The 72,089-nt window shown below is 30.8% G+C and overlaps 1 protein-coding gene across 1 annotated transcript; it reads left to right on the top strand.

Moving 5' to 3' along the window:
• Nucleotides 1-33,256: 33,256 nt before the first annotated feature.
• Nucleotides 33,257-60,542, top strand: LOC148275682 (uncharacterized). The gene is made up of 7 exons (XM_088235353.1): nt 33,257-33,368; nt 35,629-35,742; nt 36,891-36,987; nt 38,025-38,173; nt 56,168-56,260; nt 58,505-58,601; nt 58,682-60,542. Exons 1-7 carry the CDS (start codon nt 33,354-33,356, stop codon nt 59,863-59,865), a joined length of 1,749 nt encoding a protein of 582 aa, XP_088091479.1. The 5' UTR covers nt 33,257-33,353; the 3' UTR covers nt 59,866-60,542.
• Nucleotides 60,543-72,089: the final 11,547 nt, after the last annotated feature.

The following is a 72,089-nucleotide window of genomic DNA, read 5'->3' as shown; positions in this document are numbered from 1 at the left end:
CTTTTTTTGACACCTGCATAATATTTATTCGACAGTATTCATAATCATTCGCATTTTAAAAACACTGACTTCTTTTATGGCTCTCTGACAAGTTGTAAAAAAATAACCGAATGACAGAATCGAATAAGAGTATTAAAATTAAGGTTTTTAAATATCCTATAAAAGAAAAACGCCATCGAAAAGAGAGTGACGAGTGGGCAGTGAATATTTTTTTAGCGAAACCTGGTACTTAGTGAAATAACGTGATGTTTTAGATCATTTTGTCCAAAAAAAAAAATTGGCAGTACTACGAGTCTACACGAGTTTAAGGTACGGTGGCTATGAAAATCTATAAAGTATCATTCAATTTAAGAAAAAATAATATTGTCCCTACTACAGGTCTACACGAGTTTTAGGTACAGTTTACTTTTAGCCCTGCTCACTTATGTACTGCCGGCCTCCAGAATTTTAACTACGATCAAGTTACAATTCTGGTGCGATTTTCATACTTTCTTGAATATTTGTTTATTTTTCTTGTGTTTTATACAAATGGTAATTACAACAACCATTAAAATTGAAATAAGATGAACAATATTTTCAGTAAGTAAGCTTTTGAAGAAAAACAAAGGAGTAAAAAAGCAATTGTTTCGTTCCAAAACAGATTTAAGTTGCAACGGGAAAAGAGTTGCCAGCTGTAGAAAAAAAAGTTCAGTGTTAATTTATTTTGCTGATTATAATAATTTAATCACTTTTATATAATACGATTAAAACATTATATAAAGTAAATCAGCTGCTACAATGGCAAGGAAAATAACGTTTGATGAAAAAGACGATGTCACGAGAACGGTTCTGTTGTTGACAACTTTGATTTCTATTCCGTATTCAACGTATATAGACCCTTGCGACTTTTTGCTTTTTCTTTAACTCAAATGATCTCTTCGTGGAAGGTGTTTCAGGTTAATGGAAGCCATAAATTGCTAAAATAGAATAACTGTATACCGAAATATACGTCCGTCAAATGTTTTTCATAAATAATGTTCTAATATACGGACATTTTTCCAAATAATATTAGGTCTTTTTTATTCAAATAAAAATTTAAAACTTTAAATTTTAATGACATTAAATGTTTTTTTTTTTACACGAGATGAAAAAAAGTGTATGTATTCAAATGTTTTTCTCGCTTTCCATACATTCAAAAATGTATAAACCGGTTTATACCTAAACGAACTTTAGTGGTCGCGTATTGAAGTATCAATTTAAATATTTGTACATTACGTAAAGAAAACGTTAATTTTTAAAACTAAATTTAAATTGTCCATATGAAGCAGATTTAAGCTCCTAAAATATCTGGTGCTTTTTATTTCTATTGCAATACCTTAAGAAATCGACGCAACTTCTCACAGGCAGTACGTATAAAATAACATGTATTGCATAAAACTCTAGTACTAATCTAAAAATCAGATTGATAATGTCATCATCAATTAGATCAAATATAATCCCATTGCGGAAAATTGTATCTAAACTATCTTTATTGGGAGTGAATGACATTAATCGACCTTGATAACATAATAAAAATATCAACTAGTTTACTAAAGGAAGCAGTAAAATTTATTGCATCCGATTAACTATTATAAAGGTTAAATATACATAAAAATGCTATAATACTTAATGGTTCAAGGAGTCTAATTTTTTTTTGGCAAGAAACAAAATATTTATTTGTTTAAATGCGATAACAACAAAGCGTACATTAAGAAATCAGTTTTAGTTTGAGAATATTATAGTCAAAAGAATTTTGTATAATAAAACTGATTACATTTAAAACCATTGTCCCTAAACGTCATTAAACCATTATTAAATAACTGAATTTGACATGTCAAATCATTATTATTAACAGTTTATTGATACTGCACCTACTATAAATTAAACATGGCCAATTTATTTATACTAACACCTATTTATGTCGTTCATTTACTTTCGCCTTTTTTTCTCACTCCGCTCCTAAGTGGAGCATATGGATCACTAGACGCCTCCAGGAGACTCTATCACCAGCCAGGACTCTCTCCTCCTTCCACGTCAATCCCGTGTCCCTTAGTTCCGCCTAATAAAGGGGAAAGATAGTGATCGAATCACACAAAACTGTGAAATGACACAGATTTCAGATAAACAAACTGTATATAGCAAGGACTGCGACACGGTACAATTCCTAAGTAGATAACGATACATATACATCTACACAAACGACAGCTGGTGTGATGATGGCCGCTGTAATAAAAACCCACAAGAACTCATCGTGCTTCTGAATGGCCGAGAAAAAAACTATTTATCATAATTGACTGAAGTACTTTAAATGTTTATGAAATATATTTATTTTACATACAAAAAGATCTTCTTATTTTTTACTTGAAAATTTGTTAAAATATATCAGACCAGATTTGCAGGGTTCCCCCATACTTAGGCCTGAGGTTCTTCATTACATTGCGATTTCATTCAATGGAAAAGCATGTGGGCCCGATGATATCCTGGCTGAACTATTAAAGTTAATCAGCGAAGACAACACCACCCTGCTAAGACTATTTAACAAAATTTATGACACTGGGTGTATCTCCCAAGATTGATTACTTTGCCTAAGAAATAGAACCCAGAAAAATATTATGACTATCGCATGATTAGTCGAATGAGTTATGCGCTGAAATTATTTCTGAAGATTATTTATATATTCATGCTAAAATAAAAAACAAATAAGAGCAAGATCTTAATGACACACAATTCTGATTCCGAAATGCATTTGGAACTAGAGAAACATTACTAGCAATCAATGTCCTATTACAGTGGTGTCCAGATCGAAGCAAAGAAGCGTTTGCACGTTTCATCGACTATAAAAAGGCATTTAATAGAGTGAGACAAGGAACTAATGGAGAAGCTTAAGAAATTCACCATTGATACTTAGAATAAAATTTTTACTAAAACCTTTAAAAGCAGTGGTGTAGTCTTAAATAAAAAAGTACCGGAGCGCACCGCCACCACTATGGTGAAGTGCGCTCGGGCCCGACTACACTACTGTTTAAAAGTTTCAAACCGCAGAAATAAGATTTAGAAGTGAGAAAACTGATGCTATAGCGATACAAAGGGAAGTACAAAAGGGTTGTATTCTGTCCCACTTAATATTCAATCGATAGTCAAATAAAGCGTTCCAAAAAGCTCTAAAAACTCTAATTTTGGAGTGAAGATCAGTGGACTCTTCATAAATAAGTCATATTAGATATGTTGACGACACAGTTATACTGGCTGAAAGTATACCAGATTTTCAAGAACTCCTAAATAGAATTGATATGGCTGGAGAATAGTAAGGTTTGAAAATAAATAAGTTCTTGACATTAGGGTAGATAGATTGGTAAATACCGTGGCAGTATCATGATTTATTGATTTATTTATTTTTGCACCACAACAGGCCAGGAAGCACAATTACAGTGGTGAATTACATCACAGAACACCCAGGCTTGAGAAAAATCTAATTGAGTTTTTTGTATTCTCACCGGGAATCGATAAAATAACTTGACCCGGACACTGAAATAAAATGTAAAATTGAGGCAGCACGTGCTGCATTTGATAAAATGGAAAGCTTCTTCTGTAAGATCGCCGGAACCTAAAACTTTGTCTATAAATGGTTAAATAATATACTGTATATGGTCGGTTCTATGATGTAATTCAGAGAACCAGAGCCAGTAGAGAACTGAAATCGAATGGCAATGGCAAATTATTCTGCGTAGAGATAAATATCGTCTCCTCCAACTGATATTTTAGGGCAAGACAAAAAGACGAAGAGGAGTTGGCAGAAAGCAGATGTCATGGTTGCGCAACATCAGTGATCACCTGACACAGGACGAGAAGAAGATGAACATGCAAAATATAGTTTTATAAATATCATAAATTAAGGTGTTTTCAAAAACAATGTACATTTATAGTTAATAGTAAAATTATAACTCTCCTAATTTTAGAACGACATCTTACCATTTGTATTTTTAAATAAAATTAATCTTTCAATTTAAGCCCAGACGAAATTCAGCGTTTATTATAATTGTGTATAGATTTTGTACAATACAAGAAAAGAGGGTAGATATATATATTTTTTCATAAATTGTTAATATTGTCGTTAGTTGTAAGGGGATTTAATATATCTGTGGTTGTAAGCTATCTTAATGTCCGAGATAGCAAGCAACGATTTCTCGCATATTTGTATTTGTTATGTGCATTTTATGTAGATAATTATTTTAAAACTACAAATAATTTTATTTAGATTTTTTTTCATTTGTACTTGTTTATTTGGTAACACTTGATTTATTTATTTATCATTATCAAGATCATGTATCACAAATAAACTATTTCTCAAAAATCTTTAAGTCCTCATAAATATATAAAACAAACAAATAAAATAAACACAAAAAGCCACGTACGAGTATATCAAATATAAATAATTACCATATACGAGTAATATATAATCTCAGATTTTTTTTCTTGATTCATCGTCATTCTTTAGGTATTAAATGCCATCGTTTGAATAGTGCAAATAACAACACATGTATTTAATTTTAAAAATATTAGATATATTTTTAAAAATATACGTAAAGCTTGTGTCCGTATACTGACCGTATGGACAACCCATAATTCAAAAATATATTAAAATGGAGTTACAAAAAACAAATTCATTTTATCATTTAATAGTCCCTTATTACATAACGATTCCTGCGTTAATTAAAAAGTCGTAATCGCATTGTATGCCGAAAATAATATTATTTGCCAAAAAAAATCTTGCTTAAAAATAATTAAAGGTCGATCTTATTCTTGTAGCATATAGATATAGACGGGCTCTGCGTTCAAGTAGCTCAGAAGGAACGCGGCAGTGTGTTGTGATCTTTGAGTAATAATATGGCACTGGCTAATAGAGTCGCTATTTGTCCATATGGACAAAAAACATTCGATGATTATCAACCACGAAGTTAGGTACAGTTTACAGCAATACAACGGGCCATCCGTATTCACGTCGAGAATTGCAAGCGCGAACTGAAACCGTCCGTTACACGTTTGCTGTTAAACTAAAAACCAAAGCAAAGTTGGCACGCTTTTGTTCTATGCAATAGAGCCAAAGGGTTTCTCTTTAAGCGCGAGTTAATTAAGGTCGATATTCGCAAATATAATAATACCAATGAGCCGATTTAAAAAAAAACTTAACCTGGTAGCGTCACAAGTCACAACACACTAGCGCATTCCTTCAGTGCACCTTGAACGTAGACCCCGTCTATTGATTTTATTTGTTTTGATGGTATTTTTAATTAAAAGGTCATAGAAATATTTATCAAGCTGAATGATTGTGTAACGTACATTGAGTCAGCCCACACATTTGAAGAAAATTATAATTAGTAGTTGATGAATAAAACAAAGACTGTATTATTTTTTACTGATTTTAAATATCAAAATAAGAAACAAATCTTATTTTATGATTTCTGGTTGACTCTTTTCCATTTCAAAAAGGAAGTTTAAATGATTTTTTTATAACAGAATCCTTTGAAAAATACAGTTCCATGTCAGAAATAAAACCATAATCATTAATCTTATTATATCCAGCAGAAACCATTTACTTTTTTTTTTTTTAACATAATGTCAATAAGGCGGCCTCCGTGGTGTAGTGGTCAAGACGATTGACTCACGCACGGAAGGTTCCGAGTTCGATTCCCGGTGAGAACACAAAAATTAAAAATGTGATTTTTCTCAAGCCTGGTTGTTCTGTAATGTAATTCACCACTGTAATTGGGCCTCCTGGCCTGTTGTGGTGCAAAAAAAATGAAATGAAAAAAAACTTTTAAAAGAGACTTTTTATTTTAAGAAATGTTTTTAGCACAGACAAAAAAAGATCGAAATCATCTAGGAAAAATCATCAAATAGATCACCAAGATAAAAATATTTATTTTTTGTCGAAACTAACTTAAGTAATCCATACTAGAATCCTTAATTTTATTATAGCCAGCAGAAACCATTTACTTATTTTTTTAATTATTAACACAATGTTTATAAGGCGCCTTTGACTTTTTATTTTAAGAAATGTTTTTAGCACAGACAAAAAAGATCTAGAAAAAAACATCAAATAGATCACCCAGATAAAAAAAAAACTGTCGAAACTAATTTAAGTTATCCATACTTATAATATAAATGCGAAAGTACGTTTGTTTGTTTAGGTTTCCTTCGCGTCTTAACGGAGCGACCGATTTACATAATTGTTTGCATAGCCGGATGAGGATACTTATTTTTCATACTATTTTTTTTTTTAAAGTTACAGTGAAAAAAAATATAATATGGCAACAATGAACAACGTAACTTGAAAATGAGTAGGCGGTAAGGTGGCATGTCAAAAATAATTTATTTGAAATTAATTCTTTAAATTTGTAAATTTGGCTTGATTTATTTACTGTTAGTTTGGTTTCCTTTTTCGCTTTGGTTTTGTTTGTTAAGTAGTATTTTGGATTTGTGAACAGTATAACGATGCTACGTCACCATAGACTAACAGGTTGTCGTATATTTTTCATAGCAATAGTGGGAAGACCGGTAATCGATAAAGCTACTTTCTCTCCCGAATAAAATATTTTATTCCACCGGGAAAATTATTTTTACTATACGACGAAACCAATTAATTACCTAACTAATTTCTCGAAGCAGCGGGTGAAAATTATTATATAATTAAACTTGATATTATAAGCCTGTATCTCGCATATTATGTAGACAATATAACAAGTTACAAAAAGGCACTGCAAGTAACATTTATATCTTATTATTGTCAGAATTTTAAGAATATTTTTTAAAAATCATTTTTGACGGAAAAAAATGTGAATACCGATCACATAAATTTTACAACGGAGATGGAAAACACCTTTGAGAAGGGTGTGAAAGTCTAGGCATTTATAGGACTTACAGGTTGCCATCGCCTGGTTGCATTATATAGGCATTGATGCTATATATTGGCGGAATGAGCAGTGAATTACACAGTTAGTAAAGTGATCACTTAAACCAACGTATGACAGGTCATAAACCTTGTAATGCTTAGAATTCCATATCCCCTTCATTCGAGGTGTTTTCCAATGTTCAATAATGTTCATGACCAAATTTGTGTGAGGAAAAACGATAAAAAATTCATCCAATGCATGTCTGTTATGATTTGGACAAACTCGGAATATTATTTTTAATAAGTTATGGTTAATAGGTGATTATTTGAGAATGCATATATTTGGGGTATCGGGGAGAACGTATAAAAATGTTGACAAATTCAGTTCATTATACTTTTTTCCTGTATTTGGAGTTCTCAAGTATTCGAATGTCAGTGATAAGAAATTTGATATTTATTGAAATTTTTCATTTTGGTACAATAAGTCAGTAAAAAATATATATTTATGGTTCAGTGGTTATTATTGGTGGTATTAATTTTCATCTTGCATTAAATAGCATACAAACACAACATAAAACGCAATAAAGTAATAAGAAAAAAAATCCCACTTAGCCATAGCCATAGCCTGTGCGTGGGTATACATGATTTTTTTAAAAATGTTACAGCATGTACACAATAAAAATACGTAGTGTAAATATTTTTATATTAGAAAAAAAATTAAACCTTACAGATTAAATAAAAAATCAATATTTCCTAAAAACCCATATCTCTAACAAATTCTTGTAATTTGTTTATGTCTTAAGACGGTGACGATGTAAAGTGAAGGTTGTATATATTTTTTCATTTTAGTAAAACTTATATAAACGGCTTTTGAGTTTCTATGTTAAGAAACAATGTAATACCGTTATGTGAGGAATGTTTAGAAGGTTTTGTATGCATAATATACCTCGGTAGATATGAGAGAATACTTTATTTTTCTAGTTTATCTATAAGACAATTGTCTTTTGTTTTTGCTGAATTCTGTAAAATACTAAATTCACAAAAAAAAACGTATTTTTTGTAATCCACCTTGAAATACAGAAATTGAAAAAAAGTAACTAGTAACTACAAAATGGTTCTTGTTTATTATTGAAGTGGAATATCATCGGCATTTCAGATTTTGAAAACAGGGAAATCAATATCTTTTATAACAAGTATATTTCCATTTCTTGTCCATATGAAACTATAGCCATAATACTTTTGGCGAGCCAGAGCAGTTTTTTATTTGCAAGAGTTAGCTTATCATTTATATATATTTTAGTTATATCTATATCCTTTGTTTTTTTTATTTTTCTCCTTTTGAGTTAAATGTAATATTTTTTTCTTTTGATATGCATATGCATTAATATTTTATTCTTATGATATGCATACGCATATGCATTGAAATAGTAATCGACGATATTATTAATTTTTATTACATTCAGTAGGATTTGATAGTTTGTATTTTACTTTTTGTATGTTTTCGATATTTTTTTTATTTTTTAATCATATTTTTTCAGTTGGACTTATTGAATATCACCAAAGGTATTAAGAGCATTTTGTTCAATCTGATTAAGGCGAAAATTTATATTCTCATTTCCTTTAATTTAATTTCTTTATTTAAAAAAAAATAATTCAACAATATTCTCTGAAAAAAAAACCTAAGATTTTCTGAAAGTTTCGAAGGTTATTTTAATAAGTTTTTTTAATCCCGTCCCATCTTTCATTATCTTTTTTTTTTTATTTCTTCGTTCCTATCCGCATTTTTTTGTTTGTTTCTATTTGAAGTATAGTTATCAAATTATAAATGTTTACAGTAGTTTAAGATGTAGTTGGTGACAGTGTTATGAGTTCAGTTTTTTTCATTTTTTTAAGCCATTTTTTTATAGTCAAAACTTTGTAATAAAAAAAGTAATCAATTTAATATAAACTATTTTTGCTAGAGTTGGAAAAAATTACATTCACCGACTGCTTCTTAAAACATTCTGTTTATGTACTACCTACATCAAAACTATCAAATATGTTGCAAATACAAAATGATAATTTGGACAGTAAAAAGAGGATTATAAACTCTCAAGAAACATTATAAAAGATCTCACTCTGATCGTTCTTCATTTGCACATGACACACACATTTAGAGTTTTTGTTTTAATCACTGAATCGTTACATTTGTTCACTTTTTAGCCATTTTAAGTGTAAATGGTTCGGAGCTACAAAAACACAGTACGCGAGCACGAAAATTTATTGTTGTCAAAGTAATATTCTGAGTGCCTGTGATGAAATGGTCATTTTAAATAAAAATAAATTAATCAAAAACTATTATAAACTTATGAAGTATAAGTTTCATAAGTGAGAATTTTAATTGGTTATAGGAGCAAAATTCGATTGAAATACTCGGAAAACAACTAATTATCTTTATTTAAATATTTTGCATACATGTAGCAACATAGGAAACAAAAAGTCTAATATTAACACATAATCTGTGATTAAGCTAGAAATGGTAAATTAAAAAATAAAACTAATACAGGTTCTTATGACGTCATAATAATATTTTCATTTATACTATTGACCTAAAAGCTACTTGGCTTCCTCAGGTTATCACTTCACATAGTGGTTTGTTTTGGAATATTAGTGATTGCATTATAGATGACTACATTTTAGTAAAGTAAGACTTTCGCTAGCTCGGGGCTCATGATATACGTGATCATCGTGGTTTTGGATGTGACAGGGTTTAGTGAACAATATACAATAATTAAGAAATTTTTCAATGCACGGATCACACCTTTGTATTTCATTTATTCATTTTTGGAATACCTTACATCGTTCTTTTACTTACATTGGTTTGTGAATGTTAGTGAATAATCTTTGATACAATTTTCAAAAGTACTTTAATGTCATGTTGTATTTAAAAAAAAAATAAGGAACACATAAATGTATTATTTATTGTTTCAGCATTTACTTTGTGGAAAAACGTGTTTATATTTACACCTAAGGATGGGTAATACTGATTACCCAAAACTAGTCGTGTTTTAATATATTAAACTCTTGTGTGGTAAATTTACAAAGTGTTTTATTTAAAATAAAAACATATAAATGGTAAAAAGTTTCATTTTTTAACATCCCAAATTGATTTTTATGTAAAGAGACCTGTCAAGTATCCTTTTTTTCACGGTACTGTGTGGAACTTATCCCCTGTGCAAAATGAGGTTCCAGTGTATTGTATTTTATTTCATCACATGCATATTCTTATATCCGATGAGTTATTACTTTGGTGTTTTTGTAGACAAGAAAATGACAGAAGAAGGTCATAAGCTAATTATTTACCACAGTCGTTAGCTTAGCGTCAGAAGTGAAAAACGGGTTTAAGAGTCGTCAGGGGACCGATGATTATGACGGATTAGAAAACAAGATTTGAATTATGATCCATGATTGAATTTGTAGGTCTGTTGTCTTGTCCAACAACGGATGACTTTTATTTTGTTTATTTTTTAATGAATTAATATTCCGCAACTTAACCTACCCCATTTATTTTATCATTGAACATGATCCTCTGTAATTAGAATTTTGCTTTTTGTTATAAATATATAATTTTATGATTACAAGCTATCACAAGATTTTTGTTTTTTTATAAACAATTTACTGAATCTATAAATAGTAAAATCATATTTTCATAAAAATACCGCATTTTTTTCATACAAACTATAAATAATATGCGCATAAATTGTAAAATAATAATAGTGTTGTGGACTCACGGATCAAAGGTCTGAGGTTCTTACCCCACGTTAACCACAACGAAAATCCAATTTTTCCAGCACAAGTTATTGACGACTTTTAGGAAATGGATGATAATTAAAATATAATTTTATATTTTAATTATCATCCATTATCACAGTCAGAAATTACTGTTTTTTTTTTTTAATACGTATGTTTGTTGGTACGTTTAAAATTATAAAGATTTATTGTGCACATAAGCTAGTTCATAAAATCTTCGTAACTTATTTAAACATTTAATATAGTTATATTGTCTTAATAAAATAAATAAAAACAACTTTGTTTTCAACCACTTATTTTTAATTTTTAGAAGCTACTTTATCGAGGTTTACTTAACAAATGAATTCTATCCTATTTTATTCTATCAATATTATGCTATGTGTGGAATTAATTTTATTATAAACTTTTTATTATATCGTCTTGTTTATCTTTGCTACATGGTTTTATGCTCTTTTTGTTCAGTTTCTTGTATATACATTGTTTCTTTATACAAGTAGTATAATTGGCTTAAGCCGTATATTTAATAAATACGAAAATAATAACATATACCTAACAAAATTTATCAAAAACTTGTTTCATGGCTGGTTTGAATTTTTTTTTTTGTTAAAGTAGTGTTTAATGAGATAAACATTCAAGTATTTTTATATTTACTTACCTAATTATTATCATTATTTCGCTACCAACACCCAGTTGTGCATAAGACACTGTATTGGTACTACAATTGAAGCTTTTATTATCTTGTCCATTTAATAAATGAAGACCAAGATACTCAGTCTTGCGCTTTAAATCTTATCTAGGGGCTGTAAAATATTGCAGTGCTAGTCATTTTACTTACCAATATGTCATAACTACCTTATCAGGAACTAATTCCGCAACCTAAAGCTTACTAGTCGAATGCTCCAACCACTACACTGACTAGGCTGACTTATTTTCGCTCGGTTTCCTTTTCAAGAATCTTTGTAAAAAAAATAGGCAATTAGTCAAAAACACTCATCCAGGATTTCGGTTTAATTTTATACACAAAACCGTATTATTCATACGCTCAGATACGGAAAGTTTACCTTCTTTGTGTATAAATATTGTAGTTCTCGGCGCTTACCATACGCTATTATAATTTCACAGGAGTCAAGGGATTCATTGAGATATATAAAAATGAACGATTATTTACCATAATTTCCGTATAAATTATTTTTAGGGCGCTTAAAGATGAGATGAACGCTACAAAGGTATTAGAAGCGGCTCACCTTTTTTCCGCCAAACTGCGCAGCGCAGCGTTGCGGATTTAAAAAAAACTTTCGCTTGGCGTCTACTACTAACGTGTTCTCTTAACGATGAAAGTATAGGTTTACTATCGATAAATACTTCTTCTTCTTACGGTGCCTTGTCAGGCCCTCCCGACGTTGGCGATCACTACAGAGAAAGCATCACGGTCCAGCGCTACTCTCATGCAGCCAGGACAACTGATTACTCCATGCACTCGCCTTTCCTGGAAAAGGATGACTAGAAAAGTTTCCTGTTGCCTTCTCTGGTGGATTTTTCTGTTGGGGTTTCCTTCCCCTGGCCGCTTGATTCTGGTTTGAAGGCGCCAGAAACTCGCCTTTCATCCTCTCGTTATCTGCTGTGATCACACCGTTATGAGTGTGATTCCATTGCCCGGGGTTTGCGACGTGGACGCTAACGAGTAGGACTAGTCTAGGGTTGCCATATTTCGCTAGGGTCTCGTCGGGACGTTCTGGAATGGGGATATGCAGCAACAAAAAAGGCAATTTTATAATGGTTTTTCTGACTTAATATTGACGTAATACTGCAATATTGATTCTACAGTCCCTGGCAGTAGACGAAATTTTATATCGTTGCTTTTTACTAGGCCAAAATCAATTATATTACTTTTTTCAACTTCACCAGTCTCTTTTCGGTGTTAATGGTTATACTGCGATTCTTCCAAATCTTCACCAACACCTTACCAAAACTCAAAATACAAAACTTCTGAGTTTTGGGAGTAAGTGCTTGAGGAAAATATTAGGCTTAAGGTTTTTGATTTCATAACTAACATTGAAGTCCGAGAACGGACGCACTAGCCTCTCATAACGAGTGATTTGAAGATGCATCGCTGGGCCTGGCTTCGACACGTGCTGCGGATGAGTCAGAAGAGCCTTAACCCACGTTCCTTCTTCACGCCTGTGGCCGCCCTGAAACCAAGGGACGCGGGGTTATTGTGAGAAAAGACGAGTGCGTCTGGTGATGTCCACATGCACCACATAGAAGTGGAAGTGGAAAAAGAAAGAAGAAGAAAAACTCAATAAAAAGTTAAACTAAAATAAACATTATTTAGCATTTATGGTTTCCATCCACATGTTTGCTTTTTTGCCTGAACATACTATAAAACGTATCATGTTTTAATAATAACAGATGCTTATTTTAAAGCAAAAGTTTGTTCATTAACAGTACTGTTTTGCCAAGACCTTTAATAGTTACATAAGTAACATTTAGTTTGAAACCCTGTTTTAAAATAGCTCATCAGCCTTATTAGGAAGGTGTTGGTTATCATTTTAAAACCGGTTTTGATATTCCTCGCTCCATAATAAGGTACCACCGCGCCACCTAAAGGTGATCTAGTTGTTGACGTCGTGAATCTGAATTTGCGAATCATATAAACATTTTTTTATTTTCTAAATTTATTGCATACAAATAAGTAAACATATTTAATAACAGGGAATCTATATAAACCTAATGAATAGAAAATGAAATGGAGTGTTCTCTGTTTATGATAGTTTCCATCTAACATGGCTCAGCCTGTTCTAAGATGGAGATTTTTTATATTTTGGAGCATAAGTAGTTCCATACTAATATAACAATAACAAAACAAAAAAAACTATAATTTCTTAATTATAAATGCCTAGCTAATCAAGTGTAAGAAATTAAACATGGTTATTATACAAATACAAAGTGTATATATGTGCCAAGAATACATGTTACTTAAACATAAATAAAATACTACATAATAAAAAACAAATACATAAAAGTATAAATAATATGTGTTAGTATAAATAATTATATAAAATACTAAGTTTTTTTTTTTTTTTTTTAAAAGAAATATTTGCGTTCCTATGATTTACCCAAATATTTAATTTTGAGGGCCATTTTCAACGAGCTGTAAATAACTCACTATTAGAAAATGGAATCAAGTTGGGGTACAGTGGGATTCGAACCACGGACCTTTGGTCTGTGAGTCCGAGACACTAGCCACGGGACCACAACCCGATCTACATATATTATTCAAAACAATTTCTCCCTAGACTATTTATATGTGCAGTTATTTTTATTTTAAAATGTGTTTTACATTTTGAGTCTTTTATATTTGGCAATAAAACATTAGATATTTTTGGAGCAATTACATTATATTGCATTATAATGATTCTTTATATTACAAATAAATAACGTATTATTTTAAAACTAATAATTTTACGCTTCTAGGAGTCGACTGAGACAGAATGATATATTATGTAAATATTGTGAATTATTAATTTTATAAAACGAATAACACACGATTGACAATGCATTTAAAAGAGACACAATAGAGAGAGTCGAAATACGAAAATAATTTTATCTTCACGGATTTCTTATTTAATGCGAAATTTAGTAAAATTAAAACACGTTTTCTGACAAATGAATTACTGAAGTTAAACTGAATTTTCCAAATAAAAGTCCCAAAGTTTATCGTGAAATATCATTGGCAATTTTTTTAAAATTTTTTTCAATTAAGAAGAAAGGTTATTAAAAATTTATTAAATTTTACATAAAAGTCCCTTTTTAAATTTCCTAAAAGTGACATAAAAAATAATACATCCGTATACTTTTTTTCTACATTCGAAATTGCCATTAAATTTGATAATGTGCAATTTATCTTTTGAAAAAAGTTAAATAAATAAAAAAGTACAACAAACTCTTTATTTTTTTAGTGTGCTATTTTTTTTTTCTTCTAAAATTTACTTTCTTGGTACAATAATATTTTAAGTATAAATAATGTATTTTGACGAAGGATTATTTTTGTAAAGAAATTGTTAAAGGCATTATTTTCAAGTAAATATTTGTATGTATATAGACGGGGTTGTTTGATAAGTAGTAATATAAAGGTAGTTAAAAATCAAAAGTAATAGTAAACGTTTCGAAAAAGTATTTCTTTCTTCATCCAAAAAAGGATGTAAAATTTTCAATTTCCGATTTTAAACTATTACTTTTAAATGATCAAGCAACTTAGAAGTTGTAAGTATCGTATTAGTAAAAAAGTCAGGAAAATGCAACGAATTTCTAATAAATACTACTAATGCCCTCTTTGGATAAGTAGTGAAAACTGTTCAAGCGGGCAAAGCTTGAATTATATTATCGGTTACTTTCAATCTTTCGTTTACAGATGTCAGTGTTTGCTTTTATTTAAAAATAATATATACATAATATAAGTATACGTAATTATGCCAGAATCAATTATATTGTACTAAATGTTATTGAATATTTGTATATAAACACTTCCCGACTTTTCTGTGTCTACCGGTTTCGAGACGTACCCGTCTCTTCATAATCTAATCAGTGCATGTTTGTCGTAATCAGTGCATGTGCTTATTAAAAAGCATGTCGTGTTGGTTTTATATTTTTGTGCAACAACTATGATGAAGGTGTGTAGTGGATTTTGCATGTTGTTTTGCATGCTGGTTTAATTTTCTATGTTTACCAGTACGTCTCGAAACCGGTAGACATAGAAAAGTCGGTAAGTGGTTGTATAAAAATATTTAATAACATTCAGTAAAATCAACAATATTGTCCAAAAGTGTGTAAAGTGGCCACTTAAACCAGCCATTGACAGGTCATAAGCCCTGTAGATGCCTAAACTTCTATATTACCTTATCTTAAATGTTCTTCATCTCTGTTGTAATATGTTAATTTTGTAAAATGTTTGACCACAAAGTTAATGTTTTAAATATAAATAATAATTATATTGTGCTCATGAGATGGGTATTTAAATTAGAGGGAAAGTTTTGCCTGAATTTTTTTTATTCCTTGAACTAAATAATAGAAACAATGAATTGCGAAGGATTCGAAATGAGATATAATGTGCCTTTCTAACTATTAAATCATTCTTTCAATAACAGGTAATCCCCTACAGGTCCACACATTAACCACTTATAAACACTTAACTAAAAGTTTTTTGACAATCAACAACTTATTTTCAAATGTTAAGATTGGAAGGAGGAACTATATTTCACTCCCACATCCTGTTTAAAAATAAATAATAAACCTTTACATCTACACAAAAGAGTCTTAGAAAAAAACAGTAAGACTTGTATCTGGTTAATTTAAAAAAATAGAATAACGTCATAACATATTATACTAATATTTTACATCAACTTTGAACACATTATTATAAAACTTGATTTGAAACAGTCGAAACTTTTTGCCCATTATGTTGTAAAATTCCACGACGTTTAATATAATGATTATTATTATCTCTCATATTTATCTTTCTTTTTTATTCTCCGAAAAAAATTAAGAAATGAACAAATAATATTTTTAAATTAGATTAATGTTAATATTTACATTTTCGATCAGTTATGAATTAGTAATTGTTACAATACATTTTTTGACATTGCAATAATAAGGAAGTATCGTAAATAATAACATATTTCATTATTAACATTATTAGTATTGCAGATAACGTATATAGCGCCGTTTTTAAAATGTAATCTCTCAGGGGCGGCTTAAAAAGTGATCATAATTATTGTTTTTAATTTGTATTGTGGAAAACCTATATGGCTCATTCAAAATCCTAATTAACCGAAGCCCAAAAAGCCGATCAACTGAGAACGATTTAATAAGACCTAGGAGACAGATTCATAAAGGCATTTAAAGCCGATTTGTTCGGCAAAGATCGCATATTTACTAAGGCCCGTAGGGCCGATAAGATGAGCCCCTAAAGGCCGAATTTACTAACATGTTGAATTGCCCTGGTGGAAGGAAATCACTTTTACCTTTATTGGGGGCACCTGTACTTCAACTTAGAACATGTTACCCGTTACCTTTGTCAATTTGCATGGAGCATGAAACATCGTCAGGGGCGGACTCGTTTACTTGGTGTCGCGTCCGGAGAATTCTCCCCTTTTCGTCACTGAAAACGGAGGGAACTAAAGCTTTCAAAGGTAATTTACAGATATGAATTCATTACATATTAAGAGATTTAAATCATAAACAGGACAGACATCAAATTAGCATAAAAATATAAAGTTATGTGGCAGAGGACATTTAAAATACGGTTAACAAGACAATAAAGTTTGCGGGGTATTCCAATTATAAATGGTCCGGTATTACTTCGGTACCACTTCATTATACATAAACAGTTTCATAGTACAGAAATACACACGCTTCCGATACCTCAGCGAGAGGTGCAACTCGGAACATAACTACTCCGATCTTTACCGACGAGTCGTAGCGTCACTGGGGGCAGGGTCCTACAGGGATGCCGAGGGCGGTGATCAGCTAATGACGTGGGCACGCTGGCGCGATTCCGCCTGTGTGTTTGAGTTCCAGCCTCCAAGGGGCGTACGCTTCATGAACGTGGGCCAGTTCGGATCAGGTGAACCAGAGTTGAGGACGGGGACAATGACAATCCAGGATGAGCGGCAGGTGCCAGAAGAGTACGAGGGTTTGCTCAGCGACCGAGTCGAACCACAAGAATGGCGTTGCGCCAAGGCAAGGGCCTTTTGGTAATGTAAACCAGTCACCAGAGTCGGTTAAACCAGCCGGAATGACGTACTTGTATATGGTCTAATCCACAATTAATTAGCTGATTAGCGCTTGTAGTCAAAGCCACGTGCTAACGGCGCTTATAAAAACAACGCGGTGATTTTGTTTGCGAAACAAAGGTGCCGCGTGACGTCGTCACGTCTGTGGTGTTCTCGAAATGACCGTTGTCCTTCGCCCGGAAGTGGGGGAACGTTTTTTGTTCCCTTTTCTCTCCGCTTCGTTACCGCACAACTTACCCCTTCCCTCTCGGTGGTAAAGTGTGCTAAGCCTCATCCCGCGCTGCCGCCGCGCAACCTACCCTTCCCCTTTAGTCTACTCAAACTGACGTAAATATCACGTGGACAGTTGCGTGATTCCGTAGAAGGTGTGTAACTTTCTGTAAGGATTCGCTTCGTATACACAAACACTAATGAAGACGGCTTGACTGGCTGGATCGCAATACGCGTCCAGCCTCGGTGGGCTAACCTTTATTCCGGATGTAGGAAGCAAGGATAGGTAACTCCAAAAGTACAGGGGTGCATAAGTGCATACCCCGTGTTCCTTTTTCTAACACAATGTCGAGAATTAATTTCTTGAAAATGTCACAGTCGGCAACAGCTGCCTGTTATTGTTTTAAATTACAGATTCTTTACTTTTCAAATTTTATCGCTTACTAACCGAACTTGTTGCATTTATGCTTAACACAATTTTATTTTAAGTCTGTTTTTTTTGTGGTTTCGGTAGCATCATTTCGAGTAATAAATTCTTCTTAATTACATTTAGACATCGAACAACAAAAAATAAATGATAATGCCCAAAAGGGCGATATTTTTAGGTGCCTAAAATCCTTCTTACCGGAAGCACATAAGGCCGACGAAATGAGGGCCGAAGGGCCAATAACAATAGGCCAGTTGGGCTGAGTTTTCTAGTACATAGCATTTTATTGGCTGCTAGTTTAAATAAAATATGTTTATACTATTCACGAATGAGGAAACACTGTTTTATATCTACATTTCACTTAACATTGACGTACGTAATTGAATCCTGTGTGAAATATATTTTTTAATATTTATAATTCTTCTTCGACCAGTTGGTTTAATCTAAAATGTTCAAAAATCATCAGTTTTTGTTGTAAGTCTTTTTATTATTTTATTATGTTCAAAATGTCTTTGATAGATGTTTCAAAATTATTTTTAAAAAATCCTCAGCACAGGAAAACCCAGTGTTTCACCCCACATTACCTTTTATACAAAAAAGCAAAAGCATGGAAGATTAAATTTTAAAAAAACTTTTTGGGTGTTTTAATATCTTTCAACGTTTATTAACCGAATTAAATAAATCAACCATTCTTTTAGAAAATGAGAGGACAGTTAATGCTGAATGGTATTCAACAATTTGTTTGCCAGAAGTCATCGATGAAATCAGGAAAATAACCATAAACGCAACATCATCCTTCAACACGACAATGCTAGCTCTGACACAGCACGTCTGATAATTGATTATTAGAAGGAGAAAAACATAGAGTTAATTTCGTATTGCTCGTATTCATCTGCTTTATTCCCCAACGACTTATCTGTGTTCCTGAATGGCAAGTAAAAAATGCGTACAAAGCAATTTTCACCACCTCGAAAACTAGTTGAAGCCTTCCAAAGCCGTGTTTTGGATAAACCACCTTCAGAATTGAAAAATTGGTTCAAACACATGCGTGTATAAAACTTAGTGGAGACTATTTTGAAAAACAATAAAATCATTTTAAATAAAAAAGAAATTAATTTGTAATTTTTATACAAATTTCAAAAGCAGCCCTTGTTAATTAATGGGTGATAAAATAATGATTTTATTTGTATTAATAAGCCAGAAAGAGTAAAAATGTAGGTCAAAAATGGTCAAAGAAAGCTTAAAAAATTAATCAATACCCTTAACATCTCATAAAAATATTTTCAAACCTATCCAAAAGACAGATTGATATTTGACGGAAGTAAAATGAATCTTTTAAATATTCTTAACTAGATTTAAGTTTTGCCATTAAGAAATGTTTCAATAAAGTATCTTGCTGCCTATACCAGAAATACTCTTGGCAGTGGAAATTGTAGTTTAAACTTGTATCTGAATATGCCTCATGGTTATTATATTATTAAGATAAATAATTATTAAAATGTTGCTAAGCAGATTACTGGAATTTAATCCACGCTGTATACACTTACATTTTCTACCGAGAAAGTGGGAAAATTGTGTTTTAATACTGGTTGCGACACTAAGCCGCTCAGCAACGTCATTTACATATAAAACTAACGCTACGTAATGCAATCGGGTATCAATCGTAAGTCGTCACGGTAAACGGACACAGGGGTAACAGCTTAATACAAACATTTACTTGAAGGGCAGACTTATTTAGTTTATTTACATCCACCTACGAAAATATTTATTTTGTTAATCTAATTGATTGTCCTAAATACATGGCTGCTTGTTCTTGTTCTATGGTTTACAATAATAATTATACAGTTTGGCATCATTACGTTTTAACGAAGCTGTGATTTTAACTCCAAAATTATTATATTGTGCATAATAAAGCAATGGACAATATTTACTGCGTAAAATAAGATAAAACGTCAGTTTACACTAATTTTTGACTAGTTTAAATGTCTACTTGAAAACATGTATTAGGTTCCTAGCTATTTAGACAGACAATATGTTTTCCAGGGAAATCTATAGCATTAAAATAATGTAATGAATATAAAAAATGTGTTAAAATAAAAAAAACCAGGCAATAGATTGTAAAAAAAAATATTGTAACAAATAAACCTTATTAATATATGATATGATTTCATAGCAAGTTTTGGCTCTAAGTAGGTTAGTACAAAATTTGTTGCAACAGAGAGGGAAAACATTTTTGAGAAGGGAATATGGAATTCTAGGCATTTACAGGGCTTATGACATATAATTGGCTGGTTTAAGTGGCCACATTAGTCCCTGTGTAACGTTCACCATTTTGCCCATGTTTAAACATCCACATTTCCTTAACTCTTCCATCTGTTGATTTTTGTGAAGTAAAACAGCTGAAACCTTTGTCATGTGGGTGAAATTCATCCGGCTGACCAGTCTAACTGGTACTGATTTCACTACAAGACTAAGCATCTTTCAAATTTCTGAAATCTTTAGTAGATTTATAGTAGGCATTAGAGAATTCTTCTTCTTCTGCTTTCTCTAGGACTGCGTCCAGTTATTGCTCTGAGCCTGTTCCTGGGATGCGGGCGTCCAATTGTCTAACAGTCCAACCATCTTTTTGGTGGTTTTTCGAGGGGTCTGCTGCCAACTGGTGTTGCACCTGCCACTATATTCACTACTCTTTCTGAACCTGCGCTCTCCACGTGCTTTCTCCAGAAACATATTGATCTTCCCCACGGCACAACACCTTTAAGGTCGCAGACCCTTCTCATTTCGGAGTGTCTTGCTCTGTCTCAGATTGTCGTTCTCGCAATGGGTCATGGAGTTTTCATTTTACTCGTTCTTAGGAGGCCCTTTGTTTTAGCGGTATCGGCCCTTGTTTCGACGTATGTCATGATAGGTCTAATGCAGGTTTTACAAACCCGTACTTTGGTCTCCTTCAGCATATGTTTGTTTCTCCAATATCATTATAGAGAAATACAAGAATTTATTTTAAATAAAACACTTTGTAATTTTTTACCACATACGAGTTTAATATAGAAACACTACTAGCAACAGGTATTCCCATCGTCAGGTGTAAATATAATTTAACTTAATTTTAAATAAGTTTAAAATGTTTTTCTACAAAATAAATGTTGAAACAATAAATAATTTATTTTATACAATTAAAAATAGTTAGGTGAGTTTAAATTTGCTAATACTTTTTTAATTAGATTTATTTACAAACATTTTGATACATTTAAAAAATCACTTAAAAACATTTCAATTTTAAACAACTTTAATCCCACCGAGCGACTTTTTGTGGCTTGTTGGTGGAGATCTAAATTAACTTTTTTTATGCGTCCGGAAGGTTTACAACAGGCTTTTTTTTATATTAAGGCAATCCATCCTAAGAAGGATGATTTCTACTACAACAGGCTTAGTCAACAAAATAAGTTGACAGTGGGTATTATTAAAGATCTAAGCTTTACATTACAACGTTTTTTAAATGACAATTGACTATTCCCTAGACCCCTCAAATTATTTTTTCAACCATCTCAATCTACCTACGCATTGCAAAGCCGGTGTAGTCTAATGATTAGAGAATTTACAAAATAATTATATCTACCAGACGCCACAGCGAAATCTATTTGATACTTTGATATTTGGAGTCTCGTTAAATCAGGGACGTCTAATGTGCTATTCGCTAGTTTGCATCATTGAGAATTCATCGCAACGATAAGTTGAAATCGTCATCATCATTCCCTTTCCGTACCCAACGGTGCATAGGGCACTGCATTGGTACACCAATCGCAGCGTATCTTGATCATTTTTGTAACAACTTTCTTGTGAGAGAGAGACATACTCTGCGAATTGCGTACGCATATTCTTTAGTTATCTCTGTTACTCATTACCATAGCTACGACACTGGCTATCAAATTGTGAAAAATGTACTTTATTTATGTATTAACGAACCTAGTTCACTAAAAAAAATGGAAAACACATATCGTATTATCAGCGCTACGATTTTTGAAAGTTTTGTATTTCTGAAATAACTCCGCGTTTGACGTCAGAGGTTCTTTTCCGGTTATTCTCGATCAGTTCTTCTTATTGGTCCATCCACAGCAAGCAAACCGGAAGTCTTCCATAACTCTCATATCGTAGGTTGATTCATAAAAACCAGTGACGTCATTCAAAGAAGTTCGTTTTCATTAAATGTTTTGTATTATTTTTTCGTACATTTTCAGGAAACTTTGCCGTATAATTTAATGCTCCAATTTTTACGGCGCGAAAGAAAGCATTTATTGTATCCAATTTCCCGTAGAGCTGAAGTTTTTTATTGAAACAAAATACAAATAAAGAAAAGTTAATGCTAGGATTAAAAACTTAGTAATAATTACGTCCTCGAGACAAGATCTAGTCTATTTTATTGATTGTTTAAATCTAGAAAGACTTCCACCAAAAAAGTCCAGATCTTGTTTCGAGTTTACAATGCGACACAATCGAGAAATAGGTGCATGCAAGATCACTTTTTTTTAATACTTATTCAATAAACTAGATTTAATTTATTAATAAGATGATCTTATACAGTTTTGTATTCTACAATTACTGTGAAATAAAAATATTTTTGGTCTGATCACGTCGCCAGGCTGTCAATGAATAAAGGCTAAGAATGCCCAAACTGCCCGGGAATTAAAATGTCATCTTCTACGCCCATGCAACGTTTTTATTTAATTATACGCTATGTTTTTATCACTCATAATTTAAGGTTTCCTACGAATGATACAAAAAAGTTTCAATTATTTTTTTAAATTTAATTAATCTTTTTTGTCAACCTCTTATCCAAAATCAAATTTAATCATTGTGTTTTTTTACTAAAACCTTGAAATTCAATAAATGAAATATCTTTTTTATATTTATTTACCTCCATAGCTTAAAGTAAAAAAGAGTTTTGTTATTATTTGTGTTTTTAGTCGACTTTCATTTGTCCAATGTCGTTTAATTCTGTAGCTATTTATGACCAAAAAATCAAGTTAAGATCACAATAGAACGCATTGTCAACATTATGCGATTGTTACATAAAATTTGCTGTTGAGTATCATATATGAATAAGGAAAACATTGTTTATAAAAAATAATAAATACAAAAATAGAATAATAATAAATAATATCTTATTTCCTGCAAGTTATTAAGTAGCCGGATTTTTTTTATGAATTTTCAAAATTGAAACAATTTTACAGATATTTGAAACGAAATGTCGAATTTATGGAAAACAGACAATGTAAATTTACCTGAAACTCAAATAGAAGTTGTAACCGAAGAAACCCTGGGTAAGATGAAAATTTCAGAACATATTAAGAAACTTAAAATAGAAAATCTGCTGGTATTGATAACATCCATAATGAACTGATATAATACGCTTACAATATACAAATACAAATGAGAGATTAACGAGGAGAAAGATAGGTTCGAAGGCTTCCACGGTCACTGTTATCAATATGTTTCTTTTTGGGTGTCAAGAGATAGCCAAAATAAAAAATAAAAGAAAATAGCCATCTGCAGTTTACCCTGAAGATGGCTCCTGCAATGGTAGCCGAAACGTCGGAACAAATCCAACACACACGGTATCACCTAAAAAGAAGCATATTGATAAGTCGGTATATTATGAACATAAAATGAGTTACCAGCAGATTTTTAGCATAAGTATCTTTTGCAAATTAATCGTTAATCGTTAATATAGAACATGGTAAAATATTTCAAATGAGATGATTTGAATTCACAGAGACTCGAGTTCAAAATGTCGATATGAAAGGTACATTCATTTCCTAGTCTGTAAACGCGGTATAGGTAAGTGACAAAGATAGTTGATTTGAGAAGGATGACAATAATATAGATTATTTTGTCAAGTTCCACGTTTTAGTTTATTAGTATACATTTATTTATTATTATTGTGGATAATTTATATAGCGCCATTTTTGTGAAAATCACCTCAAGGACGCTGTACAATAAATATTCCAACACGTCTTGCAGCTACTTAGCGCATTGACGGTTGAGATTCAAGTTCCTTGTTTCCAATTATAATTTAATTTAATAACAGATAGGAGCTAGATCACATCATGTCTGACGGTATGAAACCGAGCCCCCATATATATTATTTAAAAATTGAATTTCGTTTCTTCTGATTATTTTTTTTAAATCGTTTGCAAATAAGAGCTGGATTACAACATATCCTGCAGCTACAGAGCGCATAGACGGTTATATATACATATGTTGATTTATAAGCTTTTTTGTCAAATACGAATAAAAATTATTTTTTATCAATTAATTTTCGTAATAAGATTACCTCAAAGGACTCATACAATTTATCAAATTCCCGCTATTAATATGTAAGTTGTATTAACTACCTACTCGTATGCGTATATTACCCCGATTGCTTTAACCATTGGTGTTATTCTTTTTTTCTCTACACCTATTCTCCTCCATTTACATTCACATATAGCGTTAATCTCCTTCACCCTGATATCCTTTTTTTGCGTCATTAAATATATTCCAGTCTTAGATTCAAGAATCTGGAGGGCAGGACTGCTCTCTTTTCTTTAATGTAATTTTCGATAAAGTTAACACCGCTTATAGCATATTTGTCGGTTACCTGTAATTGGACGCGTTTAGAAAAAAAATTGTAAACACATTATGTTTTTCATACAGAAAACTTAGTTTTATTTTGTAGCTAAAATAGAAGATAAATTCTAACTTTCCATTTGAATACGGGATCTGGAGCCCTTACGATCAAAATATAGCCTGTAACTCTCTACCACTAGGTCAAAACTAATCCACATCGCACACTGGATTCTAACATTTTGCCTAAGGCCGATAATTGTGTACCTTTGTGTACTTAGAACCTTCTACAGGTCATGTTTTATGTCTACTAGCTGATATCAGATGGGCACCGCCTGCAGTAAACTTGAAAATTGCTGTAAGGTCTTTTTATAAATGAAATCACATACAAATAATTTGATCACTAGATCCTCAACACAAAGACATCTTAAACAAATACAAACTAATACCACTTTCGGACAAATGGATTTGAGTATTATTTAATTGAAATCTAGAACCTACTTCTACTATCTATTAAAACAATTAGTAATGAGAAAATGCTCAAAAAGGCTATTAAATGGATAGTGGAGCTGGGAAAAAGTAAAATGGATTGTCTCATTCGCTCAAACTAATATTGAATCAACTGCTCCACAAATAAATAGCTTATGTTTTTGTTCTTTCATTGCGCGTTTTTTAATATAAATAATATAGATGTACATAAATTCATTATAAATATAAATACGTAGTGCTTAAATCTGTCTGAATATTTTGTAAATTATCTATTAAGTCTTCATTTCAGAAATTTTCTAAACAGGCAATTTCTTTCAAGGAATTAGATACAGAGATAAAAATCGTGAATCACAACACGAAACTCGCTTAAAAAATTTAAGAGACACCATGCGAACAACAGAACAAAACCTGAATGGTGGTGTTAAACAAAAAAAATTCCTTCAAGCGAGAGTTGATGAACAAACGAAGCAAGTCGAGGAAAGTAAAATAAATGCTGATAACATTTTTATCAACTTAAGGTCAAGAATTAGTGAATTAGAAAGAGACTTAGAAACACAAACTATAGAAAAAGCTAATGTTACAAGAGAATTCATTGAACAAAGCAAAGCATTGGAAGAAAAGAGTCAATTCAATTCATTGTTTTTTCTCACATGTAAAAATATTTTTTAAAAGTAAATTGTTAAGTGTCCTCGGCACGAGTAACCCGAGGGAGGTCACATTATTTTTATTGTTAATCATAGTTAATAATGCAAAAAATATGAATAAATAAATAAACGTTAAAAAAAATTATTTTTTTTGACTGATTGGATCAGCCAGTTGTACGAAAAAAACTAAAAATTATTATTTCTTAATTGGTTTGCATATTGTGGTGTATTATTCATAACGTGTTTCCATGTCCTTTATTTTTCGCCTGCTAAAAAGCCTCTTGAATAGAGGCTGGGGTTGTTACCTTTAGAAAAAAATATTAAAAAGAGTACAGAGAAGTTTATACTCACAAAAAACCAATAAACACTGCAAAAAAATTACAGCATATTTGGATGTTCAATAATGGTAGTCGTGAATGTTATTTAACCAGCAATGATAGTTCATATACATATTTCAGATTTGGTGTTTCTATGGGTTGGCGCATTAGATGTATATTTGGGTTTAAACATTATGTGGAGCTACTCACAGAGGCTATATAAGGTCATGAAAAGGGTATTACGCACTTTCGTTGCTCCGCGCTTCGCACCTTGCTTGCCTAGCTCCCGAAACTGCAGTCGTGTTCAGCCCCCATTTTTGCGGGTCCCCGCATTACCGGAACCCTCCTGATTGTTCTAATCTTCCAAGAAAGAATATCTGCAGAGAAGCAACACCTTTTTTATTTTGAATTTTAAAATAAGTCACACATGAACATATTCTTTTGTGTGCTCTAATAATAACAGCTACAATAGTAGAATAACGTTGTTGCGCTTGCAATACAAAGTAACATTCTAAAAAAAGGAAAACGGTTTAACGATCGATTATTTTATAATGGATTAAAAAAAGAAAGAAATTCGTAATGTTATTTCGAAAAAATATTAGAGTATTTTTTATTGAAATAAAATTGTGTAATCTAAATGAGAAATTAAAAATACCATTAAAAACGAAAAATCACTTAACAGATACATCCGGCGCAACGACGATAAAAAGGAACCTTTACAGGCAGTAAATTAATGCTTAGGCTTTTTTTACTGTGTTTTTTCTATTATTAAATTATGTAATTCATAATTGGTTTCATGCTTAGTATATTAATGATCAAAATTATATGCACCTATGTTTGTACAAAAATATGGCTTTGATGTTATTCGGTAATTTAATCTTTAATATTTTTTTCATTAAATTCATACAATTTATCATAATATTTATATATATATATATATATATACGTATATACATATATGTATGTGGGAGAAAGAAAAAGAAACAAAGACTCTTAACACTTTGTATCCCGGAGCCGTGTAAACACGTGATTATGTAACCATGCGTTGTGTCCCGGTCCCGTGTTTTCACGTGGCTTACCAGCTATCTAAAAAAGTGCATTTTATTGAAATCTAGTGATTTTTATTAGATGGTTATTATAATCACGTGTTTACACGGCTCCGGGATAGAAAGCACAAAAAAAGGAGTGAGGCCTTGTATATGTACGAACATTGCAATGTGCAATGTGGCTCTCCATAAAAGCCAATGTTGGCAAAATCGTCGGACAAAAATGACTTATTTAATTGTTTCAAATAAAAACAAAAAGTTTCAATTGATTTAACTAAGTATTTTCATAATTGTGACTTTTTTAAGAAACCCTTTACAAAGCATGAAATTTCACAAAAATGAGCAGGGCACAGGGTAAATTCTATGTGTATTCGGCCGGAGCTCAAAGTTTGAAGGTTAAGTTCAATCAATATATTATTGATCCATAAGGGCTTTCATAAACCGGTTAATAGGTTAAAAAAAAAGTATATCGCAAGAAATTAAAGTTTTATCTACGTAATAATATAAACGTATTGTTGTCTATAATTTTGTAAATTGCATTTTCTAAAAAATGATGTCATAATACGCGTAATAAATGAAGAGCTGTTTCGACACGAAGAGTGCATTTTCCGCACGCGTTCTCATGCTCGACTAAAAAATATCTCTTCCTTCCACTATTGTAATCACAATGTCATATATTCAGTGAATGGCGATTAAACAACAGCTTGACCGGTTAAACAATTCGACTTGACTTTTGAATTAACTTATTACAGCGTCTGTTTAGCGTCGGCGTCGCTAGGCACGTCGTCGTTAGCCGTACATGTTGCAACCGATAACGTATAATCAAATCGACACGTCACTAGCGCAGCGCGAAGAAAAAAGCATTTGAATCCGTGGGTAATTGCCTTCCGTGCTTTCATTCTCTAACGGAAGCCTTAATCATACCAGATGCTAAGCAGCAAAATGCTGACGACCGAAACAAAAGTTCTTTCTTTGCTCTGCAACTGTGAAAACCCAAACTAATATAGTGGTAACTAGAATACAATGAATAGAATAAGCAGGTAATAGGTAAATAGTCTGTAAAATTCTATGGCATAAAAAATATTTTTAAATTTATAATTTTGAAATCCGGCGAAAACGGTCATTGCATCGGTCATTGCATTGGCCTCCCCTAATACGTCACGATTCATGTTTTTTAAAACTTTATTTGAATCCGTTTCATTTTTTTAAGAACATCGCCATCGTTCAAATCTTGATGTCACAATTATCAATGCCAAACATGTCGCGTTTTTCTAGGGACATATTTAAAAAAAATATATTTTTCAAAGTTATGTATGAAAACATTTCTCCACAATATCCATATTGATTTTGAAAATACAATGATTTATTCTAAATCCATTTCATATATTTTTATCGGTATTCGTGGTATATGATATTTCTTATTAGTGTTCTATTTACGAGTACATTTAAAAAAAAAATTGTCAGATGCTGGCTAGTGTCGTTTCTATGGTTACGAGTTGCACAGAAATTCGTATGAACTAGGGAAATATGTATCTATATCTCTTTCTTGGGTGAATGATTATATAACCATACATCGTGTTTTGCTCTCTCTTTTTCTCCTTCAAATTGTTGAGAGCAACGCAATATTTTATATTTCGTAGATGTAGCTAGTATAGAAATAACGTATCTATTTTACGTCAGTGGATCCAACTCTTTTGATGTAACTCGTTAGTAACGTTATTAACTCGTGATTATATCTTCCGTTTAGCTAAAAACGTCAGAACTTCTATCAATATCAAGTGATAATGAGCCTCTATGTTTTATTATTATAACTTAAATAGGCTATCGATGAAATGCAAAACACGTATCTTGTTTTTGATTTAAAAAAACATTTATAAACAGCTCAGAATCTAAAAGTCTCGCCATTTATTGAAAAGGGACGAGAATATTCACGTTTAAAAATTAAGAGGACCGTGTTATTCTCCCATTCCTTGTACGCAAGTGTCTAGTTTTTTGAGCCTTTTGCACGTATGGTTAGTGTATCATTTATGTTCTTTAAATATTTTTTAACAATTAAAATTTATTCGTAGATTACCTTACAAAATTACCTTCATTCTCTGTGAATTCTATTATAAAAACGTAAAATTTAACAATTTACTTCTTAAATAAATAATAATAACAATAAATACTTTCATATAACTTTGAAGTATCTATCCTTACCTCTGTTTTGTATAAATACATTGAACTCGTTAATAAAGATACCAGTCTTAAAGATGTCGCGAAAGCGATGAAACCGGTCACTGGATATTCCAAATTTGTGGATTAAAGTATTACTCGTCTTTTATTTATATAATAAATTAATGAAATACTGTATGAATTCCACCATAAATAAACATCATATTATTTATGTTAGATAAAATTTCATTTATTTAAATAATAACGAATATATGTAATATTTTATAGTTTTAAACAAATACTTATGGTCAATAGACAACGACTGGATTCAACTCCTTGGGGAGCTGTTTATATTAACATATTACAACAGAGATGAATAACTATTTAGTCTCCCTAGAAGCAGCTTCCCAGGGAGTTGAATCCAGTCCTTGTCTACAAAAATTTGGACAAACTCAAAATATTGTTGATAAATTCACCTGGTCCATGAAGAAGTATAATAATTGAAAAACAAACATTTCAGGCGTTGCCTAGTATGATAATGAAATAACTTAATCACATGAATCTCACTCACATAAATAAAGGTTTCAGCCTTTTAACTTCACAAACATCAACAGATGAAAGAATTGAAGGAATAAAGATGTTCAAATATGGGCAGAATGGTCAATGTTACACAGCGTGTAAAATGGTCACTTAAATCAGCCAATGACAGGCCATTAGCCCTGTAGATGCCTGGACTTCTATATTGCCTTCTCTAAAAAGTTCTTCATCTCTGTTGTAATCTATTTATGGTTTCTTAATAATGCATTCCTCGAAAGCATGACAAATTATTACTACAAATTATGCTAACTAGATGATCATATTATTTTGTGTATTAATAATTGTTTTTATTAATATACCCATGTAGGCAATAACTTTTTTTATTTTTACTTATGTTTTACGGTTTCTTAATAATGCATTTCTCAAAAGCATGACAAATTATTACGACAAATTACGCTAACTAGATGATCATATTATTTTGTGTATTAATAATTGTTTTTATTAATATACTCATGTAGGCAATAACTTTTTTTATTTTTACTTGTTATTTTACTTACGGTTTCTTAAAAACACATTCCTCGATAGCATGACAAATTATTACTACAAATTACGCTAACTAGATGATCATATTATTTTGTGTATTAATAATTGTTTTTATTAATATACCCATGAAGGCAATAACTTTTTTGAAAAACGTATTTCATAAACTACAACTTACTATAATTTATGTAAAACTGTATGATTTTGTTATTTATTTTATTTTAGAGGAGGATCAGTACTAACTGTTGTACACAATAATAATATTGTTTTTCGTACAATATGTACATATAATTAGTATACCTGTTCAATTGGTGAACAAAATGTTAGTTTTAAGAAATTCACTGATACAGTTACAAAATAATACGTGGAAGTTTTTGGTTTGGGAAACCTGGTGCTTATTTTTTAGTGATTTTAACATTACATATGTGAGCATGATAAATTAAAAGCCAGACCAAATCTTATCAATATCATTATTACCCTCCATGGGGGCAATTATATTTTAATAAGACGATTCAATTACCTGGAACATAAAGTACAATTATAAAATTTTATAACAATACAAGAAAAAGCTAATATAGCGGAAGTTATGACAGAAGTATGTAATACGTGGATAGTGGATAGGTGTACCCACAGCGACACAGATATTTAATATTTATTTCCCAATAATGATTATTGCATTTATGTGGTGTCGGATTACAACAAAGTCAATGGTTTTTCAGTTTCCATTTTTTATTTCCAATTGATCTCAATTTCAGATATCATTTAAATGCAAATTTTTGATATGGTACAACCAAATACAACAGGCAAGGTAAAACTTGGATAATTTTATGAAAATACATTATGTGTTGCTTGATATTTCAACAGATATGGATAACATTTATTTTTTATTAATGCTTTAATAAGTTATTTAATAACATATTTGAAATAAATAAATAGTGATGTACAATTATTTTTTTTATTTATTTATTCATTCAAAAATTACACTAGTTTAAATATTAATGAACTTTTTAAGGCTTTTGGGCTATACTCGTGTCAAGCCACAATAAATAACACTAAAAATACATAGTAAAATTAATTAGATCTAATTATAATGACATAGAATAACAATCTAGAAAAAAGGTAGATGTAATAAATAATAAAATTCCAAAGAGTACAATGCAAAAATGAAATAGAATGTAAGCCATTTACTCGATATTAAATTATCCATATTTTTTTTTTCAAATTAGGTGAAAAAACACTTCAATACATTATCATAAAATTGGAATAAATGTTGTTCAACTAGTTTGTATTAAATGTTAGTTTATTCTTAACTAAAAATGAGAATAGAATGATCGCGTTCTCCGGGCTTACCATTTTTACTCGAGGCTAATCATTAGATGGTTTCTATGATTAGTTTACACACTCTGCCTGCATTTAAACATTTCCTTAATTCTTTTATCCATTGATTTTCGGAAAGTAAAAGAGATGAAAATTTTATTAGTGTAGAAGAAGTCTTTCCAAACTATGCAATCTAGTATAGGATACAATTTTTTTAAAGTTTTTTCAGTTTTTATTTATTGATTGAAATCTACAGTCATAAACACAATTATACAGTTATATTAATATTTTATATATACTTATACTAGACTAAAAATGATTTCAAACTTAAAATTAACAATATACCTAATGCGTCATATGTAAAGATATATTATACAAGAATAGAATTTAGAAAACCAAAAATAAATATTTTTACATATTTACCTTCCATTTTATAAAATATATTTTAATAAGGGTAGAATCCAATAGACTCGCCCGGAAAGATTTGGAGGTACACAAAATATTGTTATAATAAGGGATAATAATTATACAGTAACATTATGTAGCTGCCTCGGATTCAATTCTTATGTAAAATGAAGTTAACCCTTTCACATCAGATTTTTAAATATTTTTCAGAAAATTATATTATTCGAAAATATAAAAATATACGTGGTTTCAAAATGTCCATAATGTTTTTTTTTATATTAATTAAGGAGTGATTTATTGTTGTTTTAAAACGACTGTAGTTGCGAGTGAAAAAAACTTACCAACAAACAATTATTGAATCATTAGATAGATATTATAAATAAATTTTACAAAATGATAAGTCGAAACATCCTTGAGAAAAGTTATTATTAGTAAGAAACACACTTATGAAGATATTTTTTGTGACCTTATAATTAAGTTATTTAAAAAAAAAAACTTTGTTTTAACGTTTATTCGTGCAACCAAAAAACACAATTAAATACCTTTTTAGTCGGTGAACACAGCTCACAACAAGGTTTATTCGCAGTAAACCAGACAAAACGAAAAAATAATGTTGCCAGCGGTGCTATTCTGAACCGCTCTCACGGCCATGGAAAACACTTTTATCTCGCGTATTTAAATACACAAATTAGGTGTGAATGGCAAGAACGCAAGAATGTTCGGAATATTACCCCAGAAAATAATCGTTTCATATAATTCTAAAAAAGCAACAAGGAAATAGAGTCAATGCTTCATTTGGAAGTTATTGTTGAAGTTCACTTTTTTAAAACAACTCTGGTGGTAAAGGGGTTAATTGAAGTTAAAAAACAAATTCACTGATCTGTAACTATCTGCAGGTATGTTGTGTGTTAACGTTTACTCCGCATTAAACAGTATACATTACACAAAGTGTAGACCAAATATTCACCAACACCACAACAATGGATGAAATAACATGCATTTTCTCGCTCGGCATGGGGTAATCACGTTCATTGCACTGGTATAAATACGACCGACTCCGATATCCAAGGTATCAGTTCGATTCCTGTCTTGTGTTAAATCACACGAAGAGGAAGAAAGTGAGCGCGAAATTTGAAAACATTTTTTACGTAAAACTTTTAAAACAAATCAATTCAATATGCGTGCATTCCAAGTAAGGGCAAATTCATTTTCAACCTATTGTGATCATAATAGTATTAAACCTATCAGAGTGCCTTCTTAAAATTAAATCAAACCTGCAAAAAAAAGTATTTGTAATAAGTGTGACATAAAAATTATTATTATTATAATTAATAACTAGTAAAACGATCATAATGGCATTCAAATAAATGTGTCGTTTTGTATTTATCTTTTAAGGGTGCTTTGTTATTTTTGAAATGCTTCCAAATATTTTTTTATTTTCTTTTTCTATCTGCCTCTTTCTCTAAGTAAACCTACTTAGAAGGAAATAAATTTACATTCAATTGAGTTATAATTTCATTTTGTGCCTTTCAATTTGTTGAATTTGCATACAAAGTCAATTAAAATATTTTGTATATATATTTAAATAATTATTTTACATACTACATAAGTTAATGTACTTATATCTACTCAGTCACATACAAGAATAATACTTTGTTTTGGGTTTAAAAGGGCCAATGTAGAATAATTTTTTTCTTGCCAACATTTTGTATAGAGTTAATGTTAATTAAAAAATAAATATATTTAAAGCAATTACACCCTAATTACATATTTATAAATATATTTTAGACTCTAATTTATATATTTTAGACCCAAGCCACAGAATATTCAAACTATTAGGGCCTTATTTATAAACCTGGTATTAAATTATGCTTAATCATAGTGGTAAAAACTATCCGCTAAGATTATAGGTAAGGCCTTTAGATTATTATTATTTTGGATTTAATTTATATTACAGTATTAATATTATTTGCTAGATTATTCAAAAACTATCCTTATTGTTAATACTATCTCTAATTCACAGACGCACTAAAGCACTGGTGAATTAAATAAAGCATTTCTACCAATACAAAATCTATTAATTAATACGATTTATGATAAATTACAATTTCAATTGACAAGTTTATTATCGACGTAAGTTATAAACTAAAAGAACTTGATACGCTTGCTTACTTAATTGAAATAAAAGTTGGTTTACACTCTTATTTATCTTAAGTGGAAGTGTGCTAAGTACCAAAAAAATATTTTTTAATTAAATGTTTTGAAATGCATTCGTTTAAAAATATACACATTGACTTATTTATTATTTCATGAAAGGAAAAATATTTATTTATTGTAACCGATATTTCAAGCAATGAAATAATCATATTGTACACATTGATAATTGATTTCTACTCTATTGAGTGAAAATGTGCTCGTTTCCCCAAATGGTTTTAAGATTTGTACCTTTTTTTGTATAAAAAAAATAGTCTTATGCGATCAGCAGGTAAATATTCAATAGTAATGAGCCCTAAATTGCATGAAATATTATCTCTTATTGCGTATACAATCAATCAATACAATCTTAGACAATGTTCGCCTTTTCCTGTTTATATGAGATATATAATACATTATGTCATTACTTCGAAGCTCGGTTTATAAATATATGAACAAGTACTCAAACTAGTTTCACTATTAAACTTGTGATTTCTCCTGTCACAGAAAGATTTTATCATATTTAATTAAGTACTGCACTTGCACTTGCGGCCGTTAGCGTTATAAATTGAAAATTATCGATGTTTTGTTATTAACTATAATGTGCAAAAATTGACGAGAGGTTTCTGCTATGTATACATTTGTTTTTTTAAAAGACATTTTGAGACTTCAATTAATTAAAGATTAACATTTTATTTTACGCTGAGTTCTAGTACTAGATGAAATATTTATGTTTATAATGAGAGAATTAGAAACTTATCTCGTGCAGTACTGACTATTACGGAATTTTATTGTTTAAATGTGTTTGCATAATTCTTATTTAATTCAAACATAACAAGCCTTTTATAGTAATTAAGGTCCCTTTCATAAATCTAACTAAATAGATTTTAGTGGTGCAATATATTCTTAACTAGACGCGTATTAAAATAAAATCTAAATACTTTGCAATGCATACATTTTTGTCGTGTTAAATATCGAAACTTTAATAATCACTCTTCATATTGACCGTTGCAAAATGTCCTAAGCTTATCAGACATTTTCGTTTAAATACAAGCAATCTAACATCAGCAAAAGAGTGCAACATAATATTATGAACATGCATAGTAGCTAGGTGTAGGTAATCGATAGTAGCTAGACATTATAATTCTTATCAATTTATTTTAATCAATATTAGTTTTAACGAGAAAATAAAAATATCGGTATTTTTCGACTGATTTATTTTAAATAGCAAACGAATTATTGGTATTGTGTTTTTTCAGGTATTCACTATCGTAGCTTTAATTGCCGCCTGCAATGCTGGATATATCGGCGCTGGACATGGACACGCTCCAGTGGCTGCATTTGCAGGACACGACGAGCATGTCGATTATTTCGTAAGTTGTGGCAATTGTATAATCGTTATCCAACACTAGCGAACAATATTACAATCTTACATACGATACGGTTGCTCCCGTAACAAACTTTTAGCAATACCCTTTATGTTTTTGTTTTAATATTCAACTACAATAATTTCAAGTACAAAAAGTCCACTTAGACATATTCATGTATACATATTTACTATACCTACAGACATATCAAAGTTTGGAAAATAAATTCTCGATCGAAGTTTATCGTATGTTGTAATAGAAATAAGCGCCGATGATTATTTCAAATTTGTGAATTTTGGTATTACTTATGTTAAAACATATAAAAAATTAATTTATGTTACAAAGTTCCTTCATATTATTATTTAAAAAATTAAACATCGCTTACCCAAAATACACAACGTTTGAAAAAAAACTTTTGAAGGCCTATAAAGGTTTGAACAATTTAACCGTATAAAAAATAAAACCGTAATGGCTCTATTTGTAAAGCGTTTTGTTTTACAAAAATATTGCGTAAATCGAATAGGTATTAATAATTTGGTGAATAATTATTTTATTTGTAACAAAGTATAAATTGAAATGTAAACATCCGAATAACATTGAATTTGGGTGCGATATCAATGATTAAGATGCAGTGCATTTTATATACTACCGCATTACCAAGTCGTGATTTGCACGATCAGCATTGTGTTTTATTTAAATAATCAACAGATGTAATATTACTACTACTAAAGGAAGATTTAAAGGGATAAATATCTTATATTTGTACACTTATGACAGTTCTATCGATGAACTCATATTGTTTTATAATAGACGGTGTGAACATGAGTTTGCAGTTTGTTTGATTATTTTATTAAATTTGTGTATTTTGATGTTACTATCACCACCTAAAAAGACTTGCCCTAATTTAAGAGAAAAAGCTTTTATCATAAATCGATGCAAAAAAACATGAATATGGGTGGATGGGCAAGTTTAAAAAAATACATATGATCAAATAAAGCAATTTATACTGACTAAGCATTTTTGTAGCTCTGTAAAATTGTAAAATCGATTAAGGTTTTGTGCAATAAATAAAGCCAGTCATATCAGATACATTATTCAAGACTTATCAAATAATAATCAATTTATCAAAGTTTGATACAAAAATGTATTTTTAGGCACATCCCAAATACACATTCGACTATTCAGTGAAAGATCCTCATACCGGAGATAACAAGAACCAATGGGAAACAAGAGATGGAGACGTGGTAAAAGGTAAGATAAATTTTTCGCTATCTGAAATTCGAATATTTAAATATTATTAAAATGCCAGACATCTTATTTTGACACTAATAATAATAATAATATGACCAGTAAGTACAATAAGAATAGCGTTTAACGTAGTGATTTTAGTAGCTCTTTATTAATTTGGTAAAATATTAAAATACTTCGTCAAAAAGAAATGATTTTATTATAAACTAGTGAAACATAAAATTTAAAATGCTACTCTCAATAAATACCAGGATTTTTTTAGTAAAGGTATGTAAAAGCTCGTCTTTGGACTCTTTCCAACAAGTTGCTATTTCTAACAAAATTGGGATTCTATATCTGAAACCCATATTCGATAGTTGGTCTGATATAGGATTTGATTATTTTAAGTAGCATATTTGGTGTTTTATGTGAGAATAAAAAGACTTTTTTTATCAAGTAGATAATTGAATTAATTGTTTCACTTTCAAATCTACACCATTTAGACCATATACAAATACGTTTTAGGTCTTTCGAGCCGATGTGAAGAACTGTAGATTTATAAACATTGAGTGTGAGAAGCCATTTCTTGGTCCATTAATGAGTACTCTTCAGGTCTTGCTGTAGTTTAGTTATCTAAACTGTTATATACCTGAAACTTTTTGTGTTCTTATCAATAACCTGTGTGTACTGTAAAATATTTAAAATATATATATATTTGTCGTTTTATTCCGCAAAATAAATGTCGAAGAAAAAAGTAATAAATTAATCTTGATGTTGCCAAACAAATTATTTTATTCAATAGATACATGGACATTAAACAATATTAACTATCGTATTATATTTTCCATATTTTTTGCTTAATTTATGTACTCATGGCGTGCCTTAACTTCACCTTTAGTAAAACGAATAAGATTATTTCATGACGGCCAGTAAGGATAGTGGGTTTTAAGAAAAATAATTTTATCAATGATCAAATTCAAGTGCGTATAAAGAACTAAATGAAATTTCACACAATTAATGAGTTTGGAGGTTTGAAGGCAACTAAACGTTTTTCCTTACAGGGTCTTACTCATTGGCTGAAGCTGATGGAACCACCAGGATTGTGGAGTACACTGCTGACAAGCACAACGGTTTCAACGCCATCGTGAAGAGGGTGGGACATGCTCAGCACCCCCATATCTATGGACACGAAGAACCCCATCATCATTACTAAATGTTCCAGCCATCCACGAAGGCTTTGCCATCTTGTAAATAGTCCAATGTAAAAACAAAGACGTTATTTAATGTTATCTTGAAATTTTGTATTTCCAAACATAAAAATCAGTTTTACCACTCATTTGCTTTTAAAAGAATTACCATTATATTACGCCTTTTTAAATAGACTCTCATTCAATATGTTTTTGCTTAAAAATTGTGACAAATTAATAGCTTGGCTAAAATATTTATGTTTTACACAAAAATTGCTAATATTTGTTTTAAATATTGCTTTATATTGAACATTTAATGAAATATGTATATAATGATGTTTTTGTTGCATTTTGTTATATTCAATGTTATTATCTGCACTTGGAGTAACTGTTTTGTTTTTTTTACGTTTTTAACGAAATATATAATATTATTCAAAAATTGCATTTTTGTTCTACTAAAAGCATTGACTATCCACTTTAAATACGATCGTTGTTATTTAGTAATGTTTAAATAAGCTTAAGTAATGTATTTCAAATATTTCGGGGTGCAGTCTGAGTTTCATCATATCATCATACCCTAATCCGCACCCTCAACGGTGCAAAGGAAATTGAATTGTGAAAACTAAATGCGGCATGTCTCCATCGTAAGTTTATCTTGGCTTTCGGTGAAAGAGACGGTGATATATTGAAGTGTAAAAACACTTAAAAACGCTAAAACACCTTAAAACCCTATATTCCATAAGGGATTGAATCTAAGACCCTGACACCAACCGCTTCACTTCAAAGCGGACTTATCTCCACTCAATTTTAATTTTTAAAATTTTTACCAGAGAGTAGCCATCGAGTTGAAATCACTCGTCCGGGATTCCGGTTCTATTTTACACAGAGAGCTGTATCTTTTATCTAGTAGGGGTCGTATTGACATAGACCTTGCAAAATGTGATTAAAGCAAGCACTTGGCACAGTTGTTCACTTGGTCAAACTGAGTTGATTAAGCCTGGTTGGCAGCGTTTCCCCCCCCCCCCGCCGGGGGGTAGGGGGGGTCAAAGTGTCCATCTGCCGCGCGTCCGTCTACGATTTAAATCAAAGTCAGTTTGACTACTATGTCATGTTTGGTATCGTTTTCGCATGAATTGGGGTCAAGAAATTCATTTCTGAAACCATCTTTATGACTTTTCATAGTAAAAATAGGGAAAAAATAGAAAACAGTAAAGAAAAACTTTTGTTTTTTTTTGTTTTTGATATTGTTCGATGTTGATAAAAACCTCAAATCCCAAACCCATAATTATAAAAAAATAACCAACTTTCGTGTTATTGAAACCAACTAGCCCTTAGTCATGACGTACTCACGTAACCGTTGTTAATATAACGTGGGGTAATTACTAAAACTAGGTATCTCCAAAATAAGCATTTGTGAGTTACATAAAAACACATTTTCTTATCTTCCTCCATGAATGCCTTAAATAGACTAGTCGTAATTCATTCAAATCATAATATCGCAACCGGAGTGTAAAACCAAAGTAAATGCAAATTTCTAATTTTTGACGTTTTAATGCAAAAGCATCCCATTCCCCGTGTAAAAGATATGTAAATAATCGTACATGAAAATATTAAGATATTAAAAAAACGTTTTAAAAACCCAGTTCGGCAGAAGATCTCTGGAAAAGATTGGCCATTCTAAATTTGATAAAATGCCCGATGAGCTGAAACACGAAAAGTCGAATAGAAAATCCAAATGTGTCGCAATTCAAAAATATTACTTAAATATTTTTGATAATGATAGTTAGTAATGTAATTTATATGGATGGTGTAAATCACTGTGTTTTATGTTTTCTTACTATTTCAGATGTGTTGACTGCGTATGATAATATGTATTGTCACAAAAATGTTTTGTTTATATGTACGGTCCCAAATGAGTTTTTTTCAATAACTTCTGGAAGTATAATATGTGCTATATATATTATACGTTTTATTAATAATTAAAATCTTCTAACGCCTACATGTCTAAACTACAATATTCGCACGTACTTTAGTTTTACACTCCGGATGCCTTATGATGATTTGAATGCATGACTTGTCTATTGGCAGCATTCACAGCGGAGGATAAAAAAAACATTTTTAGTGGGTAACTCACAAATACCGATCCTTCTCTCTTGATTTATTAATGTAGCCTCCATTAACTCATCATCATCGTTCCCTTTCCGCACCCAATGCTGCATTGGGCACTGAATTGGTACACCAATCGCAGTGTATCTTGATAATTTGTGTTACATGAAGGTAAGATGATCAGTCTTACGCTTAAGCTACCAGTCTAGGGACTATGAAATATTCTGGTGTGAATACACCCTTTAAAATAAATATTTTATATCAACCATGTCGGGAATCGAACCCGAGACTTCTTGCATAATATCCAAACTCGCTGACCATTACACCACGAGACCATTTACTAAAAGCGGTTATTAATGTTATGAAAAAAATTAAAAATAAATCTTTTAGATAGAACGACCTATACAAATTAAAAGGACTCATATTTTCGGGCGTCACCTAGTTAGTGAAATAATTTTACTTAATCTCACCTACACCAATAAAGGTTTTAGTTCTTCTACTTCCCACGAAAATCGTCGGATAAAAATAACTAACTAATTAATTAATGTGATTAAACATAAGCAAAATGGTAAATGTAAAAATAGCGTAAACATCTGCAGTTTCTCTTTTAACACTTTGTATCCCGGAGCCGTGTGAACACGTGATTATATAACCAAACGTTGTGTCCCGGTCCCGTGTTTTCACATGGTTTACCAGCTGTCTAAAAAAGTGTATTTTATTGACATCTAGTGACTTTTATTAGTACTTTTTCGCTGCTGGTAAACCACGTGAAAACACGGGACTGGAACACAACGCATGGTTATTATAATCACGTGTTTACACGGCTCCGGGATACAAAGCACAAAAAAAGGAGTGAGGCCCTGTATATGTGCGAACATTGCATTGCGCAATGTGGCTCTCCATAAAGGCCAATGTTGGCAAAACTATCATACAAAAATTATTTATTGAATTATTTCAAATAAATCTTAGAAGTTTCAATTGATTTAACCTAGTATTTTCATATCATTTACAAGAAGTAAAAAACCCATAATATTCGATTACAACATTAATAATATCAATCTGGGAAGAGTTACACAAATAAAGGATTTGGGGATAGTTTTTGACGAAAAATTGACATTTATTCCTCACATTGATACCATCACTAATAAGGCAATGAAATGTCTTGGATATTTGCAGCGAACCGTAAAGGATTTTAATTCCATCACTACCCTCAAAGTGCTATTTACTGCCTTGGTTAGAAGTAATTTAGAATTCAATTCAACAATTTGGTCACCTTATTACAATGTTCATATTTTAAAGTTAGAAAGAGTACAACGTAAATTCCTTAGATTCATCAATTACAAACTTAATATACCCGCTGAAAATATTGATTATGATAATTTATTATGTACACTAAATATGTCAACTCTATGTAAAAGAAGAATTATAAATGACTTATTAAATTTATATAAAATAGCGAATGGCGTATTGGACGTCCCGGAATTAACTAGTGTTATCAGCTTGAAAGTACCTCTTCGAAATACTCGGCAGCTAACGTTATTCTTTGAATCTCCTGGCAGTCACAATTATTATTACAATTCACCAATACCTAGACTACACCGGCTAGGTAACGAGTATGGTGAAGTTGATATATTTTGTCTGTATTTATATAAATATAGGTTAAGTATTCAAAAGGTTATAAATTAATTTATGTAAAATTTCTTAATATTTTTCTTTTTTTACTATTTCTTTTTCTCATGTCTCTCTTTAATAATGTATAAACTTATATGTATGTATATGTATGCGTGTATGTTTTCATATGTAAATTTTTTAAATATTTTTCTATGTACCATATACCTATGTTGGTACATTTCCTGATTTTTACTTATTATTGTATCTTTTAGCTTTTCTTATGTTATCTTTTATTTTTACCAAATTTACATACTTATGTTTCACTGCTGCACTTAATGTAATTTCTAAAATATGTAAAAGCCCATTGGGCGTGTAAATCAATAAATAAAATAAATAAATAAATAATAATGACACTTTTAAGAAACCCTTTACAAAGCATGAAATTTCACAAAAATGGGCAGGGCACAGGGTAAATTCTATGTGTATTCGGCCGGTGCTCAAAGTGTAAAGAGATTCTTCATCTTTGTTGAAATATCTACAATTCTTGTATTACAACTGTCAAGTTTTTTTACATAACTTAAACTTCTTTGATTGATAAAAAAAAAATTGAATACTAGATTTTCTTACGCTTTTAAATCTGGTGCCCGCTTTAGGATAATCGTAAAAAACCTTGTTATAAAATGAAATGAAATCCGCAACGTCATTACGGAACATCCCCAGCTTCCATTAAATAAATATTTGAAAATTGAATTTTAAGTTGATGTGACAATACTAGTATGTCTAAACTACTCGTATTTAAATAAAATTATTTTTTCACTTGGATCCAAACACAATGAAAATATTTATCTCAAGAAAAAATTTCCCGACTTCTTCAGCATTATGCCTGTCACCAGCGCTAACATTCAGGTTTGTTTTATGGCGGTACTTGTTATAATTTCTCAAGGAAATGAAGCACTATCGTAACAATTATTACCGTAAATATGGTAGTTCCAGTACGAGTAACTAGTTACCATATTACCATAATTATTGAGACTCGGTTAAGTAGCTTGTTATTCCATTTCTAACGTTTATGCGGAAAACTTTCTTCACTTACCGACATAATCATAACAACAATCCATTTATAATGGTAGTCATCAATACGTTCTTAAAATTAGCAAAATTTAAATTATAGAAATTAAATCGTATTTAATACAAATATTAGAGGAAATGTACAGAATAAAGAATAGCTTTAAAAAAATTCTTACTTAAACATGTCCAGCAAAGTTAAATGCTTTGACAAAGAAACGTGCCGGCCGCCAGCGCTTTATTTCATTTGTTATTATAAGACCTTCTTAATATATTTACTCCCTTTTACGGATCCTGATATTTTGCTGTTCAGACGACTGGAGTTTAGATAAACGAGGTTTTACTGTAATTATCATAAATTTATTTACTACGTTTTACATCATAAAAACTTTGAGAATGTAGTTATGGAACATAAAATGTCATCAAAATATATTTAAAAACATTAATATATCATCCTTTTAAACAAAAAGTAAAACAATAGAAAAAATGGATTTCCATAAAAGTGCTCCTAATATGGGATACTTAGATGGATAAATGTTATACAGGGTGTTCTTTGAACCCTGTCACATCCGAAATCATGATGATCAGTATGAGAAAGAAGACATATTGGCACATTAAAATATTTTTTTAGAACGACTAAAATCTTAAAAAATAAAATATATAAAAAAAACAAATGGTTGCTTACTTCTGCAGGGGAGAAGCGAGGGGAGCGCGGCCGTGCAGTTCAGACTCCCCCCTCCCCCCTTCTCGTTTCTCCCCTGCAGAAGTGAGGAACCATTTGTTTTTTTTCTATATTTTATTTTTTATGATTTTAGTCATTCTAAAAAATATTTTAATGTACCGATATGTCTTCTTGCTCATACTGATCATCGTGGTTTCAGATGTGACAGGGTTTAAAAGACAACCTGTATACAATAATCACATCTGAAATCGATATTATTGGACTCAATACGGCACTAATGACTGCACGCTTTGCACTGAGGTCACTCCATGTCTTTGATTTACCGCCATTTTTCAAAGTGTCGCTTTTTTTTCAGTTCTGTTGTATAAGAAGTTTGGAACCTGGATACAACCTAAAAAACATAAATGAATTTAGTTTTACTAAAATTCCATATTATAAACAGTGATCATAATTTCAGATAGTACACCATATTAGAATTGCCCAGATATCACGTATTGAACATCAGTAAAAACAAATATATTCACAAAATATATTTTTTTAATCAAACTTCAAAACATAAAAACATAATTTTTTAACTTCATTCCTCCTCCAACTCAAACTTCATTAACAAAAGATTGATAATCTTCGAGACGATCAAAATAATTAAGATGTAATAATTCTTTCATCTGAATTTCCCGTAGAGTAATTTAACACTTAAATGAAGTTTTTTGGCATGTTGAGGTACAAAATATATATTGTTTGTCTTATGACGTAGTGGTTAACACCGTGGCTACATTAGAATCTGGGTTCGAATACCGAAATGGTGACGCCGATTAAATATTTATTCTATTTTGTTATGCCGTGTGTTAAACATGCCATATTTTACTATTGTTTCGGATAGCATAGCAGCTTCCATCGTCCTGGCTGATGTGCACTTACCCAGTAACACGCAATAACACGTGAACAGCTGATGCTTTATGGGTGTCAATATTTTCAGAGAATTAGATGTACTAGTTACATAAATGTATTCAAGGTCTATAAATAGTTTGTAATAAAAATTATTATAACTGGGAAGGAATACATTTCTGATAAAGGATACGGAAGTCTAGGCATTTACAAAAAAATTCACCCACATCGATAGGGTTTCAGCTCTTTTACTTCACAAAATTCAACAGATGTTAAGAAAATTAATAAATTACAATAGAGATGGAGAACATTTCAGAGATGCTGTGCAGATTTTAAAATTTACCAGTTTTCCTATGTTTAAACATCCTTAAATCAACAGATGAAAGAGTTACGAAAACGTAGATGTTTAAACATAGGCAGAATGGTAAATGTTACACACCGTGTTAAGTGATCACTTAAACCACCCAACGACAGGTTATAAGCCCTGTAAATGCCTAGACTTCCATATCACTTTTCTAAAATGTTTTCCCTTCCTGTTGCAACAAATTTAGATCTGAATAACAACTCCCCAGAGAGTAAAATCTACTGGCCTATACACAAACATACTCAAAATATTGCATTTGGAGGTCGTAATTTTTAATTTAGTTAAAATATTTGTTTTCTTATGGTTTACTTAGATATTTAAATTTTGATGGACATTTTCAATGAGTTGTAGATAAATCAGTCTTAATCAAGTTGAGGTAGAGTGGCGTTCGAACCTTGGACCTCCGATCCGTGAGTCCGCGACACTAGCCACGGGACCACAACCTGGTACAGTTGTATTTTATTTTAATTGTATCTACTTGTACATTTAAAATTGTGCTGTATTTTATTATAACTAGAGGACCGATAAGTTTGTGAATAAATAAATAATAAAAATCTTTTTGAATGTAAATATTATGAACTTGGTAGTATAAAATAGCATAAAAAACTAAATAAAACAACAGTAAATAGGTTTAAAAAAGAAAATAGTGTAATGCATTTTTTATGTTTACTTAAGCTTGGTTATTAAGCATTTAATTAATGTTTCCTTTCTTTATGTCACAAACAATCGAAACAAGCACTTTATACAAATATGTAATGTCTAAAAAATAACGGCAAAAAAACTTCCATGTCCTATATTAGGGAAAATACCCAATTATAAGTAAAGGCTTTCATTATTAATACTCTACGAAAATAAAATTCAGTTCGGTTTCTAGTTTAGTTTTCAATACACAATTCTTACATTCAAACGATTCATAATAATACGCCTTTCATCTTTACATCACAAGAAAGCAGTAAATACCAGTAATAGCCATTACCCGGGTCTATCGAATCCTTCTTTATAGAATTATTCACCGGATTTTTTTCCGAAACTAGATACATTTTTAGTTATTCCTTTTGAAGAAAAAGGAAATATAAAAAAATCACGCGTTAACAAAATAATAAATGTAACCGTCAAACAGGGTTATTCTGCGTACTTTTAGTAAAAAAAAAATGTTAATTATTTTTTATTATATGTATTATGTAGTGTATATTATATGCATCCATTGCTATTTCCTATATTATTTTATTTTTTATACACCTTTTTGTTAGCATATCTCAATAGTTCGTATCATCAAAATCGCATTTCAATGAACTTATTTCGCGTTTACCCAGCATGAGGTTATTTTGCCTGAATTGAAAAAAAACTGAGTTTAGTTAGTTAAAAATTTATATTTATTTATATTATATTATATTATTTATATTATATATAAATAATATAATATAATATTATATCACTTACTAATTTTATTTATTTATTCATATTTTTCGCTTACAAACTATGATTAATAATAAAAATAATGTGACCTCACTGGGGTTTCCTGTGCCGAGTACACTTAACCAAATACTTTTTTGAAATAACATTTGAGAATAAACATAGAAGACTAACTTAAAAAACAAACATTATTACCAAATATTTAGACAGTTTTCAAAACAATGTACATCTATATTATTTATATTACAAAACACACAATGAAAATAACAAAAACCTAACGTAAGCTATACACTTGTGGAGCAGTTGATTCAATATTGGTATGGGCGAATGAGACAATCCATTTTACTTCTACCTAGCTCCACTATCCTTTTTTTTATGGCCTTTTTAAACATTTTCTCGTTACTATTTTTTTTAATAGATAGTGGAAGTAGGTTATATTTTTTTATTGAAGTAAGTGATGGCAACATTAAAAATATATTTACCAGCAGCGGTAATGAGATACTTTGTGAAATAAATGTATTGATTAATAGGTAGGCAGAATTACACAACTATTCGCTGTCAAATTCATACAAATTATGACTTGCATTATTTTAAGGGTTGCGCTTTGTGCTCAACTGGGACTTAAATATTTGTTTTATTATGGAAAATTTGTGCTAAATCTTTCCTATTCCATTTTCATACGATGAATGTACAAATATTGAATTTTATTTCACTATCGTCACATATTTAAAAAAAATAAAAACAGAATTCTAATTTTGAACGATAGTTCATTTGAACCAAAATTTTTAATGACGGCAACAGTTATGAAGTCGATTTATTATTCAAAATAAAATAGTTCATAGTAATCTTGCTGGTGATACATGCGAGTGATAAACAATTTTTCGTCTACTGTTTGGCAAAAATATGTTCAATAACTCCGTTTGACGGTAGGTACTTATCGTAAAAATAAAACATTTTAATGACGAACTTTAGCCATACGGGAAATTGGATACAATAAATATTTTCTTGCGCGCGGTAAAAATTGAAGCAATTAATTGTAGGTACGCCAAAGTTTTCTGAAAATGTACGAAAAAATAATACAAAATATTTAATAAAAACGAACTACTTTGTATGACGTCACTGGTTCATATGAATCAAATTACTATACGAGAGTTTTGGGAGACTTTTGGTTTGCTTGCTGTGGATGGACCTATAATGGGAAGAAATGATCGAGAATAACTGGAAAAGAACCTTAGACGTTACACACGGAGTTATTTTCGAAATACAAAACTTCATTTAGAAAAATCATAGCTCCTATAATACGATATCCAAAAATTGAAAGAAAAATGTTTGGATTTTTAATAATCTATTACAAATGAATATATTTTTTTTTTTAAACCACTGAACTTCCTTATTATCGTCCTTCTTAAACTTCATTGCTTATATTTCAACGTTATATTATTTGTAGATATTGCAAATTTAAAATGACACGTTGAAGATTCATAATTATTATAAAGTTCTATAAATATTTTTTTAATTATCAAAAAATATTAATCACAAAAACATTACTGCCATCTACCGGCCTATCTATTAATCAGTACCATTCCAACGCCTATACTATACGGAAAGCCTACAATAAAAAATATATTTAGGTAATTTATTATGTAATAGATGGCGCTTTTCATAAATTGAATTAAATGGTCTATTATGTTATATTTACTGTGCAAAAATATAAAAGCCGGCAGTGAGGTTTAATCAAAGATAAAATAAAATAAATAGCAAAACAAAACACTTAATCATGTAAGAATTGTTTTAAACACTTTTTTGTAGTTTTCTCTTTAGTTTAATGATAAGCAATAAGAATATATTTTACTCTTATACAAGCGGCGAGTGTTAATTTTAATGGTTTATGTAAAATAATAAATATATTAGTGTAGAACAAGAACTGAAAATATTATTAGAAAAAATCCGCCGAAAGAAACTCTTCTTCTTGTTCTTGTTCTTGTTCTTCTTCTTCTTCTTCGTTTTTTATGGCCTTTTCACCCGATGGAAACTCGAAAGAGCGGCTCATCGCAACCATGAGTTGATATCTTAACGTAATCGTCGTAACCAGACATTCTCCGGCTCCAGCTACCAGCGTCCACAAGCCTCACCACTCCAGTTAATTCAGGTATTCATTCTTCTTTCTGCAAGCATATTGGATTAACTACATTTAAACATACCTGTAATTCGATATGCATTATTGTAATGCTTTCGTAGTTGTTCGACCTTACTTTAACAATATTTTAAATAGTTCTCACGAACATCTAGAATTATGTAAAGTAAATAAATAATCCTACTAAATTCGTCATTATGGACAATTGGCTTGTTGCAGAAATGTGTTGTTTGCATAATTAAAAAATAGGCACAAGATATTCGTTATCTCAGAATTATTGATTTGCTGTTTTTATTTCTAAAATATAATAACTTTTAAAAAACATGTACCTTTAATGAAATTTATAAAAAACTTTATAAATAATAATAGTAATCTCATAATGTAGTAAATCCTTTATTTCTCGGACAAGCAGTCCCTCCACAAACTCCTACCCCTCTCCTACCCAACCGCTTCACTTGTCCGCGTCTGTTGCGTATTGCTTCGTTGGTTAAATACGTTTTTATCTCATTTTTGTTGGGGAGGGGTAGAGATTTGCGCAAAGGAATACCAGTCCGAGAAATAAAAGATTTACTCCATTTTGAGATTACATAGAAATAAAAATTAAAAAATGACTGATTTTTCGTACATTCGTTTTTGTTTTACGATCATGACGATTATAAAATGTGGCGAGGAATCAAACTTCACCATTTTTTAAAAATTAAATCAAATAAAATAATTTTTATGCGTTAATAAAACGTGTGTGCATTAAGTATTTATTCCGCTCATGGGTACGACGCACGCACATTAATGGTTGGTTGGTAAGTTAATGTAGTATAATTGATTTAAATCGGAAGAATTATATAATTTCAATGTATATTTCCGTTTTTTTATTCTTCCGCATTTCGAATTAACGATTCGATTGAACTCATCAACTAACTGTTTTTTTCCTTTTATAAAAATGTTCTAAACGTTTCATCGAAACCTTGTAACAGTGTTAATTATCCATCATTTTCGAATTTCCGCAAAGAGGCTCCAGGCGTCTTTGTCGGCTGCCAACTCGTATGCATCTTCCCGAGTCAGGTTTGCATCAACCGTTTGCCAACTTACTATACAAGTATATTGCCATAATTTTGATGTTAGCAAATAAGTATTTTTGGAAGAAGTACTTCAATGTTAAGTTCATGGTAAATGAGCAAATGACGCAATAATGCAACTACGATATTTAAAAAATGCATTTTTATTAAAGTATTTAACATTTCAAAAAAGATTTTTACATTGTCTATGTACGACAATTAAAAAAAAAAATCGATGATTTTTTTCTTCTACTCGTGACGCTCCTAACAAAGGTTCTATTGAGCATTGCTGCATCTAGTATTTTTTCATATTTTTTTATTTATTAAAATCTATGGTCATATACACAATAAAACAGTTTTAGTATAATAAATATATAATACTAGACTTAAAAAGATTTTTAAACTTATAATTAACCGTGTACGTAATGTGTTATAAGTTATTTATTGACTTGGTTGTTTATTTTGTAGAACTTTAAATTATAATGTTGATATAAAAATCAAACACTGATTTGAGTCTAGTTAAAATTGATGATTTTATTTTGAAACACAAAAACAAAAAAATCGGTTAATTGTTTGGTCTTGTTAGGGCATTTTTAAACAAATATGAAGATTACAACTGAAGGTCCTTTTATAGCTATATAATTTTAGGTACTTAAGTAATAATAAATTGGAGGTATTAATATTATTAATGTTTAAAGCATTAACTTTGTGGTCAAACATTTGAAGTAATGTTAGTAAATATGACTATATAACCACTAACTGGTCTTTTTAGTCTACCGGTTTTATGTATTTTTGGAAATACTATATATATATATACTACGGTGATAGTGAAGGTGGAGGTGTATTTTAGTATTTGCATGTTGTTGTAGTGAGTGTCCTGAAGAAGAGACGGGTACGTCTCGAAACCGGTAGACCAAAAAAGTCAGTAAGTGGTTATATACTAGTATTTACTAACATTAGTTGAACGTTTTAAGTTCAGTTGAACTTTGTACGTTCAATTTAAACTCAAATCCGTATTTGATTTTGATAATAAAATTATTTTGAAAATGGCGTAAGTTATAATACTATACCATAAATTAATCAAATTGGGAAAATAAAAAAATAAATACTTATAAATATGTACCTTTTGAAATTTAAAATAAAAATTGTAATGAAACAATAGTAATGATTTATCGTTCGTGAGTAGTACTTACCGTTCCTCTCCTACAACAATAATGCCCGCACGCTGTGGCTGATTTCCTTTTTGAATATATTGTTATTCAAGTTGAATATGTTACCAATAATGTTATTATACAAATTGCAAATTCTATATATGCATGAATTTTTTGATGCATTAGTGTTTAAATCAGCACAATAAAATTATTTGGTGTGATGGGCAGGTTTAGAGGGTACCTACATGAAAATTTAAAAAAACTAAGTAAATTAGAGCAGGGAGTATAATGTCATTTATAAGTTTAAATAAAAACATGATGTCAGCAATTTGTCGTCGATCAAATAATGTATTTTTGTTTCATTGTAATTATTAAATTGGGAATTGTTTCTGTACGACATTCATTATAGGAACTAGATTAAAGTTCCGTGTTCAGCCGGCTTCTAATAATTGCGTAATACATTTTTTTAGGGTATTAATATATTTAACTACTTTAGTGACTCTAGTGACAAAACCTTTGAATGCATCACCTGTATTATGCCTGACTTGTTCGATGAAGTCGAGTTAACTATTCAACAGAATATCGAGGTCCCGAATTATTTAGAGATAATTAGTAACAAGGTTATATTGATGATGAATTGATGGAAAGTTGAGATGGAAGCATTTAGAAAAGTTAAAATACAATTGGTTACGAGCACAATATAAAAAAAGGCGGTCCAGATCTTCTTTGACACAAACACATCGTATTCCAAACCACTGTTGAAGATTTCTGATCCAAAAATTTCTTTTACGCCTCATACTCCGTCTTCATTTTGTCTTCCCTTCCACTATTTAAGCCTAGGGCATATTTTTCTCTACAGAATATGTGGTAAAAATATGCGGCCTTTCGTCTTTCAACAGCAGTCAACAGTTCTCTACCCTTTTGCTGCCGAGTTCGACAATAAGGAACTTCAGCCCTGCGGGAAATGGGATACAAAAATGTTTTCTTGCGCGCAAAAATTAAAGCATTAAATTGTAGTGCAAAGTTTCTTAAAATGTACGGAAAAAATACCAAAAAATATTTTAATAAAAACGCACTACTTTGAATGACGTCACTGGTTCATGTGAGTCAACCTATAATCTGAGAGCTATGGAAGATTTCCGGTCTGCTTGTCGTTTCTGGACCAATGGGAAGAACTGAATGAGAATAAGCGGAAATGAACCTCTGACGTTAACGGAGAGTTATTTCAAAAAATCCAAAACTTAAAAAAAATGTAGCGCTGATAATACGACATATAAAAATTAAAAAAAAAAATTAACTTAGTTAAATAGTCTATTGAATTATTATTTTTTTAAACCACTGAACTTCCTCATTCATTTTCTTACATAACCGAATGAGTTATTGTTATGGCGCTACGTTAAGTACTATTTTTGATGAGCCATACATTAAACATTCCAGTTGTCTTGCAGTTAAAGAGTCGTGGGCGGTTAGGATTCTACAGCCCTGTTTTAAGTTTTTTTTTTATGAAAAATATTATCATTCCGTTTTCACATCAAATAGTCCTTAGGGTACTTCATTGATACTCTAATCGTTGCGTAACATCAATCGTTTTGTATACACATGAACGTAAAATGATCAGTCGTATGCTTTGGGTTGGGACCCATCAAATAAAAGTCCGGGGACTATTATTTGATGGGTCGCTTTTTGCTGAAATATTGCATCAAAAACCACAAAAAAAAATGTTTGACATCGAGTAAGAACGCTTCTTCAAAATTCATGTTTTTAAAACTATACTGTTGGTAAATTAAAAAGTAAACAATAAAGTGTTCTGAAAATCAGAACACAACGGCAGAATCAACCAAATTAATTTTTGTCTAACATTACAAGTTACAATAAATCTCCTCATTTTTGTAGTTTAACCTTGGTTAATCTCGCCAGTTAAATTGAAGTAGGTGGATTTGCTAAGATCTCTCTGATGGACTTTTGGTACATGATTTATAAAATAAGATTAGGAATTTAAATTTATTTCAACAGAGAGGAAAAACATTTTTGAGAAGAGAATATGAAAGCCAATGACTGGTCATAAGCCTAGACTTCCATATTCCCTTATCAAAAATGTTTTCCCTCTCTGTTGAAATAAATTTAAATATAAATAACTCCCTAGGAAGGGAATCCAGCCAGTTTGCAAGCATTTGGACATACTCAAACATTGTTAAGATTAGACATATTGAAATATGTGAAAGAAAGTCAAAATAAATTTTAAAAGGAGTTGAAAAATATTTTAATGTACAGAAAGCATAATATAACACTCATTTACTATCTGAAAATAACTTCATATTTGCAAAATTAACCCCATTGTAATTTATGAACTGTCTCGGTGTTTGGTAAAGGGTGTCTGGTTTTGTTCCGTTGGGCGTAAGTGGGGGTGAAAGCGAGTGGAGGAAACACACATGTACCATCTTTATAAATATGATTCGCAAGTCTGAGTCAAGGCAATCGGCTCTAGTCAACCTTGGCCAAGACATTTCACCAAGAACAGTGGGTTTCGTCTTCTTTATATTGTTATTAAATTGTTTGATAGTCATTAATGAAACTAATTAAGTGACTCTTAGGAAGATGTTAACTTGGAAGGTAAATAAAATTACTTTATAACAAGGTACTACCATTTTATATTATTTAACAAATATTTCTTACTACAAACGAAACAAAAAAAGAAGCGAATTATTTACGGATATCTACATCTGTAAATGTTAAGTATATCTAGTGGAAAAGCTATCAACCACGCTTAAAACATACCTTTTTTAACATACACATACTGATAAGTTGTAAAAAAATCATGTTTTATTAAAACAAATAATGAATAAAAATTACTATTTTTGAACGCGTTAATTTGACATAGATTAATAATATGTATCATCTTTATATTTTTTGGTTATATTATTGTATTCGCGGTGGATTTTTGAAGTTGAACTGAATACGGATTATCCTAAAATAAATTTTATTTTGAATTTAATGTGTATTTAAAAAATCATATGCGATATCGAAAGCGAATTTTTTATTTATTTTTATTTTCCCTTTTTATGAAATATAAAACAAAAAATAATGTGTCCTCCTTGGTGCCGAGGTCACTTTACGTTGCAATTTAATTTTAAAAATTAGAATATACGCAGAAAATATTACAGACAAACATAAAATTTACGAAATATCAAAATCATATTACCCACTGTTTTTTAAAACCATATATGTATTTAATTTTCTCTGAATGCTTATGTATTATTTATATTACAAAACATAAAATTGTTAAAGTTTTAAACATTCATTTAAAAAGTATTTTCACCTTTTATCTTCATTTAAACTCTCTCTAATTAAATTATGATGTCAAATGCTTGTATATAAGCTATGGGCAATAAAATAGAGTTGTTATCACTTGTGTTGTTCAAAACGAAGCGAAAAGAAATTCGATGAAAGTTCGGATATGTTAATAATATAACGTTTCCTTTTCACTACTTTCTTCCTGCTACAAATTAAAAACAAACGACTGCATTTCGCTTTCTATATAGTTAAATCTATGTTTTCTTCATTTAGGTTTAAATAAATAGTATTTTTGCTATCATTAAACAACATATTTCAAATAAAAATAACTTATACATTTGCGCTTTTCTGGATCATCGGGTGTTAATGGGACACCTTGTTTACATTTTAGATAGTATCTGTTGAAACGTTCATCATCTAAGTAGATAAAAATTATTAGTAAATTTTAAGATCCTTATTTATTTTTATCCACACCAATTCATGATGCTTACGTCCAGCATTGCTTTTTAAATTAATATTCGTGGTCTTGTACTTATGTTTAATAAATTGTGATTTTTAACGGAACTATTTACGGTTTTACAAAATTTTCTTTAAAATTAAAACAGTTAAGTTAATCGTCAGATGGCAAATTATTTTGATTTTTTTGAAAATCTGATTCATCAAAAAATATCAAATTATTAGTGCACCATTATTTTTACTGTCTGAAACAACGATAAAAAGGTATTCATTTATACAAAACATAAGTTTTGATTTTGAAATGATCTTTTCTATGAAACTCTACAAAAAGTATGGAAAAATTCATAAAAATTTGAAAACATGAAATACAGATACATTATTTTTTTATGGAAATTTTTTTTTCAAACCGCACTTGGTGATTTCTTAATACCTTATAGTTTTTGAAATGTCTTTTTAGGAACCCTAAAATAAAAGACTTACCAAAAGAAGATAAGAAACATTTATATTTATGTTAAATGTACATTCTGTTATGAATACTGTTTTCTCATTCGGTACACTAGATTGTTTTGTAATAACTCATTTTATATTTCTGTCGTGGACTTAAAACAGTGACAATATTAATGGGGAAGTTCAGTTGTCTTTTAGTCTTTTTAATTTGTTAATAGACTATCAAACTAAACAAAAAGATATATATTTTTATGTATCGTATTATTAGCGCTATGATTCTTTTAAGTTTTGTAATTTTGAAATTACTCCGCGTGTCAGGTCCTCTACGGTTCGGAATTCTGCTGATTGGTCAGTTGGCTTCCCGCAAATCCGAAATCTATCTCAACACTATCGTAGGATCATCAAAAAGAACTGGTGACGTCGTTCTAAGTAGTTTGTTAAATCTTTTTCATACATTTCAAGAAACTTCGCCGTACAATGTTATGGTCTAATTTTTACAGAGCTTCAGAAAATATTTTTCATTTCAAAATTTCTAGAAGCACTGAACTTCATAATAAGTTATTTATTTTTAAAGATTTCTATAAAAATAAATAATTTTTAATATATAAAAATCATCTACAAACTTCAATTAACACACTGTTTGTTTTATGATAAGAAACACATCATTATTTCGCTATTCATATTTAGTGGTGCCCTAGCATGCCATCGGAACTCTAACTACAGTGTTTCTTGATCATATATTACACGAAGGTAAGGTGATAAGTTTAGCGCGTCATGTGCCAGCCCAGGGTTAGTGAAATATTGCAGTGGAAAACCACCTCATCACCAATATTTCGTGTCGATCTTGCCAAGAAACCAAACCAGGACTTTAAGCATGGTAGGCGACCGCAACAAACACTGTTCTTCGAGGCGGACTTATCTTTACTCGATTTCCTTTTTTGGGATTTTGCCTGAGAGTAGCCATCGAGTCAAAAAGACTCGCTTAGTGTTCTGGTTCTAGTTCACACACAAAACTATATTTTTCACCCACCTAGACACAGACACATACTAGTATTAGAAAGATTGTTTTCTGATCACTATAACGCAGTTGTACACATATAATGCAGTTTTAAAAAATCTGTTTTAAAACTGGGCTACATACATATTTAATACTAAAGTATTAAAAATCATTCATTCATAAATTATAAATTACGAATTCAATAATTAAATGAGGTTATCCGTAATGGTAGGACATGTAAAATATTTGCACAAAGCATTACCGAAAATTCAGGTATATGACTTCATTAATTTCATTTATTATTCATGGTATTATGTAAGAGTGTGTTTTACAATTTTTAATGTGTATTATTTCAACTTTCAGGAATGCATTATACTATGGAGTATTCTACTTGTAACGGCAAGTGTTTCCATATCACAAGACCATTTAGAAGACGAAGTTTATGCATCTGACTATGTAAATATTTTATTTATTTTATCGTAATTACTTGATATTACTTAAATTAAATTGGTTTATTTAATTCTTTTACATTTACATAATTATATAAACGTGTCAAAAACATATATTCAGTATCGTATCAAGTAAAATAAATAATTAACGATCTATTCCTTAAAAAAATACGAACAGTATACTGCTATTCCAAGGAAAAAAGCAGTATAGGGCAAACATTTAAAAGTATGTTATTTTTATGCCATCTGATTAATAATTGTTATCTTTCTAAACTACTATCACTAATAAGTACAGATAAAATTTTAAATAAACAACAGGGTCGATAAATATACGGAAAAAATACCAAATACACAAAACCTTAATTTTCTTAAAACATTTTTAAATGCTTGTTACTGCCTTATAATTGGGAACGGCTGCATTTAAACCTGTGTTTAATTTTACTAAAGAAAACCATTACGACCTCTTTATAAAAAAGCAGGAAGTTTAAAATGTTTTTATTTCCAAGAAAACGTAAATAATATCAAAGAGTTCAAATTTAAGCAACAATATTTTAAATTTGTCAAATTATTTAAGATAAAGATTTGACTCACACCCTAGGGAGTTATAAGAATAACATATGGAAACAGAGATGGAGAACATTTCAGACAAAAAAAAATAAAGTTTTGTCATTTATAGGGCTTATGACCTGTGGTAAGCTCGTGTTATTGACCACTTTACACACATCCACTATTTTTGCCCGCGTTTTAAAATCCATATTTCTTCAATTCTTCCATCTATTGATATTTTGTAAAGCGAAAGACCTGAAACCTGCATTGCTGTTAGTAAAATTTGTCTGATTGAATTATTTTACTTACTAGGCATCGCCTGAAAATATTTTTTATTTTTTGTACTTCTTGGACCTGCCGAATTTTTCAACATATGCAAAACTGCTAAATGTTACATAATGTTTAAAGTAGTCACTACAAACATCCAGTTCAGGTTTTAATTGTAACGTTATTTAAAGATGTTATGAACTAATTTAAAAAAGCAAAAATAAATTAATAACCGCAAACAGCTAGACCTCCATACTTCCTTCTCTGTTGTTATACGTTTAGTTTTAATTTGTTGTAGTTTAATTGAATTGAATCAAATTGATTCATTTCAGTGCCTTTATAAATACACATTTTATTATGTATTTAGATTGAAAAATATTTTAATAGAAAAAGAAAATCATCTTTAAAAAAATATTAATTTACAACAAAAATTGACTTAACTTAAAAGGAGATGTTTCCTTATTGAATTTAATTTATAATAATATTGTTTTTAAATTAAAACCATAGAACTTAATAAACTAGATTTTATTTCACTATGATATAAAAATCAATAATTGTTATTAAACAATTATTAAATGGTCACAAATATTTTTTAAATATGTATTTTTTATATGAGAATTACAGTTCGGAAAATCTAAATTTATTTTTGATTTGTATAAGAAAAAATACGTTACTTAGAAAACAGGCTATTTTTTAATCACTTTACATTTAAATAGCATAGTTGTTATAAATACACAAATACTCACGATTATGTTACAAATAAAACTTCTAAATTATACGTTTTCCTATGCGGTCATTTGCTAGCACCACAATTTTATTCGAAGTAAACGTATTTACAAATAAAACTATTTATATAAATATATTACATATAAATATACGTACAGCTTGTAAGAATCGTGACTATAATAATATTTTGCAGTGTTTTCACTTCACTAACTCGGCGAACAACTTTAAAAACATTGCATAATATTATGTACGTTTCTTTATTTTGGACATGCAAACAGATAAAACCAAAAATTAATTGAATTTCAAGTTTTTCAATTGAGAAAATTAAGTCATAATTTGAATAAGTGTGAAAAAACCAACAATGTAAAAAGAAAAACAAATCATGACATTCCATTTTATACCTAATATTTTTTTATTAAGAAAATCGAAAATAAACTTAATCAGAAAATAACTTGTTTTACTTTCTATGCTGAGAGTGCATAAATGCAAAATATTTATCATCTCTCTTACCGGGTATATGTCACTTTCATACAAGAATTGTAGGACTCTCCATAGATGTTACAGTTTCAAACCTGAAACGCAAACAGGTTTCGCTACCGACGCGTTGAGCTCTCTTTTCACGTGAGAAGTAATAAATACCGTATTTGGCTGTTGGGAAAATGTACTAATTTATTTTTGTATACAATATTTACCTTGTGTAAACTATTTCCAGAACAACCCATCATATTCGTATAGCTATGGAGTAAAAGATTTTCATACCGGAGACGTTAAGTCACAGTGGGAATCTAGAGATGGTGATAATGTGAAGGGTAAGATTTTTTTTTATTTTAATCCACAATATCTTGACATCTCATTCTTATAGCTATAAATTTTCTTTTACTTGTTTCAGGTCAATACAGTATTTTGGAACCGGATGGTTCTGTTAGAACTGTCGACTACACTTCTAATTCCAAAAGTGGATTTAATGCAGTCGTCAAGACTGAAGGTCCCAATGTCCACCCTGAACCGCATAAGAACACATATCCTCCCTTGAAAGAATCGAGAAGTCTACCACCTCGAAAAGCATTTAAGGAAACGCCCAAACCGTACGTTGCGTTTGCTAAGTCAGAAATAAAGAGTCTTGCATTTGCGGATGCAGGCAATCACCGTATTATTTCAAAAAAATACAATCCAACACGTATTGAAGAATCAAAAGATATTTTGAAATTTCAATCTCACACAAATGTAGAAGAACCGAAGCTCGTTGAAAGTTTTGAATCGAGTCCAATTATTTCAAGTTTTGAATCATCGAAAACGCAACCGTTATTATCTAACAAATGGAAGTCTCCAGAAGTGGAATCTCCAAAAGCTTATAACTTCGAAAACGTGCGATATACGTCTATAAAATCAAAACCGAAAGAGACATTCAAATTAGAAAATAGTCAGAATTTTTTTCAGCCAATCGGAGAAACAGAATTCAAATTTATAGAGCCCGTTGTCGAAAGCGGTTTCAAAATTTCAACTCCAATTTCGGAAAATGCGTATAAAGCGTCAAAAGCAAAAAGTAATCACGAGTTTAAATTTTCTGAACCGATCCCCGATGACGGATACAAATTTTCTAGTCCAATTGTCGTAGGTGAGAACAATTTTACCCCACCAGTTATTCAAGGTGGATTCAAACCGTTTTCTAGTATTTCAAGTGAAAGTGTTATCAAACAACAACCAGCTCCGGCGAAACCCTTCGTTCCTTGGAATAATTCACCTCCAGAGCCACAATTGAAACCAATTCACGGAAAAACCAGAGTAGAAAGGCCCAAGAAGAAGAAACCATTTACCACGCCGGGTCTTTCACATTACGCAACTCACGGAAGAGGAAAATTTAACACATCTCATCGTAAAGGACCCAAGTTTGACTATTCTCGATACTTCGCTAATAGCAAATCTAGTAGCGGATCACCAGTAATGTTTCCTTCAGCTTTTAATCATAATGCAAAGCAGGATCAAAATGCTGCTGCAACTAGAATCGTCAGACAGTTGATGCATCAAGGTGGTTATGGCAGAAGACACATTCCCAATGGCAGCTACTATGCATAGGAAATTTCCCATCAATACTCATTACAATTCTATTTATCGGATTAAATATTTTCCATGTGTATATAATATTCTGCGTCAATCTTAATTCCAGTGCTCTTTGAGTTGAGTTTTTAAATAAAACCACTGTTTTTAAGCTTTAATACTGTTATATGAAATTGCTATTTATTAACATTACTCGTGATATACCAATGAGAACTATTGAGAAAGTTCAGTGCAACGGAAAATTGGATATGAAAATATTTTCTTACGCACGGTAAAAATTAGAGCATTTAATAGTATGGCGAAGGTTCTCGAAAGTGTGTGAAAAAATCATAAAAATTGTTTTGATAAAAATGAACTACTTTGAACGACGTCACTAGTTCTCCTGAATCAATCAAAAACAGAGTGTTGTGATACATTTCCGGTTACCATGAATCTAACCCACCGATCAGGACAAATCACCTAAGAGAACTTGAGACGTCACAAAGGGAGTAATTTTAAATTCACAAAACCTTAAAAAATCATAGCACTGATAACGCGGTACATAAAAATACAAAAAAAAAATCGTGTTATTTGATAAACTATTTACAAATATTTATATTGTTTAAAACCACTGAACTTTCTCGTTGAATGAACTCAATATTGTATTTAATTTTTCGTTGTTAAGTTTATTGTTTTATAAATTATGTTAATAAAAATTAATATTTTTTCAATTTGTTTATATGAAAATAAAGTAATGTGTTCATCATACTTAAAAAAGAAATGCAGAAAAATACAATAAACTGATGATTATATTTTTAGGACTGATTGATTTTAAATCAAATTTACACAATTTATCATCATTTTCCTACCTGTACCAGTGGTGCATAGAGCACTGCATGACCACTCATTTGCATTGCACCGTATCGAGATCATATTTTTAAAATTAAAGGTAAGGTAATCGGTCTTACGCTTCGGGTGCCAGTCTAGAAACATTGAAATACTACAGTGTAGAACTACCTTTAAAACCAATATTTATCCGACGTCCATCCTGTTAGGAATCGAACCTAAGGCCTCAAGAATGATAAGAGAACGCTCCAACCACTACACCGCATGGCGGATTTATCTCCATTTGATTTCCTGTTTAAGGATTTTTACCCAAGTGTAGCCATTGAGTCAAAATCACTAGTGCAGAGTTGTGGTTCTTTTTTACACATATAACTGCATTCAAATAACTAAACTGTTTAAGTCTGAGTTTTGTTCTGACCAACCCATAAAAATATAAGAAAAGGGTTATAAATAAACTTTCCAAAGAAAGTAAGATTGTAAAATAAATCGTATAAATAGCTTGTTTAATTACAACGTAAAAAATCACAAAAATTAATTTATCAGGTTGTGGTCCCGTGGCTAGTGTCTCGGACTCACGGACCAAAGGTCCGTCGTTCGAATCCCACTCTACCCCAACTTGATTTCATTTTCTAAAAGTGAGTTATTGACAACTCGTTGAGAATGGCTCTCAAAATTTAATATTTGGGTAAATCATAAGAACGCAAATATTTATTTTAAAAAATATTTTTTTTTTTAAATGCTCACGATTTTTAAAATAATTTAAGTGTCACGTTTTCAAAAGGATGTGGTAATAACTGACCAGGATAAAATTATTTTTTCATTATTCCTATTGTCCTTAGTTAAATTGATTTAAAAGCGCCATCTTCAATTCCTTTTACTAAGACATTGTTTTCTTTTATTTAATTCGTGTGAGCTTAAACAGATGGCGCTGTTTACATTATAAAGTAATAGAAAATCGTACTATCCAAGACTCGCTGAAGAAAATACGCAATGTTTAATTAATATTTTAAAATTGTAAATGTGATTTTCCGTCATTGCGTAACTTTATATCCTAAGCCTGTTTTAATGTTTCTGATTATTTTTAAACTTTGTTAACACGTGTGTCTATATTTTTGTCAGTACACAATATAACCGCCATAATGAAGTAATCAATTATCGGAAAAAATATACCTATTCTCAAGAATGCCACATAGCTACAGAATGTGTTTCATGCACTCTTCGTGTCAAGTAAATTGCTATGAAAATTATTGTGTTACGAAAATTTATATTACTATTTGCAATTAAGTGAGAAATGTTAACTATCGAAAGTGTAGGTTATACAGATATTTTGTAAATACATTTATTATTTTTACCATTGAGTAAAATGAATTATAATTAAGAATATCAAATAATTTATAACTCTGAGATTAGCAAATTTCTTCGTGAAAGTCCATCATTAAATGGTTTGTATAGCGACGGATCTCACGATACGACGTCGGAAGATCTTTGAACGAGTATAACTCAGGGGTGGTATTCTGAATCTTCTCTATCCCAAGCTCTTTTGACCCACGGACCCCTGTTAATAGTCTACACTAGCAAAAACTACAAAAATGCACAATAGAAAAATCACAAATTTAACTTTAATGTCTTGAATGGTAAATGGTGACGTAAAAATAAAATATAAATAAAACATACTGTTGAAGAAGTATTTATTCAAATTATAAATATTTTTTTTAAATAGTTTTTTTTTTACATAAATGAAATAAATGTATTTATGTCCGGCTTTATGTTTGTGAGTAGCAACCGGAAATCCCCAAGAGCACTAATTTCTAGTCCGTTTCTTTTTTTGTGATGAGGCCCATCAAATTTTTTTTTTATTTCAGTAAATAATGTTTCTCTTTTAGTATCAGTTTTCAAACATTTAGCAAATAACGTTTCTTGGGAAATATTTTCTTCTATTACAAATCTCACATAAGCTAAAAGTAAAGCTTCGTTTCCTGGTAATGTTGACTCGTCAAGCCGTATAGAGAATTCATATGTTTTTAAGTTCTCGTAAAAAATATTCTACTCACTGGGCATATTATTTTTATTTCATATTAAACAATGCGTAGACCCTCTAAATGATGCCGAGGACCCCTGTTGGTGGTGTGTTGATTTGGAGATTTTTATTTTTTAAATGCGATGACACTTTACTTTATACACTGACGAATAATTGTCAAACCATATATTCTTCTTCTTTACATGTCATGTTTCTCCGACGTTAATGACCACTTGGGAGAAAGCTTCCTATCCTAAGCAGTGGAAAACAGCTCCTCCACAGTTCTATTCCTGGTCCATGTCCGAATGTTTCGAAGCCAGGAAAGTTCTTTTCTTCCGACCCATCTACGTCTCTCGATCTTCCCTTTTATGACGAGCTGAAGTATAGTATGTTTATCACCTCTCAACAAATGCCCAAAATATGAAATCTTACGGAGCTTAACGGGGGTGAATATTCGTATTGGCTCTACGCGATACTAAATGATGCATAAAACGGAAAAAAAACGAAGATTGTTTGGTCAATTAAACCTTATTAAGAAATTTAGGTAGCAAAATGAAAATCGTTATGTATAATTTCACATGTTTATATTTATTTAACGTTTAATTTTCAGTGTAGCCAGCTATGAAACAAAGTGTTAACGCATGCAAAAAATAAAAATACCCAAATTAATCACTCTCAAGGGAGTTGAGAAGATTTAGAATAGCAGCTTAGGTAGATTACATAATTATTTCTCCGTCTTTGACATTAGCTGCCCTCTGGTAAAAATCATAAGGAAATAGAGTGGAGATAAGTCTGTCTCATTGTGTAATGGTTGGCGCATTTTTCACCGATTTTTGAGGTCCTGAGCTCAATTTCTGACAGGGTAGACGTGGAAGTATTGATTTTAAAGGTGGTTTAAACTGTTATATTTCATTGTTCATGAACAGGAACCTGAAGCGTAAAACTGATCACTTCACCTTTATGAAACACACAATCGAAATTCCGCTGCATTTGGTTTACAAATGCAGTGTTTTATGCACCACTAGGCCTGGAAAAGAGAATGACAATAATCAAATTAGACAAAAAAACACTGAACGCAGGAACTGCAGGATAAAATGTTGAAACTTTGGGAAAACATTCATATGAGAGGTAGGAGTATGACCCATATAGCATGTATTGTCCCAAACCAGCCGGTCTGATAAAATTATGGTGGGGGATACTTATTTATAATTTTGGTGTTTCGCTTTATTTGTTTCCATTCGCGGCTTAAAAGTATGCTGAAGGTAAGAAAAAAATTATTATTATACGATAAAAGTCAATCCACCCCTTTATGTTTTCATGCACAGTACTGTGAAAGTGGCCTATGAATCAGAGAAGTTCCCACCCCCTCGAACATACAAAACTAGGGACTAAAAAAAGAAAAGATAACTAGTGAGAAGAAAAGCACAGTCGTAAAACTCATTGAACAAGGGATTAAAATTGTACAATGAGATACCTGAAATAATTTCTTTTTTACTTTAAAATATTTCAAATTAGTTTTTTAAATATAGGTTTTTTAGAAATTTTGGTATAAAATTGTCTTCCTCTCCTTTTGCCGCTCCTACCAGAGGTTGGCGGCCATTATCCTGAATTTATACCGATTCTGGGCCAGTCTAATCAGCGCTGCTGCATCCGGCACACCGAACCACTGTCTGAGATTTCTGAGCCATGATGTTCTTTTCTGTCCCATACCCTGCCTGCCCTTTATCTTTTCTTCCATATAAGTTAGGAGAAGGGCATACTTTTCATTGCGAAATATGTGACCAAAGTATGAGGCTTTTCTTCTTTTGACAGTGGTCAGTAACTCCCTCTCTTTGTTCATAATAATCAAAACCGCTTTTTTGGAGACTCGATCAGTCCATAAAATTCGAAGCATTCTGCTTAACCAAAGTTCGTGTAAAAATAAAATGATATTTAAAGTTAATATTGGTTTTTAAGATGTAATGAACTCACTTAATAAAGCATAAATAAATATAAGTAATACTTCTTAATGAACAATTTAAAAAACACAAATTAATAAATACAAAATAAAGGGCGTTTATTATTACTTTCACCTTATATGAGTGTTTTTCAAATGTTCCAAAACTTAGTAACTTATTTTCTCCATTTTTCCCAATTTACCTGGAATAGTAATCGGTTTAAAAAACAAGATCCACTGCATTTAAATATTGACCTTTCTTAAGCTAAATAATAATTTCAAGTCGATTTTGACCAAGGCAAAAATCTAGCAAATCAACTGCAAAGATAAAAAAAATAGTTTTTAAATATTAATATATAAAGTCATAATACAATTCTTTTCAAAATCCTCGACAATATGAATTTATTACAATAGCTGAGCAGCTTCGCTTAGAGTGTTCAAAATGTTGGTACTCGATGTCTGTAAAATAACGTTATTTATTTAAGAATAGAGCAACCGGGACATACCAAGTTTAATTATTTTTAATGGCCAATCCAAATTGTTTATAAAAATGCAAAAGTTGGAATTATGTGAGGCCAGATTAAAAGTGTATCAGTTTTAACGAGGAATTATTCAATCTATATACCGTATAAGTACTCACAATACGTGGACATGTGTTAGCACTGCGTCGAAGTATTGATTGCTAAACAAGAAATGCGTTGCAATTGCAACAAGTCACTTGTTTTTATGTGACTACGCAAGTTACAGGCTCTTAACATATTACACTATATAGGAAGTTGAGAAAAATTAAACATACGGAAAACATTGAAATTAGTTTGTGAAATTTCTCGGTGGGAGCTCATTGTAATGTTTAATATAAATTCATAGCCTAAAGTATAAACTATAGTATAGGGAGTGAAATTTAAGTATGTAAAACGCCAGATAGTTACGGCATTTGGTAAAAGTAGTAAAGGTGTTTTTTTAATGTATTTCAAGGATTTAATTACTATTAAATATGTTGACTCACGGGGTTTGTAAAATATTATCACAAAATACAATTTTAGTAAAGAATACTATGTATCGATTGGTAAAATCGAGCTGTGGTCCTGTGGCTAGTGTCTCGGACTCACGGCTCAGAGGTCCGTGGTTCAAATCCCACTCTACCCCAACTTGAGTTCCATTTTCTAACAGTGAGTTATTTACAACTCGTTGAAAACGGCCCTCAAAATTAAATATTTGGGTAAATCATAAGAACGCAAATATTTATTAAAAAAAAAAAAATTGTAATAGAATGCAACTTGTTTCATGGGATAAATCTTAAGTGTAAAAATTCGCTATCCGCTTATAGAGATGCCCTTTCGCTCTTTTGTTTAAAACAAAAGCGTCGAAAATTTGTGGTTTGACAACAAACGTGTAACGGACGGTTTCGGTTCACGCTTGCAATTCCCGTGCTGAGTATCTACGGCTCTTATATTGCTGTAAACTGTAGCTAACTTCGTGATCACATAATGGTTTATGTCTATATGGACGACTCTATAACCGGGTGGCGTATTATTACTCACAGGGAAAAGGGAAAAAACACTCACTGTAGTCGACACGCGCGCGGCCGGACCAGAAGGGTCGCCGATCGTGGATACGGCCGTTCAAAGTCGAAATACTAAATCAGATACATTTGTTACAGCTCGTTCAAAATGTATGGAATATTACAAGTTTAAAAGTATGCATTTGTTTGGCCGAGTTGTAGATAATTAAAAAATAGGATGACTGGTTAAGACCGCAGCGAGATCGGCCCCCGGGTGCGCCCGGCATCGTCTGTTCCATCCCGCTCCGGCCAGATTAAATATTTTGCGCTTCTGAAGCCAAACAACCGAGTTTTCCGATAACGATTGCAGACCCCCCTAGAACCAGATTCTATCGCGAAAACCGTTAATCCTCATGGATTCGAGTTCGTTATCTGATTTCACATGAAAAACATAAAAAGTAGCAAATTATCATATTTTTCAATACAAAATACGTAAATACACCCGGCCTCCGCGGCCTCGTTTCGCGCGGGAAAATTCAAATAACAGGTGAAAATTGAAAGTCAGTCCTAAACTTCTGAAATAAATAACATTTGCAACAGATAATGATTCTAAATAAACCAAATCAACATTTATAGAATAAGAGTTAGTCGGACCTTCAAATATCGAAATTAAGTTCAAATATTAAATAACAAATAGCCTTTAATCAATTTTCCAAAATTACGAATTTAAGTTTCGACATTCTAATTGAATTAAATCTTACGAATATTATTTTACAAAAATCATCATTAAATTGATATAAAAAATTTAAAAAAAATAATATTAAATAAAGTCCAACACACTCACTTAAGATCCTATCTTATTTTATGTTGTTAATCGATTTATTACAAGTATTCAAAGTTTTACAAAAATTTAAGCATTACCTGTTCATTAATACGGATTTCTTTATCTTGCTGCACCTTAATATTTTATTTACAAACATATTATGAAATTCAAGTGTCTAAAGCAAATCAAAAGTATTATCATGATTGGCCAGGAGGCACAATTACAGTTGTGAATTATAGAACAGAACACCTAGGATTGAGAAAATCGCATTTAATTTTGTGTTTTTACCGTGAATCAAACCCGAAACCTTCCGTGCGGCGTCTCAACCACTACACCACGGAGACTACCGTTATGGGTACTCATCATTTTACCAGAGGTCCGAGAACCAAATCATGGTCTCCCGTACTCGCCAAGGTGTTGTAATTGGGACTCTTGGCCTGATATGGTACAAAAAAACTAAAATTAATTTAATTGTCCTTAAACGGTTGTAGTTCGAATTCTTAAATTTATAAAAGTATATTATGATACTGCAAACTACTATCAATACCCCTACATTGGTATTCTGCAAGAAATGGAATCGTTTTCATATTCATGCACTATTGCGTGTTTTAATCGAACGGAAATTCCTTCCAGTAAAATGATAATCTTTTATCATAATAGCATATTATCTTCTCTCGCAGAGAAAATCGGAGCGCATACAAATTCTCTCTTAAAATCAAACGTGACTCAAAAAATGATGCATAATTAAATAATATATTAACCCTTGTCTCGTAAAATAGTTGGTAGAATAATACTAAATTCTAGCAATTAATAACTTTATACAAGTTAATAGCTAAAAAAAGGAGCGTGATCTGATTAATGTATAATTTATCCTAAAAACTAAATGTAAGAGAAGTTGAATTTTCAAAACAATTTTCCTTGCTTAAATTATGAACATTTCGTCGTGATCGTAGAACGACGGGTTTGCGAAAAATTGGATATTGACTTTCTTTTATATTTGATCTAAAAAAGGGTTCATAGAGGCTTTGTATTACAGATTTGAAAAAAAAACATGTATATATATATGTATATATAAACAAACCAAAAAGCAAAGGAAATACTTCTATACTTCGTTGTGAGATAAAGTGTCAAAAAATATTAAAATCATATGCGTCGGTTTCCTACGGTCATAATGACTTGTAAATACATATGTACATCTTAAATCAAGAATAAATGTGTAATAAAAATTATATTTTCAGTAATAGAAGCATTTTTATTTACCTACATTTAATTACAACAAATAAATTTGATGCCTAAAATATCCGCTTTGTCCCTATCAATTTTAGTTTGTTTACGTACCAACTTGGCACAGTATGTATAATGTTCCCCTGTATTGCAACATACATATTTAATAAATTGTGGGAAATTTATATTTGAAACACTAACTTTGTGTTTATTTATTATAATAAAAGAAATATAAAACAACTTTATTATAACCACTTTTTTTTTCTACCGACCGGCTTCAAAGCTACGCAAGCTTCTCTATGGAGGCATACTTAACAAATAAATTATTCATTAAGTTAAGTATACTTTGAAAAATAAGCTTGTGTAACTGTGAAACCAGTCGATAGACAAAATTTTAAAAAAATGTTTAAAAAAAGTTTTTTAGTGTTTATTTTACATAATAATAATTGTTACTGATGGATTGATGGTGAATAAGTATTATTTAAAACATACCATCGAATAGTATATATACCCCCCCCCCTTATTGTGACAATGTGGAGTTTTTCCATGTATTATACATAGCTTAAAACTAGGAGGCATTTGATATAGGAACCTTGAGAGTTAGATTATGAAGATAGTAATGTGCTGGTCGAGCTTGCTAGTTGTACTAATGGGCCGTATCTAGTCTAGAAAATAATTGTGTTCCCTCTAGGTGTTGCAACCGACAACTAGCAACAGACTGGCAACCGACAATACGCAATGTTTGTACAAAGCAAAACAATCATGAGTCATCGGGAAAGGGGATATTAGCTGCCTTCCTGCAAAACTAACATAGAGGCTTTAAGCATTCCATTTGATATCGAATATCAATCTCCCAAACCCATCATATAATTAAAAAACAAAGGTATTTTTAAAAATAATGTTGATGTTTTTTGTTTTTTTTTAGTTTTAAGTTATAATAACGATACTTGTTCAACAACTTATAATATGTAGGTACTAAGTGGCAGTCTCGAAACTAGCTAGTTTAAAATCAAAACAATGAAGTATGAAAAGCAAAGTTTCATAAGAAAAATAAAATTAATTATTGATTTTCAAAATTAATGCTACAAACGCTGAATTATGTAATTAGTCCAGTTACGGCGATTACAAAAAAACATATCAAACAAGGCATTTTTATCGTTTATCAGAGCATTGTTGCGCTTTTTTGTGGGTATTGTAGTTGGAGTAAGTACATTTATTTCTTTCGATTTATGTTGCAACATATTAAATAACTTAGACTGCTAAACCCTTATATACTCTAAGGTAAAACCCAATTTTGAAAAAAAAAATTCGAAGTTTAAAGTATTTTTCATTTTATACCTCTAAGGTAAAACCCGATTTTGAAAAAAATAATATTCGAAGCTTCTTTTTCATTTTATACCTCTTAAGTAAAACACGATTTTGAAAAAAATAATATTCGAAGTTTAAAGTATTTTTCATTTTATACCTCTAAGGTAAACCCCGATTTTGAAAAAAAAAGTATTTTTCATTTTGGGTGAAAACCTCGAAAATTCGTTTAATGTTTTAGATGAAATACCAGCAAAATGCAAACTTTAAGCATTCAAACTCTTTTGTTTTTTGACATATTTTATTAAATTGGATTTGTTATTTTTTAAAATAAAAATATATATTTTATAAAAACAGCCTTTTGTGTAAATGACTGTAATGTGGTATCTATAAGACAGTATAAGACAGCCCGGTAAAATGCACAACCTTATGATGTTCACTATTTAAAACATGTTTTTTTTTTAACTGAGACAATACAGTTTTACAAAAGGATTGGTCCAGGGAAAAAGTGTGATTTTGCGCTTACCAATATTCATGCTTTGCAGAATACTCCTGATGGCAAAATCAAATATAAATTATAAAGTGTTCGGATAATTAGACTCCCTCAACGGAGAAATGTTTCTGTAAAGCCTTAATCTTTCGAAAATTCTTAAAGTAACAAAGACAAACTTATAGAAAGAAAAAAAACGCATTTTTTGTAATTTACCTGCAGACTACCACACTTATTACAAGTATGAAAAGTAATAATTAGACAGATATATTAATATTTATGTTAAAACTATAATTTTCTTTTATGTTTATTAGTGTGTACTGGTTTTTTGTTGTTGTTGATATTTCTGGATTTAAAGCTATTTAATTAAATGAAGTTAAAAGCTTGAAACTCCCAAGTTGATTTTTTTTAACCTAAAATGTGAACCTCTTTATCAAACAACTATTTACATTTCGGTACTAAAGATTGATTAAAAAGCTTAATACGGTATAAACAAAAAAATTGATGACAGGTAGTATTTTATTACCTAGACGGCTTACGACCTAATCAGGAATTATAACGAATATATGATAAAAAAGGGACATATCGAAATGGGTAAATGTTCTATATTGTCTTTTCTCAAAATTTTTAAGAAAATATGAAAACTAAATACAAATTTTATGTAGAACTGGGTAAATAAAGTATTATTTAGTTTATTGAAGTATAATTAGTTTGGAATGAACCATAGTTCATAGATTTTTTTAAATACATGTAATATTTTATCATATGTAAAGATAGATACATTGCAAAACATTTATCTTATTCATAGGGTATCTATCATACAGAAATTGTACAAATACGTAATTATTAATTATCCCCAAATAAATATAAATCAATTACATATAAAAACAGACACATGGTCAAGCTTAGCCTATCTTAACAAGGTCGTCATTTATAAAATATATTAAGTTTTTAAAGTGATATTAGGTGGGCTATTATTATACGAGTGTATGGAATGCTTAAGGCATGGTTAGGCGTGGCCCTTCGTCTTTTGTAAGGCAAGATACCACGCTATCGATCCTCGAAAAAGACGATAAGAGGTTTACCGATGTTTGTCGACATATTTTTACCACAGAAAATCTAAATTTTATATCCCAAAGCTGGAATACTTGCATAAAGCTTCGCCGGTTGCATATTACTAAAAAATATTGCTGACAAACCGACTTAACAAAATTATTTTATTTTTCATACAGCAACTACGCTAATTATCCACAGGTGTTGGCGATGAAAATAGAATGCCATCATATTATGCTTACATACGATTTCTCTACACTCATACATATTTCGATGGAGAGACGCAGATTATTTCAACCATCAATATACAAAGACTATAAAAGTTATCTGCCTTGATCGTGCGGTGTCATATTCTATTTTTCTTGCTTCTACGTGTATCAGTTTGAGGGTTCATCTATAATAGCGCTTTAAATCACATATTTCCGTTATTTTTTCATATTCAATTTTACCCATTTCCACAAACCCTTGCAGTATATTTATTTTAATATTGTCTATAAGTAATGGGAATTTACTAAGCATTGCATTCCACACGGACCCTATTTGTGTAACTACCGCATTAACTTTTTATCATCGTTCCATGTCCGTTCCCTAGTTGGAGCATATGGTATTCACAAAGAGCCTCCATGCATCTCTATCGGTTGCAAGCTCCTGTGCGTTCTCTTAAGACAGGTTCTCATCTCGAAGTTCTGACATAAACTGCCGATAAACAGTCAGCAGTGGACGTCCAGCAGACGAGAACCTGATTCCGTATAAAATAGGCAAGTGTGGTTAAGGCTCTCAGGAGCCATCCGCAATATATGTCTCAGCAAACCGTTTCGCCTCCGCTTGATGACAGTTATCTCCGGAGTATTTGGTGCCCGTTCTTTTATTACTTAATTTCTCACAAAGTCAAACCACTGCACACCCAAAATTTTTCTGAGACACCTATTCTCAAAACTCAATATTTTGCTGTTTTAGGCACTAGTGAGGTGCCACGATTCGCATCCGTAGAGGAGAATAGGTGTTCAATCTAAATATTCAATCTCCAGATAGCCTTCATACTGTTAAACTACTCCTACTACTACTACT

The sequence above is a fragment of the Micrasema longulum genome, unplaced genomic scaffold (genome assembly GCF_059751315.1).
Source record: "Micrasema longulum isolate JH-2025_06_02 unplaced genomic scaffold, ASM5975131v1 h1tg001361l, whole genome shotgun sequence".
In the NCBI taxonomy this organism is placed as follows: Eukaryota; Metazoa; Arthropoda; class Insecta; order Trichoptera; family Brachycentridae; genus Micrasema; species Micrasema longulum.
Note: the sequence above shows the minus strand (reverse complement) of the source record. Positions and strands in the feature narration are given on the sequence as shown.

Bases quoted from the DNA above. Each gene is read 5' to 3' on its own strand.
- LOC148275682 (XM_088235353.1), top strand. The intron at 38,174-56,167 runs TAAATGTTCCAG...TTCAACTTTCAG, and splicing joins AAGAACCCCATCATCATTAC to GAATGCATTATACTATGGAG. The intron at 58,602-58,681 runs GTAAGATTTTTT...TACTTGTTTCAG, and splicing joins AGATGGTGATAATGTGAAGG to GTCAATACAGTATTTTGGAA.